A 67,462-nucleotide genomic window follows, 5' to 3' on the forward strand; every position below is an offset into this window, starting at 1 on the left:
TGCCAATGGGAAAATCCCCTGTAGTGCAGCGGGTGCTGCGCCTCCACACGCCCCCCGGGGGGGTCTGCATTGCTGGAGCAGGGCCCAGGGCCGGGGGGGGGGGGCACTGGAAGGAGGGGATTAAGGGCTTACCTCGTGTGATCGAGGGCTGATAGATAAAGCATGCTGGCCATGCGGGTCCTCCTTGTAATTAAGGAGATCGTTTAATTACTGCTATTAAACCCCAAGCGGCTCCTCCATGGGGGCTGCTTTGAAACCTTTGCCTGGGCTCTTTGCCACACGTAGACCTGGCGGGGTCTGCAGGGTGGGGTGGGGGTGGGGCACCTGGTTTGAAGGAACAGAACAAGCAGGAAGGGGGTGGAATCAGAAGCACCATGCGTGGTTTCGGAAACGTGGAAAAGGGTCCCGGCTTGCTGGGATGGAGCTCCTGGCTCCTGGCTCCTGGCTTCAGCCTGGCCCAGATGTGGCCATTGCAGCTGTTTGGGAAGTGAACCAGCAGATGGAACACCTCTCTCTCTGTCACTCTGCCTTTCAATACATAAATAAATAGTTTTTTTAGAAAAAGCTGCTTGAGTTTGTCTTTCTTTCTTTAACTGTGAGTCAGGGGACACGTGGGATGCCACCGCCCTGCAGTGCCCCAGCCTGGGGCTGTGTCTCCTGCCTGCCTTCAGCTGCGCTCCTGAAGGGTGCAGAGGTGGCTCAGGGGCGAAGGAGGCACAGGTGCGAGAGTGGCTGGAGGGGCAGCGCTGTGGCGCAGCAGGTAGAGCCGCCGCCTGTAGGGCCGGCATCCCATATGGGCACTGGTTCAAGACCCGGCTGCTCCTCTTCCGATCCAACTCTCTGGTATGGCCTGGGAAAGCAGTAGAAGATGGCCCAGGTCCTTGGGCCCCTGCACTCACATGGGAGACCCAGAAGAAGCACCTAGCTCCTGGCTTCGGATTGGCGCAGCTCTGGCCATTGCAGCCATTTGGGGAGTGGACCAGCAGATCCTATCATGGTCAGGGGAAGCTCTCTGGCGAATGCTGGAGGCCCCTGTGTGAGCTGGGGGTGCTGGAACATTCATCTTGCCTCTCCCTGACTGTGATAGGGATCAGCAGGGGAAACCGAGGCATGGGGCCTCTGGAACAGACTCATGGTGCTCTCCTTCCTGCCAGCTCTAGGCTGGGCTGCGCGGCCACCGTCCACCGGCATGAGGCTGGCTGGCTGTGCCCCAGGTGGCTGCAGCCACGTGGAGCTCCACACACCTGCAGTGCAGTGTCTCAAACTCCTGAAGCTGTCATCACACAGATCCCACACGCTCCGCCCCTCCTCAGATTTCTCCAGCTGGAGGGTGGCCCCGGGGCGGGGTGGGGTGGGGCTGGAGCCCCAAGACCACTGTGGGGTCTCTTTTTCCCTCTGCAGCTGAACAGACTTCACCCCACACCTGGATCCCTGTGCACTCCTCCCTCGGCACCCCAAAGGCCCCGTCCAGGCAGGCCTCCCCCAGGGCAGCGGCAGGAGACCAGGAAAGACTGGGTGTGGCTCTGGGCTTGGTCTTGGCCAAGCTAAGCACCTGTGGGGTCACCAGGATCCTGGCATTCCTTAGATCCTTTAGCTGGGATGCAAAGGGCTGGGGGCCTGGACGCCCCTCCCACCCCACCCCCAGCCCCCCAAAACGCACAGTATAGATTTCTGTCCCCCTGAGTCGAGTGTCTGTGGTTTCCTTAAGACTCTGGAGGAGTCTAGACCCGGGAGTTCTGGCCACGGGCTGGGGTCAGAGGGCAGGATGAGGCTCCGGATCACCTGGGACCCCGCCCTCCCCCAGGAAGATCCAGGGCAGGGCTGTAACACGTCCTAAACGGACTGGCAGCACCGCTGGCTCATGCAAAGGGCCCTTTCACTCAGGAGGGCTCACTCTCCTCTTCTCTCTCCCTGGGCTCCGCCCCCAGGCGCACGTCACCTCCCAAAGGCCCCGCCTCCCAGCCCGGCCGCCGGCCGGGGAGCAGCCAGACCGCACCTGCCTGCCGCTGGGGGGCGCTCACCGCGCACTCGTTCCGGGGATGCACGAGAGACAGAGACGGTGCGCGGCGGTCCTGAGGGGCCTCGCCACACCCCGCGCCCCGCCGCCGGCTCCCGTTTTAGGAGGAGTTCGCAGACGGACAGATTCCTCCTCGGGTCCCTCCCCCACGCACGGGGCGCCCTCACCTGCAGAGGCCGAGGTTGGGGGTGGGGGACTTCAGTCCATCCGTCGTCGCTGGGCACTGGGATCGGGATGGAGACCACAGTGTTTGTTTTTATAAAGTCAGGAACATGTAAAACGGGGCGGGGAGGCTGGGGGCTGGCTGGGCATTCTGCACGGCCGTTAAGACCCCTGGATCCCGTATCAGGGGCCTGGGGCCCGGCTCAGCTTCTGACCCAGCCTCCCGCTAACGTGCACCCTGGAAAGTGGTGATGATGCCTCGAGTGCTGGGGCCCCTGCCAGCCACATGGGAGACCTGGCTTCTGACTCTGCCTGGCCAGCCCTGTATACTGCAGGCATTTGGGGAGCTAACCAGTGGATGGGAAAATTTATCTCCCTCTCTCTCTCCCCGCCCTTCCCTCCCTCTCCCTCTCTCTGTAATTCTTCCAAATACATCAATCAGTGTTGAGTGGCACATCGGGTTAAGCCACCACCTGTGTACCGGCATCCCACATGCTCGCCGGTTCGAATCCCGGCTGCTCCACTTCTGATCCAGCTCCCTGCTAATGAACCTGCCACCCACATGGGAGACCCAGATGCAGTTCCAGGCTCCTGGCTTCAGCATGGATCAGCCCCGGCTGTTGCAGCCATCTGGGAAGCGAGCCAGCAGAGGGAAGATCTCTCTCTCTCTCTCCTCTCTCTCTGACTCTGCCTTTCAAATAAATAAAATCTTCCCCCTCACAGCCCCACCAAAAAAAAAATTTTTTTAATGCTGCAGCCACACTTGGCCACTTGGTGGCCATGCTGACAGGCATCCTGCTAGGAGATTCGTCAGCCAGGGAGCTGCACCTCCTAGGTCCTGTCTCTGTGCTGTGAATCACTCAGAGGACAGCTTTTCCCTCCAGCTTCGCCCAAAACCAAGGCGGGGAACCCTGGTCTCCCAAAGACAAAGCAGGAGACGGTGCGAGGCGTAAATGGGCTGTGCCGGGCCAGGAGCCTCCTGTCACAGGCCACTGATTCCAAGGGGCACGGGAGAGAGCAGGACCGGGAAATGGGCTGCAGAGCCGCCTTGCTCTGGCGGGAAGTGGTGGGCACATGGAGTCCGCTGGCCATGGGGAGGACGTGATAGGAGCCATCACACCCTGGTCACCTCCTCCGCCCCGCCTTCCGACCACAAAGCCCCGTCATTGTCGTAGTAGCTTCGCACCATCAGGGCAAACACATCCGGCACGAAAGAACGGGTCCAGTCCCAGGACCGACATCTGGAAACCCCTTGGTGTGTCCTTGGAGAGGCTGGCGCTGCCACGTAGGAGAGGCAGGGACACTGGGACAGGCACCGAGGGTGGGGGTGGGGTGTGGGAGGGGTGGAGAGGGGGGAGAGCCCCGGCCACGTGTGTTTCCCGTTCATCCCGTGTCAGCAGCCTTGACAATGACGAACTGTCAGCTTTTTCCCTCCAGTCCCACGCAGGAAGGGAGGGATCAAAGGGTTTCGCTGGCCCCCCGTCCTCGGTGTTGAGTTAACGGGGAGAGGTCCCTCGGCCACCTGGCCTGGGAAAACGCTGCGCACACAGGTTTGGAGATGACTCATGACCACTGTCATTGTGCCCCCCTCGAGCGGGTCACTCCACGGGGACACTCGCAGCGCATAAAATCAATAAACATGGGGGAAGCGCGAGCTGGCTCGGCCAGAGGAAACGCCGGAGCGGAGCAGAGCCGCCTGTTTTCGTGTTTCCGTGGTCCCCCCAAGGTCAAGGGCTTCTTCCTCTCCCAGTCGGGGTTGGACAGTGTCCCGTCAGGACCGTTCATTCCCGGCTTCCACGGAAAAGCACCGGACGAATCCTGAACACAGGGCAGGGCAGGGGCAGGGGTGTGCCGGGGGCACGGGGGGGGGGGAGGCCGGGGCCGCGTCGTGGCACAGGGGCGCACCTGCAGGTGTTCAAGACTTGAAACAAGGCGGAATGCACACGCAGAGGGACTCCGGGAAGGCAGGCTCGGCACAGCCCGAACCTGGGACACCACCCGCCTGGTACGTCCTGCAGCGAGCTCAAAGTCCCCAGCTCATCCCGGACTCATTCTCACCCCCAAACCCGAAGTCGGGTCCTCGTCTCCCTGCGCGCACACACGCACGAGCGCACCAGCGCTCAATCTTAACACAAACAGGAGGACACGCAGGCAGCTTCCAAAAGAGGCGAAACCGTTTATCAAGTCGGCGCCGGCGCAGTTATCTACAGTATCTACACATATCTACACGTATCTACACCGCCTGCCGGCGGGGGCTCTCGCTCGGGTCGTCTACACTGCAACTGCCGGCCGGCCACAGGACGACGCGGTCCAAGGGGAGGGAGAACAATAAATACCCGCTTCCCCAACTGCCTCAGACCGGGTGATTTGGCACTGGCGGGCAGGGGGATCCCCGCGCGGCCCTTGGGGCTGGCGGCTGCAGAGACCCCCACCCTCCCACCCTAAGGACCTCGAGGCCGGGGAAGGGGCGACCCGTGGCGGCCCCGGGCTAGGAAGCGCGCTCCTGCCCGGGCCGGCCGTCGGGGCGCGGGTTATCTGGGGCAGTAGTCGTAGGGGCCGGGCGGTGCGGGACCCGCGGACGAGTACATGTTGGCTGCGGCGGCGGCGGCGGCGGCTGCTGCGGCGGCGGCGGCCGGGCTCACGGCCGGGTGATGGTGCGCGTGCGGGTGTGCGTGCGCGTGCGGGTGGTAGCCGTGGCCGCGCAGACCCGGGAGCGGATAGGGCGCCGGCCGGCTCTTGGCCCCGAGATAGTGGTCGTAGGCGGCTGCCGGATACTTGTAGGGGTGGTGGTGCAGCGGCTCCGACGCGCCGGGCGCCTCCAGGCGCAGCTCCGGGTGCGGGGGGCTGGGCCGGCCTCCGGGAGCGCCGGGCAGCGGCACGAGTCCGCCGGCGCCGCCGGCCCCGGGCAGCGCGGGGCTCAGCACCCGCGCCAGCAGCTGCGGCGGGTGCGCGGGATCCGCCAGCACGGCCGGCCCGCCCGCGTCGCGCTCGAACTCTCGCCGGGCCTCGGCCGCGTCTGCGGGGAGTGCCGAGGGGTGAGCGAGAGGCCGCGCGCTCGGGCGCCCCGGGTGCTTCCCCGGGGCCTGCGCCCCTCGGCGGGCCGGCCGGCGGGCGGGCGGGCGGCGGCAGAGGAGGAGGCGGGGTGGGGCCCGCGGGCGGGGCGCAGCCGTCGGGCCGGGCCGGGCGAGTGCGCGCTTGCCCGGGCCGTTGTGCAACCCGCGCGCGCCAAGGCCGCGAGCACGCTGGGGAGGGGGTGGGGCTGGGGAAGGGGCGCAGGCGAGGCCGGGCGCGGCCGTGGCCCCAGGTCCTCGACCCCCAGCTTACCTTTCTCGGCGCCATTGGGCTGCGTCGGGGAGGCCACCGGGTTCCGCGAGCGCGCGAAGGCGCTCATGAGCGGCAGCGCGCCGGGCCGGTGGTTCCGGGGCCTGGGAAGCAGGGCGGGGCGTGAGGGCGGCGCCCCCCACCCCACCCCACCCCGGCCGGGCGCCCCCAGGCAGGGAAGGGGGCGGGAGAGTGGTGTCCGCTGTCTGCTTGGAGCATACTCACCAGTCCTCGGGATCACAGTCGCGGAAACCTTTGGCGAAGGGGTTGCTGGCGATCTTGAGTTGCGTGATCTACAGGGAAGCGGGCTTGAACTAGCAGCCGGCGGCCACGCGACCCCGCGGGGCGGTGGACGGGGAGGGGAGGGGGCGATCGGGGAGTGTTAGGAGGTCCCCCTCCAGGAAAGACCTCGCTGTGCCGCCTGCCCCTCCCCCCGGGAGGTCGCGCCTCCCTCCTGCAGCGCGCGCCTGGGGAGGGGCTTCGTCTCCCTCCTTGGTGGTAGTGGTGGTGGGGGAGAGGGGTCTTCACTTTGCCGCGCCCTGGGTGAGTGGGGATGTAGACCCCTGTGCCCCATGGCTGGGATGGGCACGTCGTTCGCAGTACGGGGATGGAGAACCGGGTGGACGTCCTAGGATTCTCGGGAAGCCTCCGACCCAGGCTCCCCTGATGGGAAGTTTCCGGAATGGTTTGGAAAACAAACTTTCCGGTTGCCCTCAGAGTGACAGTCGCTGCTGCAAAGGTCAAGCTGATAGGGGGCTGGCCCTTGGAAGGAGAGGAGGGGGGTAGTGTCGTGCCGCACCGTCCGCAGCACCCGCGCCGCAGGACCCGCCGAGCCTCACCCGGTGGTTCTGGTAGGCGGTGACGGCTGTGAAGCGAGTTTCCTCGAACACGAAGGTTTTGAAGTTCTCCTCGGCGTACTTCTCACTGTCTTTGCGCGGGTCCACGTAGACCACATGGAAACGGGGCTGGTATCTGTGCATGGAGTTTAGAATGATCTGGAAGACAAGGTGGGGGAGGGGCATCGGCTCCAGTGGGGTGGTGGGAGTTACAAAAGGAGCCGAGAGTCAGCAACGGGGCTTCCTGGGTCAGGGACAGAAAATGCTCAGCTCCCGAGAAGCCGAGACCCACTGGGGACTGCCGGGAAGGGCTGCCCCCGCGGCCGGAAGAGAACGCTGGAGTTGGGCTTCTCTTTCCTTAGGTCCCCCATAGGCAGTGAACGACACAGCCAGCAAGTCGGTGAGGCCACTGCTCCGGCATGGAGTGAATTCCACACAGCTTCCTGCCTGCCCCAGCCTCTGCCCAGCCTGCTCTCCCCCACAGCCTGGCCCCGGTGGGCGCACCCACCCCAGCCACTGCCCCCGATCGCCGGGGACCCTGGAGGCCCTGCAGCGGGACCCCGGGGGCTGCTCACGTGGCCGTTATCGTCCAGCAGGTTGTTGGTCAGCTTGAGCTTGTCGAAGGACACGATCTGCTTCATCCACTGTGCGCCCTTGGCCGGCGAGTCCGGGTGGTAATGCACGCGGCCCGGTGTGGCAGGATCTGCCTTGCCCGCCACCAGCCAGGAGGAGCTGTGGAAGGCGTACCTGGCGGGCGCCGGCACCGGAATGAGGGTCCCCCCCCCCTGCCATGGTGGGGGTGGACCAAGGCTGCCTCGGCCCTTGCCCCTGCCGGGGTGCTGGGGGAAGAGCCACTGATGGAATTCAAGTCCTCCTGGGTGGGCAGTCTCTTCCCCCGGGGGGCTGGGGAAACCAGAAAACCCCCTGCAGCCCACAACCTGCGACCAAGCCAGGAGCAGGGACCCTGCTGGGACCTGGGAAAGCGAAGCCGCGTTCCCCACGGCTCCTGGTTTCGCTGCACGCGGGTCTGCCTGCCCAGTGGCTGTTGGCCGGTGCCGACGCGGCAGGAGCCTTGGATGTGGCCTTGCCCGCAGCCTCGGGCGCAGGGCGGTCCACCGTTCCTTTTATTAATTGCTTTTAATTGTCCCAGCTGCCCAGGCCCGCCCTGCATAATCTCTCCCAGCCACCCCTCCTTTCCGGCCCCGGCTCGGGGACCCAGCGTTTCCCTGGGGATGGGGAGTGGGGGGGGAAGGAACATGGCATTCCTGCCTGGCTGTGGTGGCAGCGGGCGCCCCGAAGAAATTGGGGGAGGGGAGAAGCTGTCTGGGACCTGTGTGGCGGGAGGGGGGAGAGTCAGCCTGTGCACGTAGGCGTGTGTGGGGGGCAAGTATTCGGTTGGATGGCCACAGGGGAGGGAGAAGGTCGAGAAGGCCGGTATGAGAAGCCGGGTGCAGGTGCCCGGGAGGACCCGGCTACTCACTGACGCTCCCCAGGGCTCCCGCCCCAGGCCCAGGGTGACCCCGAGGGCTGGCTCACCGGTAACGCTTGTCGTCCACCGGCACAAAATCCATGAGCAACATGTACTCCGCCATGGGATCCATGCCGAAGAGTTTCACTTGGAAAGTGGGGAACATGCGCCTGGGGACCGGACAGGAGCCTCAGGTCACCCCTCTCCTCCAGCCTCCCTCGGAGGGGGTACCCCTGGCTGGGATGGGCCCAGCCTTTTCCATCTCATCTTCCACCCCGGGACTTAGCCGCTCTCACCCCAAACTAGAGGCCCCCTTTCCTGGTCACAGTGGTGATGGGCAAGTGCAGCCAGCGACAGGGCCGCTCAGGCCGGTCTCCCAAACAGAAACAGCAAGCCCCACGCTGGGGCTGGGCCGTGGAGCCCCCTCTGCCCCAGCCTTCCTCCACTTTTTTTTTTTTTTTTGCCTGCCTAGACCTAGACAAGCCTTGCTCCTGGCCCGGCCAGCAGCAGGACGCCTAAGCAGTGTCACCCGCAGCCTCACCGGTCTCTTCCCCAGCTCCAGCTCAGTGGCTCCCGGCTCCAACAAAGTGAAACCGGGTCATCTGGCTGACTGAGCAGCTCCGGGTGGCCCCTCCAGCTGGGGCCGAGGCCCCTGGGTGCACAATTCCAGGCCTCTTGGGCCCCAACCCGATTCTGGGGGTGGGGAGGGCCTCCCCCATGCGCAAAGACCCAGGCCCAAGTTCCCGCCGCCCAGGGCAGACCTTCGCCATGCCTCCCCCTTCCTCCAAATCCCGTCTCCTCGGGACCCCGACCCGACTCAGTGAACATTTTTGCAGCTCCTACGGGGGCTTTTTTCCGTGCCTGGTGGCACAGCAGTGCTGGCTACTGGGCCCTGGAGGACAGCCCCAGGCTGGGCTCCCACTTCCCAGTCCTTTCACAGGCAGCCAAGGACAAGCCTCCCGCCACCTCCCTGCCACGGGGAGCCCCTGCAGGCAGAACGTGGGGTCCCCTGGGTGAAGGTCCTTGTTGCTGGCCTGGGCCACCGACCCAGGACAAGACCAGAAGGGGAGCAGAGCACAGGCCCGGTGCTGCCCAGAGAGAACTCGACAGCGGAGAAACAGAAACCTCCCAGTGGCTGCGGCTTTGCAGAGAGGCCCCAAGCTCCCCTCTGGCTGTGCGGACACCGAGCTGCTGTGTACACTGGGCAGGGCCCTGCACCCGCCTTTGTCTGTCGCTGGTCAAGTCAGATGCGTCTGCGGAACCAGTTCCCTTCTCTGAGCTCTTAAAACAAATACAGGCCAATGGCAAGGAGGTGGCGTGCGTGCCGCGGCCCAGGCCCCACGAAACCTAGGCCTGAGCAACCCCCGGGGGGGGGGGGGCAGCCTTCCACAGGCCCCAGCAGCACTGTTTGTGGGGGTCTCAATCTACTCCCACCTCACCCCATCCCACCCCACCCCCAAACCGTCCAGACAACTGCCCGACGAGCTGCTCTATCTTGCCCGCATAGACTGAATTCGGCAACCCAAGCCGACTTTCTTTGAAGTGGGATCTTGAGGGAGACGGCTGGGCGGCCCCGGGCCGGCTTCCTCGGCTGGGTGTGTGTGTGTGTGTGTGCGTGCGTGCGTGTGTGTGTGCGCGCGCGCGCGGTCCGGGCCGGCCCCGCTGGAGCTGCAGGTCCCGCAAGCCCGGGCGCCAGTGTCCCCCCAACGCGCGCTGGAGGCCGTCGCCCGAGCCGGGACGGCGCGGAGCCCAGCGCGCGGTCGGACGACAGGGGAGGGGGAGCCCCCCGCAGGTGGCCGGGCCGCGCCCCCACCCCCACAGCCCCGCTCCACCCGGGTCCGACGGCGGCGCGCGCGGCACGCGGAGGGGCACCCTGACCTGCCGGCCTTGGTAACGATCATCTCCGTGCCCAGCTGGTTGAACTCGTCCCATAGCGCCTTCATCTCCAGCTGCACGCTCACGCTGGCCACCTTCGCGTTCTTCTTCACCGGTGCCTTGGCGGCCGCCGCGCAACTAGCCCCGGGGCCCTCGGGCTCGGCGGCGGCGGCGGCGGCGGCGGCGGCGTTACTGGCGGCCCCAGTGGCCGGCGCGAAAGGGTAGGCGCGCGGCGGCGGCGGCGGCGGCGGGCCCTGGGCGCCGGGGGCGGTGGCGGCGGCGGCGGCGGCGGCGCACGGGTCGTAGCGCGGCGGCGGCTCGCGCGGGCCGTACGGGTCGGCGCCCGGCAAACCCCCCGCGGCCCCCAGACTGCTCAGGCTGCTGGCCGTGAAGGCTGCAACGTCGCAGAAGTGCGAGAGCTGCGTGAGCCACGGGCTGGACACGGCGGAGATCATGACCCGCGGGGGGCCGTCCCGCGCCGAGTTGAGCGCTGGCTGGCCCGCGCCGCGGCCCCGAGTGGCGGGCGCCGCGCTGCGCTGCGCTGCGCGGCGCGCTGCGTGCGCCCGGGGCCGCGCCGCCCCACACCGCGGGCCGGCCCCGAGGAGCCGCCCCGCCCCGCCCCGCCCCGCGCACCCCCACCCCCCGCGCCCAGACAATGGCCTCGCTCCCCTCCTCCGCCCCCCCCCCGCCCCACTCCGGCCCCGGCCCCTCCCCCGCCGCGGCCCCCTCCCCGGCCCCCCGGCTCGCTCGGGCCCCCGGGGGCCCCCCGACCGCCCGGACCGGCTCCCCGGAGCGCCGGGGCCGGTGCGCGCCGGCTCCCTGAGCCCTCACCTTTTGTCTCGCCTCTGCAAAGGCTGCCTCCCGACCCCTCTCCTCCTCCCGGTATCTCCGCGGCTCCTTCCTAGTTCTCTCACCTCCGCCCGCCCGCCTCTCCCTGCTTTCTGCTCGCTTTAGTTTCCATCCCTCTCGGCCTCTCTAACTCAGCCCGGCTATTTCTCCGTGTGCTACTGTGTCATTCGTGATCTCCCCTTTCTTAAAAAAAAAAAAAGTAAACTTAAACTTATTTTTTCTTGATGATTTTCTGGGCTCAGGTTCTCCTCTCTCTCTCGTTCTTGCTGCCTTTATCTCTTCTTCGTGTCCATTTTTCTGTCCATCTTTCCTCTCCACTTTCCTTCTCCCTTTTCCCCAGGGGCTCCTCTCCCACCAGCTCTCCTCTTAAGCTTAAAGCTCTCCGGGCCGGGGGCTACATCGTCCCTTCTCCTCCAGCCGGTCTGCGAGGCCGGGGCCTTAGGCTGGTGGGTGGCAGGCTGTGGGCGGGATACCCACCCTTCCTGTCTACTCCGGAGTTGCAGCCAGGAGCACGGAGCCCACCCTGCCTGGAGCTCCTTCTGCCTACTCTGCACCCGGCGGGCCGCTTCCCTCCTAACAGTCCAGGCAGGGCGACTGGCGGGCAGGCCGGTGTAGACGCGGCCAGGAAGCTCACCTTCCATATCCCTGGTGACGGTGCTGAAGTGCATCCCGGCCGGGGATCCGGGCAGCCGGCGCGGCTTCGCCGGGTCAGAGGACCCGGGACCCCAGTGGGCGGTGCCCTCGGCGGCCTCGGCTGCAACCAGAGAGGCGATGCTGAACGCGCTGGCCCTGGGAGACAGCGGGCTCCGCGAGTCCATAGGCGCCCGGCGGCCTGGCCGGCGGCGCCGCCTCCGACTGCGTGCGCCCAGCCGCCGCACCGCGCCCAGCCCAGCCCAGCCCACGGGGCCGGGGGCGGGAGCCTGCGGTGCCACTCACAGCCTCCAGCCCCAGGCCCAGGGGATGATGGCGTCACGGCTCCCGACTCGGGGGGCTGGTGGCGACCGAGGGGCCCAACGGCGGGGCACCCTGGAAGCGCGGGACCCTTCCTGCTAGGCCGGCTCCCGGTCCCTCGCCCGGGGGGAACCAACGGCCCTGGACCATCCCGTAGCTCCTGCTTCCCCCGCGCCTGGCCACCCTCAGCTTCTGCGGTCCGGCAGCAGAGGCCCCTGTGCGGGGAATACTCAGCTCCAGCTTCAGGTGTCAGGGTGCCCGCGAAGGACCAGTGCGGGGAGGGGGGGAATGCCTAGGCCCAGCCCTGCCCCTTGCCCTCCGCCCCTCCTGCCTCCCCCCCCCCGCCTCCCCAGCTACCCCTGCACCTGGACGAGCAGAGGGCAGCGTGGACTCCCCAGCCGGCCAAGGGCGGCCGGGCCCCCAGGGCTGCAGCGGCCTCCGTGGCTCAGAACACGGGGACAGGACCCAGCCCCGCCAATGCCACCACAGCCCCCTTGGGTCAGCTCGTCCGTCGCGGCCGGGGAACGCGGAGCCGAGGGACGCCGCCCAGGCCGCGCAGCCCCGGGAGCCCGAGAGCGTCACGCGCGCACCCGTGCGCGCACTGCCCGCCTCTGGCCGGGACGCTGTTACATCCGGAGGGTGGGCAGTGCCCGCTCCGCACCGGCCGAGGCGCAGGGAGGGCCGGGGGGCGGGGCCTGGCCTGGCCTGGCCGCGAGAGCCCTAGGACACGTCGGAGAAGGGTCGGAGAAGCTCTGGCTGCCTGGTCAGTTGCCGCTTCTTCGCCACCGCACAGCCAGCCTTCGGCCGGCTCGGGCAAGGCCTGCCGCTGCCGAGGCCTGACTGGTCAGCTCGTGCCGTCCCCCAACGTACTGTCCCCGTAGCCTCTGACCAGTGCAGCAGGCAGCCTTCCTGCCAGGGGTCTCGCAGGCTGGAAGGGCCTCCCAGCAGCCTCCTTGGCCCCTGCCGGTCAGGGCCTCCTTGCTTGTGACGCTACAGAGGCCTTCCTGTGCTTGCTTGGGATGGGGGTTGGAGGGGCGAAGGACTGGCTGGAGACTGATTCCGAGGCTGGACGCAGGCGCGCAGCCAGTAAGCAAGGAGTTCCGTGTCTGGGGCGCAGTGGGTGAGGAACTGAGTTTAGAGCGCGCTTCTCCCTTCCTCCACCCTGCCCCCCGCTGGCCTGCAGCTGGAGCCCAGGGGGATGCTGGCCATTCAAGGTGCTGAAGGTGACAGGGACACAGGGTCAGGTCCAGGGAGCAGGGAGGTGTGGGATCAGCAGGGGGAGAGGGGGCGATCCAGACCCCCCTCCCTGACCAGGGCCAGCCCAGTCAAGCAGAGGAGAGACAGGCTGGGGCCAGGTGGGAGAGGTAATGCAGGCGACTGGGCTAGCATCCGAGGTCTGCACCCAGGGAAGCCTTGGGTCCCGGAAGCTGTGGCAGGGTGGGGCTGCTGCAGGTGGTTTTCTGGGGTGCACAGGGCCCCAGCACGCTGGAGTGCCTGAGGTGTGCCCTGCGCACCCCAGCCAACCTCGTTCCTGCGTGTATTCCCTGGGGGGCAGCAGACTGGTGCGGAGCCTGCGGTGAGGCCCGCACTGAGCAGGGAGAAGTGAAAGTGAAAAACTTGGGGTGTCCTGGACACTCCGGAGATGGGGGCAGGGGGGCGTGGGTGGCCGCGACCAGGGAGCCCAGGTGCATGCAGGAGCCGAGTCCTCCAGGCCCCCGTTAACCCCTTCCTGACACAGCCAGATTTGCAGCTGCGCCGCTGCCTTGGTGCAGGGGCCAGGAGCAGAGGGCCTCGGGCTGGGAGGAGGAGACCCTGGCTTGGAGAAGGGACACCAGGAAGAAGGCAGGGGTCCCACGCTTCCAGCACAGCAGAGGCAGCCGGCCCTGTCCCACCCGCTGCCCGGACTCATCCGCTTGGTGGCAGCACCCCCAATCCCCCGAAGGGAGCCCTGGGCTGAGGACACCTACTAGGGCCCCCTGCTCGCAACCCGGCCGCCGCTCCCACCGTCCATCCAGGCAGGGTTTCTCGGACCGACCCTCCCTCTCTGCCTCCTTGATCGCCGCACTGCCCGCTGGCCCCGCGCTCCTGGCTGCCGCCCCAGTCCCCGGTGCCCTCCTGCGGCCCGGAGGAACGCGCCCGCAGCGTGGCCCGACGTCCCGCACGCGGCGCGCGCGCGCGCCGGTGCTGCGGGAACCCGAGGCCCTGCGCTCCGGGCTGCGGGAAGTGTTTCTCCTTCACCTGGACCGGCCCGGCCGCCGCGGCTCCCCCTGCCGGCCGCGCCTCTACTCCCGCGAGGTCGGAGGCCTGGCAGCCAGACGGCCTGGTGAGGACCGAGAAGGCGAAGCGAGGCCGGGGTGGGGGGCGGGTCGTGAGCCGCGCGCCCTGGCTGACTTCTGTAGGGAGCGACGCATTGGTGGGGGGTGCGGGCTGCGCGGGCCGCTCGGCCTCTCGCTGCGGACTGAGGACAAGCCAGGGGTGCTGCGAAGCTGGGGAGAGGGGCCCCCGATGGGACCATTTTCACGGCCCTGAAACTGAGGCCGGGTTTTGGTCGACAACCGGTAGGTAAGGGGCGTGGATCAGAGGCATAGTTGAGCGCCCCAAGGCTGGCCCGGGGCTCCTCTCTGGCCTGCGCCCTTCCCGGGGACCCCCGTGGGTGCTGGGCTGCACCCCAGTGCTGGCCCCACCCAGGAGTGCTGGTGGGACTCACCTGCCGCCTTAGCATCTTCAGTCTTGCACCGGGGAGAAAGCAAGCCCTGGATTCCCGAAGCTTCCTCTGCAGACGCGCCCCTTGGAGAATCCCAGCCGCCCCACTGACGGCCCAGCTCCGCCTCCCCTGGGCACACGTGGCTCCCTCAGGGAAGCCGTCTGACAGGCGCCCTCACGCCCACCCGGTGGGACCCCATTCCTCACTTCCCGGCCATTGCAAAGGCTTGTCGCGCGGCGCCCCATCGCTGGGCAGTCACTCAGCACCTCTCAGCAGGCACAGCCCTGGAAGCACTGGCGCGCACCCTCCTGTGTGTCTCTACCAAGTGAGCGCCCAGCCCGCGGATCTTCGGAGCTCAGAGGCTCCCCAGAGAAGGCGCGCGGGGGATCCAGCACCCAGCACTGGCCGCAGGCCGCTTGGGGACAAATACACGCACGGATGGGGGCATGCGCAGCGGCCCACGGGGGACACCGGCACTGGGACCGGCACCCAGGAGTGTCCCGCTCTCTGTGGACCCATTCTTCCAGGGATCCCAGCGCCGAGGTGCGCTGCGGCTCTCGGGGGCGCACAGGGAAGCGCCGCGCCGAGAGGGACGGGATATGATTTGACCCCTTTCATTCGTTTCAGGATTGACGGCCCGGGGAGCAGCCTCCAGCGCCTGCCTGGACGCCGCCGCGAAGGTCTCCAAGGAAGACGCACTGCCCGCCCAGAACAAGCCTGCACCCAGCCTCTCTCTGCCGCCGTCCGCTGCTCCGCCCGGGAGGCTGGGCCTGTGAGCCGGGTCTACCGCGGTGGGCGGCGGGCCGACCTTCGCCGGAGACGGGAGAGGCGGACGCGCGGTTTCGCGCTCGTGCGCGCTGGGGAGAGAAGCCCGGTCCTCTCCCGGCTCCGTCCCCATCTTTCGGCTCGCGGCCGGTGCAGCGACCCACCCGGTCCCCCCTGCGCCCTGCGCGCTCCCCACCATCGTCCTTGCTTCGGTCCCACCGAGGTGCTTGGCCCGCGAAGCCACCGAAAAACGGGGTGCTCCCGGGGACCGTCGTGGGTGTGCACGGGCAGAGACCCCGGTCCTGGCGGTGGGCAGGCGGGGTGAGGAGGTTGGGGAGCCGCCGAATTTGGGGCCTCTCCCGGCTCTTCTGCCCCCAGCACCCAAGCGGGGGTAGAGAGAACCGCGGGAGACAGCCGTGTATGGAGTGGACAGCGGCTGGTGCAGGCTCCAAGTCCAAGCCCAAGCCCGAGTCGCCCATGGCGCCTGCGGCCGCACTGCTTTGAAACACGAGGTGCCTGGGCGCTGGGTTTGCAGACCCTCGGGCTGAGAGGCAGGCTGCGACCTGGAGGCGACGCGCAGAACGGGTTTCCCTAAGTCGGGCCAGTGGCGCTTTGCCCCCATACGCAGCCTTGGTCTCTTGGTGCTGCTGCTGCCTTGGTGGGGTTGGAGAAGCAGCTTGGGGTCCCCACGGTTCTCCTCCCGGCCCATCAGGCACAAGTCCCCTGTTGCACTTTCTCTACGTTGGCTTCTCTCTGGGGGCATCTGTGCCCCCTCTGCTGACACAAGTCCCTTGTAAGCCCACCCCAAGGCATCCTCATTGTTGTCCAACCTTTACCCACAAATTGCATGCCCTCAGGACGTGGGGCACCCTCTGGGCAAACTGTGGGGTGCAGTCCAAAGCAGGCAGGACCCCAGCCAAGAGCCCCAAGCCCCTGCCTGGGGGAAAGATCAGGGAATGGGGAGGGAACTGGCCATGCAGCCCTCATGGAGTTGCTGGCCGAGACCAGCGAGTTAGAAGCAGTTCCAGTGTGTGCACTGCTGTGGCTTGGGGCAGCCACTAGCCGGAGCTGAGGTGTGGTCAGGGAATGGGCTGGCTCCCCCCTCCTCCCCATCACCTGGGTCTTTCTCTGGCCCCAGGGCAGAGCCGGACCTACCTCAGGGTCCTAGCGCCTGCACCCAGGGGCGACCTCCGACCAACTGCAGGTGAACTGAGAGATCCCTGAGAGGCAGACATGGGAGGGGGTGACAGCAGTGGGGAGGCGGGGCTAGACACAGGCATACACCAGTCTTCTCAGAGTACGTACAGGAGATGGGCCAAGGGCTTCGTGGCCCGTACAGTGGTCCCCAGCCTCACTGCTCACCTGCCCCTACTGTCCGCGCTGTGTTTCTGGGCAGGAGACTTGCTGGTGGGAGGTGGGGCAGGGGGAAGATGGCGAGAGGCACTGTCTGGCCGGATGGGTGATGGCACCCCCTGCTCACCCCCCGACCCCCACCCTGGACCCCATGAGCAGCAGGGCCTCCTGCGGACTGGAAGTTCCCACAGCCCCAGAACAAACAAACAAACAGACAGACTGATGGACAGCCGGGCTCTGGGACCCTCTCCGGTTTCCAAACCTGTTGACTTAGCTGCCCACTTGGTGGGGAGGACCCAGCCACATGGGGAGCCGGCTGTCCATCTTCTGGCCACGCTGGCCCCTGCACCCCAGCTATCGGTGGAGGCGAAGCTCAGAGGCCTGGGCGATCTGTATTCAGGCTAGAGAGGGGCCTGGACCTTTGCCCTGCCAGCTCCTTGCTCCTGTCTGTGGTCACAGTGGGGGCAGCCACACACCCAAAGGCAGGGCATGCCCCTGAGGTGCATTGCCTGAGATGGCGGCTCAGAATTGGGTGTGTGCAGGCCCTCCGCTCAAGTTTCTCTGGCCAGAAGGCACCCCCCCCCCCAACACACACACACACACAGCACAGTAGTCCTCACTTGCTCAGGCACCAAACCACCACACGTACATGTACACACATTCCTGAGCATGGGCACTTGTGACCATGGGGACACCTGCAACAGACACAGGCGCACAGGCGCGCGCACACACACACACACGCACGCGCGAGCATGGGCGCGCACACCTGAGCACACGCAGACACACACCCGGGAGCCTGGGCATGCCCTCTGCACACAGACGCACCACGTGCGGGTGTGTGCACACTGCCCCATGACGCCAGCATGGGCGCGCACACGCACAGACACTAATGCAGGAGAGCGTGCATATAACAGTGTGCCCACGTGTGCAAGCTCCCACTCGCCATCCTGCTCTAACGTGAAATCCGTGGTGGTGACGTGCATTTCAGTAACTCAAGGGACCTTAGATTAAAAAAAAATATTTATATAATAGGCAGAGAGCTAGAGAGAGAAAGAGAGAGAGAGAGAGAGAGAGAGAGAATCATTCTACCTACTAAGTGACTCCTCAAATGCCCCCAGTGGCCAGAGCTGAAGCTGGGAGCTTGGAACTCAAATCCCGATCTCCCACGTGGGTCGCAAGGACTCAGCTCCTTGCGCCATCACTGCCATCTCCAAGGGTCAGAATTAGCAGGAAGCTGGAGTCAGCAGCTGGGGCTGGGTATGGGGTCCAGGCACTTGGATATGGGATGCAGGCACCTTAATTGCTAGGTCAAATGCCCAACCCTAGTGGGCTTCATTTATTTATTTATTTGTAAAGATTTATTTGTGTATTTGACAAGGAGGGAGAGAGAGAGAGAGAGAGCGAGCACACTTCCATCTGGTGGTTCACTCCCCCAAATGGCTGCAACGGCCAGGGCTGGGCCAGATTAAAGCCAGGATGCCAAGAGCTCCATCAGGGTCCCAGGCACATTAGCAGGGAGTTGAACCAGAAGTGGAGTAGCTGGGATTCGAACCGGCTTTCTGAGACGGGATGCTGGCTTGGCGCTGTGCCACAACACTGCCCGCCCCTGGAGGGGCTGACATCCTACACGCCAGGGACCAGTGCAGGGACAGCTCTCTGCAGGGCGGGGTGGCACCTGGAGGCCACTCCACTGTCCACGCTCAGCCCACCCCTGCCTCTGCCCTGTTGCGAATCTGCCTCAGTGGCCAGGGAGTCCCGGGCAGCTCTGAGAAGCTAGATCAGAGGATCAGAGGCTGAGCAAGGCGACCGCTGAGCCAGGGACGCCAGCTCCTGGTGGGAGTGCGCTGCTGGGCCACGCTGGGCCACGCTGGGCCTGGACATGGGCCTCCGCTCCATGGAGGCTGACCAGGCACACACCCAAGTGGTCTTCCCTGGGAGGCCCCCCGTTGACCTGGGCTGAAGGCAGTGGGACTGTCCAGTCTGGGACAAGTGGCAAGGCTGCTGGGAATAGCATTTCAAAGGGAGATTGGATCCCTCCAGGCCAGGCCCCTGCTCCTTAGGCTCTGAAGGAGGAGGGAGGCGGGGTGGTGGTGTGGCCCAGCTGTTACGTCCTGGGACCAGGAGGGGGCCTCATGCTCACCTTGCATTGCTCTGGCTCTCCCCGAGCCCCTATCACCCCTCTCTGCCTCAGTCTCTTCATCTGTGAAATGGGATGAGTCCAGCAAGCTGTCCGTCTTGGGTCTTGGTCCTAGCTGACGTCACCAGTGTGCTGCCAGCCTCCCCCGGCCATCCCCTGGAATCCCAGCTGGTCCCCGCCAACCGGCACCTTTGCCCGCGGCGCTGCTGTCTGTGGGTCCTGTGGACATCCAGACCTGGCCTTGGGGACTGTGTGAGGGGGAGTCCTCCTTGTGCCCTCCACCCCCAGCCCGGGGAAGCCCAGCTAGGCACCCTCTGCCTGCGTTTTCCACCTCACCCGGACAGATCCCCTCGCTCCTCCTCCTCCCCCCCCTCCTCCTCCAAGCCTGTACTGAAGCTGGTTGGAATTTCCCAAAAGCAAACAAGCAGGCAAGAGCTCAGAGTTGCGGGTTTTCAGAGCTCAGATTCCTCCCGGGGCTGCCCGAGCCAGCCTCAGGGCTCCCCCGCCCCCGCCGAAGGCTGCCCCACAGCCGAGCCCCTGGCCCGCCCGCCAGCCAGTGCTGGACAGGAGCAGGGACTCAGGACAGTACCTGGGCTGGCCAGACCCCACCCCTCTACCCCAGCCAGTAGGTAAAGGGGGACTGGGATTGCTGGGGACATGTGGCTGCTGACAGTGACTTGCCCTGGGGGGGCGTGGCAGGCAGGAGGGGGCGGGGCAAGGAGGAGGCTTGGTGGGGTGGGGGGACCAGGCAGTGGACCCACTCTCAGGGGAGCTGACCCAAGGCTGATGGGGCAGGGTGTGGGGATGGAGTGGTGGGGAGCAGAGGGGGCCACGAGGGAGGGCTGGGTCGGGGGAGGGGGAGGGGGCTCTCGCCAGGTGGTCTTAATCTCCTCAGTGAAATAGGAGTCCTGGGGGCGGGCGGGGGTGGGGGGGTGGGGAGGCGGGAGCTAGAAGAGACAGCTGCGGGGAGGGGACCCGCCTGACAGCCCGGAGGCCCAGGGCAAGGCAGCCCCGGCTCCGCCAAGCCCACTCCCCAGGTCCATCCCCAGCATCCCTGCCTGGACTGGGACCAGGGAGCCGGTTCTTCCACCCTCAGCCCATTTCTTCTGTCTTTCTTAGCAGCCATCAGTGCCCTGGGCGAGGTGGGAGTTTGGGGGGAAGGGCAAGTTCATGGGGAGGGTGCAGGAGGAGGAAGAGGAGGCGGCTGGGGCCCTGGGCCAGACCAGAAGGGACGAAGGAGAGGGTCCACCCCACTCAGACCCCTTGATCCATTTCCCCCTCTACCCTCCCCCCCGCCCCCCCCCCAGGCAGGGGAGGCCCTGCCCCAGGCAGCCACAGAGTTAAGTGGGTTCTTGGCACCGGCTTTGCTGGGCAGACACACAGACAAGGACGCAAGCTCCAAAGTCCATCCATCCCTCTAGGATGTCCGCCAGGTCCCAGTGCCCAGCGGCCACTCCATACTGGGCGCAGGGTGGGGGGCGGGTGTCCAGGCTCTCTCAAGCTTCCTGAGAGGCTTATAGTTGGGCATCCAGGAGGTGCCCCCTGGCAGCCGGAGGTCAGTGTGCCTCCTCACCAAGCAGGCACAGGGCAGGCACGGGGAGGGAGCACTGTGGGTTATGTGGCCAGGCCCCCTCCCTGCGTTGCCCACCTGCCTGCCTGGGACATGGCCCCCTTGTGCTTCCTCTTGGGGCTGCCAGGGAGGCTCTGGCCCCCATATTCTGAGCCAGGCTGAAGCCAGGAGCCTGGAACTCCATCCGGGATTCCCACGCAGGCGGCAGCAGCCACAGCACCCAAGCCATCGTCTGCTGCCTCCCAGGCTAAGTCAGCAGTGCCATAGCTGGGATCCAAGCCAGGGCCTCCGGGACGGGATGCAGGCATGCCGCTTAAACTGCACAGCCCCATGCCTGCCCAACCCACCGTTTTTATGAAGCCAACGTTTTCAGATTCAATATAGGAGTGAGCGCCTGTGCTATGTGGTTTGTGTCTTGATGCCTGGCTTATTTCACTGGATGCGATGTGCTGCTTTTTCATGGCTGGGTAGTATTCCACCGTGTGCATGCAACATGTTTGCTTTATCCACCTGTTTCTCACACATCTCTTCCACAGGCTGACTTCCACCCCTTGGGTACATACCCAGGAGTGGGATGGCTGGATCAGTTGGCAGCTCTCTAAATAGGTTTTTAAGCAAGCTTCTTACTGTTTCCCACAATGGCTGTACTAATTTCTTTTTTAAGAAATATTTATTTTAGGGATTGGTGATGTGGCTTAGCGGGTAAAGCTGCTGCCTGCAGCGCCAGCATCCCATATGGGTGCCAGTTCAAATCCCAGCTGCTCCACTTCTGATCCAGCTCTCTGCTATGGCCTGGGAAATAGTGGAAGATGGCCCAAGTCCTTGGGCCCCTGTACTCATGTGGGAGACCTGGAGGAAGCTCCTGGCTCCTGGCTTCAGATCGGCGCAGCTCTGGCTGTTGCGGCCATTTGTGGGGGTGAACCAACGGATGGAAGACCTCTCTCTCTCTCTCTCTCTGCCTCTGCCCCCCCCCTTTTAAAGATTTATTTTATTTATTTGAAAGGTGGAGTTACAGAGAGAGACAGAGGGAGAGACAGAGAGAGGTCTTCCATCTTCTGTTTCACTCCCCAAATGGGACAACACCTAGGGCTGGAACCCAGGAGCCTGGAGCTCCATCTGGGTGTCAGGGGATCAAGCACTTGGGCCGTCTTCCACTGCTTTTCCCAGGTGCATTAGCAGGGAGCTGGATCAGAAGTGGAGCAGCCAGGCCTCGAACCGGTGCCCCTATGGGATGTCACAAGTGGTGATTTAACCCTCCTGGCTTCTATCTTTTGTGTTTTTTGATAAAAAGCCAATCAAATGAGAGCGAGGGGATATCCCATTATGAGTTTGATTTGTATTTCCTTGATCATTAGTGATACTGAGCATTTTTTTCATACACATGTTGGCTATTTGCATATCTTTATTTATTTATTTAAATGGATTTACTTATTTGAAAAGCAGAGTTAGAGGGTGGGGGAGAGAGAGAGATCTTTCATCTCTGGTTTAGTCCCTAAATGGCCGAAACGGCCAGGACTGGGCCAGACTGAAGCCAGGAGCCAGGAGCTTCTTCCGAGTCTCCCACACAGGTGCAGGGGCCCAAGCCCTTGGGCCATCCTCTGCTAATTTCCCAGGTGCCTTAGCAGGGAGCTGGATCAGAATCGGAGCAGCCAAGACTCGAACCAGCACTCATGTGGGATGCCGGCATCTCAAACAGTGGCTTACCCCCTTGTGCCATGACATCAGCTTCATGAAATTAAATTAGAAAGAAAAAAAAAAAACTTTTGAAAAAATAAAAAGAAAAAAGACAGATCAATCCCCTGCAAACTTCTGCAGGGCTATCCTAGGGCAGAAGCAGCAGCTCAGACCTCAGGGTGGAAGGTTCTAGAAGGAAGGCCTTGCTCCCACATGGAGAAGCCTGTGCAATGATTCTGCAGCTAGGAGGGAGGGAAGCTGGTGGAGCCTGCAGGGTGGGGGACAAGCAGAGACCCCGTCCCTAGGGCCATGGGCCAGAGCGGTAGGAGCTGAGTTTGCAGGGCAGGGGCTCAAGCCTGTGGGCCATCCTCCGCTGCTTTCCCAGGCGCATCAGCAGGGAGCTGGCTGGGAAGTGGAGCAGCCGGGACTTGAACCGGCGCCCATGTGGGATGCCGGCACTGCAGGCAGCAGCTTTGCCCACCACACCACAAGGCCAGCCCCAGATTCTAAATGTTTCTGTACCACAATAAACCCATCTTGTAATTCCACTTCTCCGCAACTTTGTGAAGTATTCTCTCGTGTCTGTATAATTACACCTTCACGTCATGCAAATTACAGCTTCACAAGGCAGCAAGGGTCACGGTCTAGAAGCTGAGGAGCTGCCCAGGGTCTGGATTTCACCTCCTCCATTCTATGTATGATACCTCTTTTAATGTGGCCCCAAGAGTCCCTAGCTCTGATCTTTTATTTATTTATTTATTTATATTTGAAAGGCAGAGAGAGAGAGAGACAGAGAGCGAGGGAGAGAGAGCAAGGTTCTCCATCTGCTGATTCACCCCCAAGTGGCCACAACAGCTCAGGTTGGGCCTGGCTGAAGCCAGGAGCCAGGAGTTTCATCCAGGTCTCCCACGTGGGTGCAGGGGCCCAAGCCCTTGGGCCATCCTCCACTGCTTTCCCAGGTGCATTAGCAGGGAGCTGGCCCGGAAGTGGAGCAGCCAGGACTCGAACCGGCATCCATATGCGATGCCAGCACTGCAGGCCGTGGCTTTACCCACCGTGCCAGACACCCACCTCTCAGCTCTGGCTCGGGGGCCAAACATCTCCAGATCGGTGCCCGGGGCTCGCCAGCTCGTCCCCTCCTCCCCATCCCCGCCCTGCCCCATCCATCTGTGGGCGGGGCCCAGCCTCAGAGCCCATCCCTGGGGCCGACGTGGACAGTCAGGATCAAGCGTGTTGGGTTTCACACAGGGAGACCCCCCACCTGCTGGTGGCTGACACCTGAGCCCACCCTTCCCGGTGACAAGGAGCAGGGGTGAATGACCTCACAGCAGATGGCCACTGTGGGAATGGGCAGAAAAAATTCCAGTATTACCCGCCCTGGTGCCAGAGGGGAGACCAAGGCACGGAAGGGGGCCAGCTGGGGAATACTGACACAGGGCCTGGACTAGCCAAGGGGTCCCACTGTGTCCCACCGGGCCCTGCCCCTGGTGCCCTACCCACCCCTGCCGTCCGCCCGCCCGCCCAGACAGAATGACCACTTCCTCCGGCCTCCCCGGGAGCAACACGGAGCTGGCAAAACAAACAGGCCATTTCTCCTGTGGCGGCCAGCTGGTGATGGATGGCCAGAGAGGCTGGCCTTGCTGATGGACGGATGCTTGTCATGTGTGGGCCGGGGGCGGGCCCTCCTGTCAGGCCGCACTCTCTCCAGCCAGAGACCCAGAGTGTGTCCTGGGCCAGTCAGCCTGGGGAATGGGGGCGTGGTCTGGGCCCCGTGTGGGTGGAGCATGAGCCCAGGTGACAGGCTTGTGAGGCAGGGGCCCTCCCACCGGGCAAAAGTCCCCTCTTCACCCTTCGGCACGCTGGGCCTTTGCCTGGACCTGGGTCTATGTGCATGGCCCTGGGGCCCCCACAGCCCAGGCACCCGCTCTGGCAAAGCCGAGGCAGAACCTGACTCCAGGCTGGCGGGCTGGCTGCTCACGCTGCACCTGCTCCTGGAGGGGTTGGGCGGGGCGGGGGAGGGGCTCAGGACAGCCCTCCAGCAAGGTCAACAGCAGGAAGTAGGGCAGTGGGGCCAGGATATTGGGGATCTGACAAGGCACAGCTCACCTGGCACTGTCCCCAAAGGCCCCAGGGTCCCCCTGCCTGTGTGGAGCCAGGGTGCATGGATGGGCAATGCCGGGCTGGGGGAGGTGCCACAGGCCCCCCATGCCTGCCATGCTCTGGGTCAGCCAGGTGGTCATCTGCTGGGGCCTGAGGAACACAAGCCACCAGGCCCGGGGCCACCCAGCTTGTGGCTGGCTGGAGAGGAAGGGGTAGCTGCCGCCGAGCCTCTGACCCTCCGGCTGCCCAGTATGTCTGGCCGAGAGGAAGCATCCGAGACCCTTCACTTCCTGAACCTCAGAGTGGGTTAGGGCTACCACTTCCGGCCAGACCCCCACCCCCACCCCCTGCCCTGCCCTCGGCTCCTCCTCCGACCCCAGGCTGCAGCCCCTAGCTCTATGTTTCCTGTTGTAGGGAGTGCGGTGTCGAGCGCACACTCACCCTGCTCTGGGGTGGGCAGGAGCAGGAAGCCCATTGAATGGGGGGTGTGGAGGGCCTGGGAGGTGACGGCAGAGCTGAGGAGTGGCTTCCCCTAGGGATGGGGCAGCTCCAGGAGCAGGGCTGTGATCTCCACCTGTAGGCAGCTTCGGAGCCAGGCTAGCCCACTGGTCCGAGGCTAGCCCCATGGAGCTGCAGCCAAAGCGATACAGCTGTCAGCTTCCGGAACTGGACCAGGGACAGCTAAAGCCCACAGCTCCCCCCCGCCGTCCTCCAACAGTGAGCTGGGCAGCAGCAGTAGTTGGGGGTGGGGATCTGGGCACTGGGGGTAGGGGACAGGTCAGGCCGGGTGGGATGGGGGGCTCCTGGAGGCGGCTCTCGGACCCGGGCGTCTGCTGAGTTCTGACTGCCTACCAGCCAGATGAAGCCACGGCACCCGTGGCAGGAAATCTCGGGTCTGGCCCAGGCTGGCAGAACGGGGCTCAGAATCCAGTGGTCCATACGGGGCAGGAAGTAGCCCTGGGCTCCAGGGGGCTGGGGTGGCCTCCGAGGGGGGCCGTTTCCTCCCTGGGAACATCCTGCCGGCAGCAGCAGGATGGAAGAGGGGTCCAGCCTGGGCTGGGCCGGAAGGGCTGGGGGGCACTGCATCTCTCCCAGGGCAGCCCCTGGAGACCTCCCCCATCCCACCTGGAGCCCCTGGGCCTCTCCCTGGGAGCTTCCTGTCTGTCAGCCTCCCCCTCCCCCAGCCAGGAGCTCACCTCCCCTCCCCCCGGGCCCCCAGCCAGCCTCAGTTTCCCCATAGTCAGTCTGTCGGTGGCTGAAGGCGAGTCCCTGCAGGCGGCAGCCTGGGCCTCAGGGCTCGCCTGAGCCACCAGGCTGGACCTGGGCAGACAGCCCAGCCCCAGCTGCCCCTGCTCCGGGCCTCAGGAGGGGGTCAGCAGCCCCGTGCTACCTCCCCCCCCACCTTCCACCCCCCCACCCCCGCTCCCCCCACCATGGCCTAAATATAGCCGGAGCAGGCGCCCGGCCTGGAATAGAGACCTCTGTCAGCCCCTAGCAGGTGCTGGCAGGAAGGTCAGCATGATTGGCAGGAGCGCTGGCGGGCGGGCAGCCAGGCCCGGGTCATGTGAGTGTCCGGTGGCATGGCCCGAGGGTGGGGCGGTGTCCTCGCAGGACAGCTGGGTGCCCGGCCCGCCCTAGGGCACGGGTCAGGCCCGCCACTCCCACCAGCTGCCGCTGGCTCCCACGGCCCCAGCCCTGCAGCCCTGCACGTGGCGAGGATCCCTGGCCTTGCCCCTCTCTCCCTCAGCCGCAGGCCCCCTCCTGCCCCTGGGTTTGTCCTTGTTCCCTCGGCCAAAGGTAAAACGAACCCACAAACCCCCCTTTTGTGAGCTGCTCTGAGCTCACAAGGAGCCCAGCTTGGTCAGCGGCCCTTGGAGTCCCTTTTGAACCCCACCACCTGGCCTGGCTGCCTTCTTGCTCCCGACCTGCCAGCTGAGGTCCCCCTTGAACCTCAATGCTGGAGTGGTGTCCCTGGCTGCCCCCCAGCCCTCAGTTGTCTCCCCAGGCCTCTCAGACTGCGTGTTGGGCCCCAGGTCCCAAACGCGGCGCTGCCTGCCCCCGTTCGTGCCTGCCTTTGGACGCGGCTCTCATCAGCACCTTAGCTCAGTCAAGCAAGAGCCTGCTCTCCCGCGCCGAGAGCTTCTTCTCCGGCAGAGAATGCGCAAATATACCAGAAGACATCCCACTGGCCGGAAGAAGGGACTCCTCCCTGGTTTCCTGCTGTGGTCATGTGCAAGGGCCCTGGGGCAGGAGTGGCAGCCACTGGGGGAGGGACCGCCCACTTCCAATGCTGCAGAGATCCAGGGGGCTGCCCCGACCCCTAGGAGGGGAATCGAAAGGACAGAGACGGGCAGGGTGAGGGGCGGGCTGGCAGGTCTGAGCCCTCCAGCCGTCCCCAGATCTCACGGAGAGTTGTTCTGTCTTTAAGGTGGATTTGCTGGGGCTGGCGTTGTGGCATAGCAGGCCAAGCCTCCGCCTGCAGCGCTGCCATCCCACATGGGCGCCAGTTCGAGTCCCAGCTGCTCCACTTCTGATCCAGCTCTCTGCTATGGCCTGGGAAAGCAGTAGAAGATGGCCCAAGTCCTTGGGCCCCTGCAACTGCGTGGGAGACCTGGAAGAAGCTCCTGGCTCCTGGCTTTGAATCGGTGCAGCTCTGACTGTTGCGGCCATTTGGGGAGTGAATCAGTGGGTGGAAGCTCGCTCTCTCTCTCTCTCTCTCTCTCTCTCTCTCCTCGTAGCTCTACCTCTCAAATAAATAAATAAAATCTTTTTAAAAAGGGGATTGAGGCCGGCGCCGCGGCTCACTAGGCTAATCCTCCACCTTGTGGCGCCAGCACACCGGGTTCTAGTCCTGGTCGGGGTGCCGGATTCTGTCCTGGTCGCTCCTCTTCCAGGCCAGCTCTCTGCTGTGGCCTGGGAGTGCAGTGGAAGATGGCCCAGGTCCTTGGGCCCTGCACCCCATGGGAGACCAGGATAAGCACCTGGCTCCTGCCTTTGGATCAGCGCGGTGCGCCGGCCGCAGCGCACCGGCCACAGCGGCCATTGGAGGGTGAACCAACGGCAAAGGAAGACCTTTCTCTCTGTCTCTCTCTCTCACTGTCCACTCTGCCTGTCAAAAAAAAAAAAGGGGGATTGATTGATTTATTTGAAAGGCAGGATGACAGAGACAGAGGGAGAGACTGACAGGAAGGGAGGGAGGAAGGAAGGGAGAGAGAGATAGAGAGAGACAGAGAGAGAGAGAGAGATCTTTCATCCTCTGGTTCACTCCCCAAATGGCCACAATGGCTGAGGCTGGACCAGGCCAACTTCAGGAGCCAGAATCCGGGTCTCCCATGTGGGTGCAGGGCCCAAGCACTTGAGCTACCTTCTACTGCATTCCCAGGCATACGAGCAGGAAGCTGGATTGGAAGTGGAGCAGCCAGGACACAAATCAGTGCTCATGGAGGATGCCGCTCGTGTTTGTTGATTGAATAAGTGAGTGTTTGTCCAGCACTTACAACAGGCTCAGCACTGGGCTCACCCAGTGGGCTCATGTTGCCATTTCAGAGCAGAGAATCTGAGGCCCGCAGGCTCTACAAGCGAGTCTTGGAGTCTGGGGCAGAAGGGAAGCCGTCCTCCCCGGCGTCCTGCAGCGCCGCGGGTGGGCGGCAGCGGAGAGCCCACTCTGATAAAGCAGGGCTGGGGGTGTCTGGGGAACAGGACATGGGCCAACGGGCCAGCCCCCCCACACCCCACCCACTGCCCCAGGACCCCAGGACCCCGAGGGGGCGGATCCCCAGCTCAGATCCCCTGCACAGCTCCAGCTTGCTTGTTCTTTGTCTTGTTTTTCTGGTTTGGGGCCTGGGGTTGGGGGAGGGGAACTGCCCCCCCACACCACCCAGAGGCATGGGGAGGAGAGAATCGGACCCCCCCAACCCCACCTCAGTGCCACCCTCCCGTCCAGGCCTGCCTTTGCCTGAGCCACTGGGGGATGCCCACATAGCGTGTCCGGGAGTCTGAGCTCTGAGCCTGTCTGCCTGCACTCCCTCTGGCCGGGGGAGCCAGGGCACAGCGCACTGCGGGGTGTCTGCAGTCTGGGGCTGAGGGTAGGAGCCAGTTCCTGGTGGTCTTGGCTCTTCGGGGAGGCCTGGGAAGCGGGCTTGGCATTCACACACGGGCAGCGGGACGGCAGGAACAAGATCCCGCCCCCATCCCCTGGAGGCGATGTTCTGTCTTCAGTGTCCATCCTGCTCCCCTGGCTGGCTCCTCATGGGACCTCGCCCTCTGTGTACCTCTAGAGGGCGCTGTGGCGCTCACTGCCTTCCCACCCTCCCCGTACCCTGTGCTCTACATGTCCCCCCACGCCCCGCCCCATCTGCTCTTTCCCAGGATATATGTGGGGAAGCCGAGGCCTGAGAGAGCGGCAGGAAGAGCTGGGGTGAGGGCGCTGCGGGTCCGAGCTGTCATGGCTGTGGGGGAGGGGGAGGCAGCTCATTCTGGCAGGGGTGGGGCCCAGCCACACAGTGTGTCTGTCCCTTGGGGTGAAGGGTCAGGACTGGGCTTGTATTGCCCAAGGCTGCACCTGGTGAATTCAGCGGAGGTTGTGGGGGGCAGCCAAGGCAGGGAATTCCACACCCCTCACGGGAGAGCTGATTGGCAGCTGGGCTGGAGGTACAGGGGGCACAGGCAACCTTCTGGGGTTCACAGAGGACGTGGAGTTCAGGGCTGGCAAGGAGACCCCCCTCCCCGAAGGCAAATGGGGCTCGGGGCCAGCAGGCAGCAGATGCAGGCAGGAAACGAGCCCAAATCCAGCTTGCAGAGCCCTGCCCTTCTCTCCGACGAGGAGGCCACACAGAGAGGCTGGCTTCAGACGCTGCACCCAGAGTGACCCTGGAAGCACTGTCCCCACTGTGGGCCTCAGTGTGCAGTAGTGGCCATGGCCCACCCCCACCAGGGAGGGGAGAGGGGCAGCACCCAGGCTGGGTGATTCATTGCTGTGTTAGTCTTCTGCTTCTACGGAGCTGAGGCTGGTTCCAGCACACACATCCCTTCTGTGGCTTCCCCCAGCACCCCAGGCAGACATTGCCAATCAATCCCAGATCTCTTGCCTCATCAGCCAGAAACTTCACCTATCTCAGCTCTCGGCTCCAGATGGCTTCTGTCTGTGGCTCCTCGGCTACAGCATCAGGACCTGCCCACTCTGAGGGCCACGGGGAAAGGCAGTGGGTAGCACGTCTGGCCTCTGGGTCAGGGGAGGCCAGCCCTGGAGGAGTGCAGAACTCTCAGTGGGAGCTGGAGTCTCTCAAGAGTCCGACCAGCAGAGTGGAGAAACCCACACCAGCCTTCCACCCTCAGGGTTCAAGAGGGCTCCAGCCCGGCCGCCCCTCCTGCCCACCCCACGGCTGCTCCTGGGAGGAGTGGCCAGGAGTCCTCTCCTCCCCACTGGCCCTGCCCCCACGAGGCCTGGAGCGGGCGCCTCCGTGTAGCTCCGGCTCCAGAAACATTTGCTTTAAGTCTTAAAATATCAGGTTCCCCCATCACGGGGGCTCCCCTGGGGGCCGCCGGGCAGGCGGGAGGGATTTCAGGCGTAAGAAGATTCCCGCTCAGGCCCCCACCCCACCAGGCCGCTGCCCACCACCACCCCCCGCCCTTGGCCAGCTGGGCTCCCCACCCCCACCTCTGGGAAGCCCCCTCCCAGTGCATCCCATCACACCAGCCTCTCCTGGACCCCTGATAGGGTAGAGACAGGACCCCCGCTCATCGCAGTCTCCCGCCCCTGGGACGGGGGACTCTTGGGCAGGATCTTGAAGCATGAGTAGGAGTTTCGGGAGGATCCTCATGGATGCTCCTGCACAGTAGGAGCCAGCCCAGCGGAGGCCAGCAGGTGCCAGGCTCGAAATGCAGGCAGAGGAGAGGCTAGGGGCAGGGAAGCAGCTGTGGTCCCTTCCTGTTGCACAGGCTGGGTGCCAGGCCGGGCTGGGCTGGGCACTGATTCGGGCCTATCTCAACCTTCTCCCCTTTCCCCACCTCCAGGGACCACTGATGGCAGAAGGCACAGCCCCCACGGCTGCCCCTCCCGCCCCGGCAGCCGAGAGACCACCAGCCTCGGCCCTGGGGACTGGTCCCGGTGCAGAGTGGGAATTGGAGCCAGGAGGCAACAGCTGGCCCCACTCGAGCATCCCCCCCAACCCCCTGGGGCAGCCACCGCCTTCGTTCCCAGGCCCCCAGCCCAGCCCGTTCCCAGGCTGCACCCCGCCCGCTGGGGGGTGTGGTCAGATGAAGCTACAGGGGGCGACCCCCAAGAGAGAGAGCTTACCAGCACAGCCCCCGCCTGGCCCTGCAGGTCCCCCCAACCCCGATGTGGTGCCTGCACACTCACAGCAAAAGACCTCCCCCCACAATACTGCCCCCGGCCTGCCGGGAGGACCCCCTGCACACGCTCCCATGCGTGCCGTCGGGGAGACTTTGAGAGCTGGGCCCCATGGGATCCGGTCCTCGGCTGGCTCAGACCCCAGGTGACAGTCAACGGCATCAGCTCCTTGCAGAGCACCCCTGGGTGTGGCCCCTCCTCCACTGTCCCTGTGCCTCTGAGCATCTGGCTCTAGTCATCCGGGAACTCTCCCATTTCATAGGTGGGCAAACTGAGGCCCAACAGGCTATGAGGCCGCAGCTGTGGGTGTGGGTGGGGGGGATGCCCTGTGGCCCCTGAGCCTTGGCTGACAATGACATGGAGCTGTGGGGGAGGGGCGAGACCCAGCGCCCACCCCTCTCTGCCTGGCTGCAGCCACGGAAGACAGGGCCCCCGCCCCCCAAACCCTGTCCCCAACCTTGAGGATCCAGGCGCTGCATCCCCAGGGGCTGGAGTTAGACGAGAAGGTTGTTGGCGCCCCTGCAACCTAAGCCGCGGGCTCTGGGAACGGGTGGGCGTCTGACCCCACCGCGGCCCCCAGGATCCCGGAGAAAATCTTCGAGGCCGAGTTAATACCAAGACCAATTTTTATTTCAACAAAGTTAATGCTCAACAATGTGATCCTGAGGCAGAGGGATTTTCCTGCCTTCGGGGGGTGGGGGGGGCGAGGGAGAGGGGGCTGGGGGGTCCTGATGTGGGACCGCCCCACCACCCCTCCTCTGCAGCTGTCCCCACCCACTCCCCCTGAGCCCCACGGACGTCTGCTTCCTCCAGGCCCTGCCCATCCTGCACATGTCCCTCCCAGACCCCTGAGGCGGGCCCCCTAGGAACTCCAAGCACCCCACCATCTCCTCCCCCACTGAGCACCAGGTGGGGCTCCTGTCGGGACCAGCACAGGTGACTGGGGAGGCACACAGGAGGCCCCAGCGTCCAGGGGGTGCACAAACCCTCGGAACCCTGACCCATGTCCTGTGGGGGCCCGGCACGTGGCCCGGCTCTTGGGGTGCAGAGGTCAGCAGGATTCCCGTGGGCAAGGGGCAGAGGTCTGGGGGGTGCGTGGAGGTCTAAGGGTAGCTTCCGGAGAACACTGGGGAGCCCAGAGGAGAGACAAAGTTGGGGGCCAGGAGAGGGGTGGGTACTGGAACTCGATCCGGAAGCCGCCCCTTTCGAACGGTAATCGGTAATCGGTGGTTGCTGGGGCCACAGGCCTGGAACCTGTCAGAAATTCCTTGTGACAATGACCACATGGACTGCGAGGAGGGCTTGCCCTGTGCTGCCCTGGCTGCCCCCATCCTGACCACGGCACTGCCATTGCCGCGGCTCCCCTGGCCTCTTGGGGGCTCTCACCGTACTCCATCCTTGCCACCCTGCGAGACCCCAGCTCGTGCCCGATGCCAGCCAGCAGCGCCCCCCCGGTGGGGGGTGGGGGCGTGGCCAACTGGACAGAGGGGAGGGGCCAGGCGCACAGGGTTAGAGGGACATGGGGGCCCCCCCCAGTCTCACTCTGAGGGTACTCACGGCCCGAGGGCAGGGGTAGGGGCCCAAGGGCATCCGCCGACAGGCCAAAGTCAAACCAGATGCTCTGGGAGCCCGCGGGGGCAGGAGGGCCATTTGTCACCGTTATCGGCCCCACGGCCGAAATCACAAACACATTTTTAAGTGAAGGACTGGCTGCCACTGGCCTGCGGGCCCCTGATGCCGGCCAGCTGTGGCCACACTGCAGGGAGAAGGTTGCTAAGGGAGGCCTGGCTGCTGCTCACCCCGTGTCCCTGGACTGTGTGTCAGGGCTGGTGGGGGACAGAGGGAGCTCGGAGAGCAGGGAACACCTTCTGCATGGGGCGGGTGGCTCAGTGGTCAGTCCCCCGGGGGCAGGTTGGGCCTGGGGGCAGAGCCAGAGAGACAGAGCTGGGAGCCGGGAGCTTGGCGCCTGGCACTAGAGGACCCCCCCCCCCAGGCTGCCCATGCCCCTGTGCGCACCCCGCCGCGCTTCTGCCGTGAGGATGCGGCGGGCGGGTATGCCAAGTGGCCACTTGCTCTGGGAGCCCAGTGCAGATCCTGCCTGATGCGGCATCACCTTTGGCCGATCCTAGCACCCTGGCCTCCCCTGGGCGGGCCCTCAGGGTGGGGGTCGGGTTGGGGGTGGGGGGCGAGCCGGGAGAAATGGCCTGTGACGGGGTGGGCATCCCCGGGCGGGAAAGCAAACAGTGTCAACAGCTAATGAGCGGGAACCGGGCCGGGGGGCCGAGGGCCTGGGGAGGGGAACAGCCATCGCTCATCCTGACAGCGGGCGGCCAGGGGCGGGAGGCGGGAGGGGGCGAGGGCCAGAGAGGGAGGGGAGCCTGGGAGCCGATGGAGGGTCCCCTGGAGACCCGGCCCTGCAAGCAGACGGACAGACAGACAGAGGGAAGGCAGCCAGGCCCTGACCACTCTGTGTGACCCCAACGGACCCGAACTGGCTCTGTCTTCTCCCTGTGCAGTGCTCCCATTCAGGCTTTGCAGAACAAAGTCTGGGATTCTTGCATGGCACACCAGGAGCGGGAACCCAGGGTCTCCAAGCCCTGCGGCCCTGGTCCAAGTGGCTTTGGGCCTCTGCCGTGCCCTCTGCCTCAGTTTCCCCAACCGTACATGGCAGAGTTGGTCAGGCAGTGGACAGAGCCAGCAGCTGTCCACAGGGTGAAGTATGTGGTGCCTTGGAAAGCAGCTCCCCCATCTCACAGATGGGAAGACTGAGGTGCAGAGTGGGGGAGGGGCAGAGGGACAGGTCAGCCTCAGACCTCACCCAGGCAGATCCAGCCCAGCCTCGCAGCCTCCCTGGAGGTCCAGAGGGGTTCTGAACACAGCCAGGTCTGGGGAGCGCTCCTGAGCCCCTGCCGCAGTGGCTGTGTCGCCCGGAGGGGCCTGCCTGGCTTGCCTTGGGAGGTGTCCTAGCCCCCCGTTCCTGCCTGAGCCAGGAGGGAGGTGCAGCCATAAATTCACACCGCCAGCCGCCCGCGGGATAAATGTGTCATCAGCTGAGCGATTTACGAGCCCAACTCCTGGCCCGCAAGGCAGAGAAAATAAGTATCTGTGTACACGCGGCGGGCGGGCGGGCGGACGGGTGGGCAGGGCCAGTGGCTGCTAGAGCACACAGGCGGGGGGGGGGGGTGTGAGATGGAGGAGGTGGCGGGGAGGAACAGCCATGCACAAGTGAGAGGTACAGGACAGGATGTGGATGTCATGTGGGGCATGAAGGCGACAGGGGAGGGAGAGTCGGTATGCACCTGTACACGCGTGCGTGCGAAGTCTGCATCTACCCAGACAGTGGGGTGTGCGGGAGGCGGGTACAGACCGGCACAGGGCTTGTGCAGGAAGAAGGGGCAGGGCCGGGGACACCTCCGCCCCATGGCAGGGTGGGGGTGGGGGCGGTCCTCCCTGTTTCCACGGGCTTGGATGTCCAGAGGAACCAGGTAGACTCTGAGAACAGACACCACGGGCAAAGAGAGTGGGGCCATCATGCAGCCCTGTCCCTTGGCCAGTTCTGCCACCAGCCCCGCCGTCGGCTGGGCCCACTGTCCATCTTGCCTACAGGGATCTCCAATAGAACTCCAAGCCGAGTTCTCTGCCAGGGTGTGGCCCTCCAGGACAGTACCGGCCCAAGCAGAAGGGCTTGACACGTGTCCCCAGAAACAGTCATGGCGTAACCATGGCCCCGCACAAAAGAAGCCATGGAGACTGGCATTTGTGGTGCAGCAGGCAAAGAAAGCTGCCACCTGCGATGCTGGCATCCCGTGTGAGCACCAGCTTGAATCCCAGCTGCTCCGTTTCTGATCTGGCTCCCTGCTAATGCACCTGGGAAAGCAGAAGATGGCCCAGGTGCTTGGGCCTGTGCACCTGCGTTGGAGACCAGAAGAAGCTCCTGGCTTCTGGCTTCCTAATGGCCCAGCCCTGGGCTGGGGCTGTTGGGGCCATTTGGGGAATGAACCATTGCATGGAAGATCTCCCTCCCTCCCTCCCTCTGTAACCCTGCCTTTCAAATAAATAAATCTTAAAGAACAAAAAAAGGAGGGGGAGAAGTCATAGAACCCCAGAGCAGACACCTGTAACCCTGGAAACCGACTAAGCAGGGACTGTGGGGAGCAGAGACCCCACCCAGACAGGGGCCTGTGAAAGACCCCCAAATAAGGACCTCTGCTGAGGGGGGAACCCGTACAGCAAGGGCTGTCCAGGTGAGGCAGTCCGTGCCAGGAGAGACTGAGAGACGCTGGCCTCCTACAAAATAAGTTTATCTATTTTCATCTTTATTGGAAAGGCAGACAGGCAGAGACAGACAGACAGGTCCTATCCATTGGTTCACTCCCCAAGATGCCCACCACAGTCCAGGCTGGGGCCAGGAGCCAGGAACTTCCATCCGGGCCTCCCGCGTGGGTGGCAAGGACCTGAACCCTTGAGCCATCCTCTGCTGCCTTCCCCAGGTGCCTTAGCAGGGAGCTGGATCGGAAGCGGAGCAGCTGGGGCTCGAACCCCGGGCACTCAGATGCGGGATGTCCTAACCACTGAGCCAAACGCCCGCTCCAGCTCTGTCCCTCCTCTTCCCAGAATGAAACTCTGATCTCTCCTGGGCTATCCTTCATCTCAGGTGCCTGTGTCTGGGGCAGGGTGGGGGGAGGGTGGGGGAGGGCTCAGGGGCTCCTCTCTAGCCCGTGTTGCTGGTCTGGTGTCCTCCCAGCTCGGTCCCCCTGGGTTATGCTCCCGCAGGAGGCGACACAGTCCACACGCCCAAGGCAGACGTGCCAGGACAGGTAGCTGTCAGTCTCCCGCCAACCCTGGCCCTGCTCAGACAGAAGCTCCTCCCTCAGCATCTGGGAAGCCCGGTTGGAATTCTTCACCAGCATCTTTAAATAAACAAAGCGCTGAGACGAGCAACACCCCCTCACCTCCCCCACCCCTACCCCTCCAAAACAGATCCTGCCACAGACGCCCAGACACAGCCGGGCCTCCTGTCTGTCCACTCCCTGGCAGTGCAGAGGTCTTGGCTGCTCTGATGTGGCCCAAGGCACCTGCGCCAGTCCCCCCACATGTGGCGTGCTGGGCGTGCCAGGTCTAGCCACGTAAAGCTGCCACGGCCACTGCCCTCGTGCCCTGAGCTTCGTCCCTGCTCGCTCCTCTCCTTCCTGTCACTCAAACCTCCCAGGGTTCCTTCACACCCTGTCCCCCACCTCCCAGGGTTCCTTCACACCCTGTCCCCCACCCCAACAGGAGGTGGGCGTGGCCACACAGAGACAGGGCATGGCCAGGGTGGCGACAGGGACGGCTGGCCCCTGCTGCTATTGCAAGGGTCTTGTCTTCCAAACCCCTGGCGCTACGTGGGAATTGCCTTTTTTTTTTTTCTTTCACTTTTTGACAGGCAGAGTGGACAGTGAGAGAGACAGAGAGAAAGGTCTTCCTTTTGCCGTTGGTTCACCCTCCATTGGCCGCCGCGGCTGGCGCACTGCGGCCAGCGCACCGCGCTGATCCAAAGGCAGGAGCCAGGTGCTTCTCCTGGTCTCCCATGGGGTGCAGGGCCCAAGCACTTGGGCCATCCTCCATGCACTCCCTGACCACAGCAGAGAGCTGGCCTGGAAGAGGGGCAACCGGGACAGAATCCGGCGCTCCGACCGGGACTAGAACCCGGTGTGCCGGCGCCGCTAGGTGGAGGATTAGCCTGTTGAGCCACGCCGCTGGCCGGGAATTGCCTTTTACAGGTGCCAGGGACCCTCCCTTGGGGACATGGAAGGAGACAGTCCTAGAGAGAGCAGAAGGGAGCTGGCCCCAGCAGGAGGGGCGGGGGTCTTGGCACCCACCCACCAAAGTCTCCAGCCAGGGCTGCCCCCTGCAGTGAATGAATGAATGACTGGGTGACAAGCGCGCCCCCCCCCCCCCCCCCCGGCACTCTCCACGGCCCTCTCCTCTCCCTGGAGCAGCCTGGAAGAAGGCAGACCCCCTCCAGGCCAGGCACACACCTGTCCTGACCCCTTCCTGCACACGGTCCCTAGTGCCCAGTGGGCTCTGAGGTTCAAGCAGCCATGGGACCTACGCTCAGTACCTCCCCCTCCCCCCGGGGAGGGCACAGCATACCAAGATCTTTCTGGAAGGAACTCCCCCTCCCCCCACCCTCGCACTCTTGGCGATAAGCCACAGGCGATTTCCTGGTGGGCACTTGGGTGTCCTTGTACACAAGTGGCCTCTCCTCCACCACGTGTCTCCTGCTGGGGAGACACTGGGCGGGAACTGGGGGTCTGAGCTGCCCCTCGGCACCGGAAGGCCTAGGAATACTCCCACGTATGGGCTCTCCAGCTTCTGAAACAAACTGCCGTGTGTGTGTGTGTGTGTGTGCTCACACCTGTGGGGCCCACCTGAACCATCTCAGCACGCTTTGTCCAGCTGGCCCTAAGCACCCTGTAGGTGTTGAGGGTAACAGGAGGGACGGGTGACATTTACCCCCCCCCCCCAGTGCAGCACCAGCCCCTACTCCCACCCCCGGGGGGAAACATCCATAAAATCACTCTCTTCGATGTGACCTATCCTGCTCTCCACCCGTGCCGGTGAGAAAGAGAGGTGGGGGTTACCAGGGGGTCCCCCAAGGGCCATTTCAGGAGAAACAAGGACAGAGCCAAGGCCAGGCCACATCACCAGAGTCAGTGACCATGAAGACCCTTCTTCAGTCCTGGGGGGCGCTGCTTGGAGAGCCCCCCCCCCCCCCGCCTCTAATTTATGTCGTCCCAGGAGGAGTGACACTGCCAAGGCCTGCCTCCTCCGCCTCCCTGTTGGGGGTCAGCCCGGGTGGGGGTGGGGGGCTCTCAGCTGGTTTCCAGATGGGCTTGCCGAAGGGGCGCCCGGGGAGACGCCCCCTCCCCCGCAAGCCCCGCTCGCCTGCCTCCCTTGTCCTCATCCCTGTCTCTGGGTCTGTCTCTCGTCCCTGTCGCCCCTGCGCCTGGCTGGCTGGCTGACTGGCTGGCTGGGTGGGTGGGTGGCTGGGTGGGGGGCTGGTGATTTATAACCCGCTGCCTGTCTTGCATCGGAAGCGCGCGCCGGGGGTGGGCGCAGACGGTGCGGTGAGCTATGGGCCCCTCGGGGCCCCGCCACCCACGCCAATGTTGTTGCTCTGTCTGGGCAGCGGGTGCAGCCCCTCCCCCCACGCAGCCAGGGCAGAGCGCCACCCCCACCCCCCCCACCCCCCATCCCCGCAAGCCTTCCCAGGGCCTCCTCCGTGGGGCCCCAGAGGTGTCAGCGCAGCTCCAAGGTCCAGGCCTGCCGCCTGCCTCCCCAGGCTGGCGGAGGGCACCCCCCGCGCGCCCCCTCGCCCCCCAAGGCTGGCTGCAATTCGACTCGGGCCAGTCGGCTAGGCCTGGCCAGACTCCGCCCCCGCCCAGCCACGGTGCACACAGCAGGGGCCCAATAAGTGTTTACCGAGCAAACACCAGGGGCGGAGGGAGGGCGCACCTGGGCTGACCTCCCTCTCCAGCCCGCGGAAGAGGTCCCTTATCTGCCCGCGTGACGGGCTGTCAGAGCTCCGGGACGGCCGCGGGGAAGGGGGCACGCTAGGAAGCGACCCGTCCGCCCCTCGCGATGCCGTCTGCGCCCGCCTGGGCCGGGTCCCCCACCCCGGCTCTCTCCGCGGTCCCCACCTCTGCACACTCGCCCATCGCTGGTGTTTTCTGCAGGCCGCGAGCGCCCTCTGGTGCCCTCCCCGGGGTGGTGGCACCAGATGGGAGCACAGGTTCGCGGCGGCCGCTCTGGCTGCACCCGCCCATAACGCCAAAGAGGACGTAGACGCTGGCCGGTGGGAGATGGCCGCGGTGTGCACTCCGTGGCTGCCGTCTGACCCTGCTAGGGCTCATTATCCCGTCCCCTTGACCACTTGCTAGCCCCAGATGTGCACGGGCCCCAGATGCGGCTGAAGCCACGCGTCAGGCCAGGGCAGTGTTGAGGACAGGTGTGAGTCGCCGAAAAAAGAGGCTGGTTGATGGGAGGATGGTGCGCCAAGGGCTGGGGCCTTGAGCTAAGGGACCTGGCGTCAGCCAGCCTGAAGACCAGCGCCTGGAGGGGAGGCCCCGCCTCCTCCCACCTGGAAGGAGGAGTCTGAAGCCACAGAGGGCACCAGGTGGCCAGTGAGGAAGGGACCCTGGGGCAAGTGGGTGTGGTCTGTGAAGTGGATGACACTGCTGGTGGCCGGGGGTGGGGGCGTCTGTGCAGGCAGCAGGGCAGGAGGAGGTGTGTGAGACCCTCCGCCCACCCCCATTCAGGGGCACTGAGCTGGGACCGTCCACTTCCCCACACGCCCCAGGGGCATCCCGTGGAGGGTCAGCTCAGGGTCAGGAGGCACTTGGCGGACGAAGACAACAGGCAAAGAGGGGGCGATCCTGCAGAAGCTGCGGGGTTCAGAGCTGCCCCCTCCAGCAGGGAGCGGGGAGTCCTTGCTTGATGCTGGACCGCGCCATGATCCTGGCTGCTTTTCCCACCAAGGGGGCTGCTACTGCCTCGGTCGCTCCCTCTCCCCACCCCCACCAGGGTCCCCATGCCCTTGGGTTCCTCCTGCACAGCTCCTTGGGTCCCCCGAGATGCCCATGTTTCTCCTAGGCTCTCCACTTCCCTTTGAAGGCATAAAGAGGAGGAGGAGGAGGAGGGGGAGGAAGGCAGCTCCCAGGGCCCTGGCTCAGCTCTGCTCCTGGTACAGCTGCAGAGAACGCCCGGGGAGCCCACTAAGTAGTCCGTGTCTGGGTTTGGGCATCTCCCTTCCCGGCACCCCATGGCTGGACCGAGTTTAGGGAGCTGCTCGTGACCTGGTTATGACACCCAGTCGTGATCTCTGACCTCTACCAGGGGTCCCTGGCGGGGGCAGGGCCAGCCCTCGGGGAGGGTCATTTGTGCAAAGGCGGCCATCGTGGCGATGCGGTGACAAGGGGGCCGGATGGAGGACCGGAGAGGAGGGCAGGCCGGATGCCGCGCACCTGCCCACAAAAGGAGGCGGTGGCTTCAGCCTCACGTCTGGCCAGCAGCCCTCAGATAGCATCAGCCCCGTGGAAGGCCATCCGTCTTTTCCCACAAAGGCTGTGTCAGCGGCAGGCTCCCGACCGGGTCAGGCGTAGTGGGGCGGGGCGGGGGGCAGGCACGAGGTGTCTCATGGGGGTCCATGGAAAACAGCTGCCATTGTTCACGGGGCCCGCTGGGCGAGGGCGGGGAGCAGCGAGGAACGTATCCTTCGCACATCTGGGCCACCTGTGCTTGCTGTTGGCAGCCTAGGCCCGGCGGGATCCCCCAGGGAGGAGGGAACATCGGCTGCTTAGCTTTAGGGGTGCAGGGAGCAGGCGGCCATGGGGGCTGCAGTGGGCTGTAGCTTCTGCGGTGTGATGGGGGCGCCTGGCTCCTGCCGGGGTACACTGATTCCAAAGGCCCTCAGTAAGGAGTCTCTCCCGCTGCTCCTTTCCCAGGTGATGGTGTGGGCGGGGAAGAGGTTACAAACTCGTTGTTCCCAGCGTTCAGCTTGGCTGTGTGTTAAGATGTGATCGCGTCTCCTGGGGCTACCTCCCTGGGGCCCTTCTTGGGGTGGGGGTTAGAGGGGGATTTTCCAGGTCGCAGGAATCTGGCAGCGACAGGGAGAAAGGTTTATTTAGCTCCTCAGATTGGGAGGGGAGAATCCACAGGGTTTGAGCCACAGCTGGGTCCCTCCACCTCTCTAAGCGAGCAAGCGGTTCCATTCCCTCGTGCGTGCGGGCCATGGGCGGAGGCGGAGACCGAGACCAGGTGGAGGGGGGTGGGGCTCCCAGCGCAAGGCCTCTCCCCCGGCGTGCAGGCCCGCGTTGGCTCAGCACCAGTCGGCCCCTCTCAGGACGCGCAGGATCCAGCCTGGTCGGCCACCAGCGGGGCCGTGAGCGCAAGCCGGTGCGCCGCGCGGTTGTGAGCGCGCAGCCTCCGCAGGCGACACAGCAGCAGCGCCAGCAGCAGCGCGTGCAGCAGGCCGAGGACCAGCAGCGCCCCCTGCGCCGCCAGCGCCCCCCAGCACAGCGGGCCCCACACGCAGGCGGCGCGCAGCTCGTCCTCGGTCAGGTAGGGCAGCAGCCGGCCGCGCAGCGCCGGGGGCGCGACGCAGCGCACGTCGCGGTAGGGCCCGCGCTCGGGGCGGCCGGCCAGCCAGGCGCGCAGCGGCACCAGGCGGCAGTCGCAGCGCCAGGGATTGGCGCCCAGGTACACTGCGCGCAGCGCGGGCAGCGCGTCCAGCAGCCCCGGCGGCAGCACCGTCAGGTTGTTGCCAGTCAGCACCAGTTCGGTGGTGTCGGGCGGGAAGGCGGCCGGCAGAGAGGCCCAGGTCAGCCCGCGGCGCCCGCAGTCCACGCGCGTCCCCGCGCAGCTACACGGCGCGGGGCAGCCCGCGGCCGGGCGGCTCCGTGCGGCCAGCAGCAGGAGCAGCAGGCTCAGCGCCCCGCGCGGCCCTGGAAAAGAAGCGCCGCGGTGAGCCGGGCGCCAGGCCCAGTCCAGCTCTCCAACCTCTCCACCCCGACCGCACTGCGCCCTGGCTCCAAGGACGCAGCCGAAAGCCTCCAGGGTGCACCCCTGTCCAGGTCTGCCCAGGGCGCGGTCGCGGGGTAGGGTGGGGTGGGGGCGCTCAGACCCCAGACTCACCAGAGCCCATGGCGAGAGGAGAAGGAGGAAGAGGGTGGCCCAGTTTGCTCTGGAGGAGAGCTGTCCAGACCACAGGGCCACTGCCTCGCCAGAAATAACCCCGAGGCCGCGCCGTCGGGGACTGGGGCGGCAGATAGCGTGCTATCGCCCAGGCTCCACCACCGGCCGGCTTCCGTCCCCACCCACCCCGCCAGGCGCGCACGGAGCACTCGGGACGCCCGCCGCGACTTCACCAACAGACATGTTCACCTGTCTCCAGGACAGGGCGCTGCATTGACAACGGAACGAAACGGGGGGGGGGGGTCATGCGGGTGCAGACCTCGGAGGCCGAGGGCCAAGATTTCCCGGGGCGCAACGGTGCTGCTGGGGGAGAAGGGGCCTGGGGCTTCCGGGCGGGGGGCGCTGAACAGCCCTCTGGGCGCAGGGAGTCGGGGGTGCAGTGCCCACGCCCCCTGGAACTCTTCCTGCAGGTGCGGGGAAGGGGCGTGCGCGCCCGCACACCGCTGACGGCTGGGCTTCCAGAGCGCGCGCGCGCGGTTGGGGGGGAAAAGGACGACCCGGCCCACTTGGGCATACACGAAGGAGTGGGCTCCCAAGTCCGCTCTGCGGCACTGGGGGAGGGGCGCAGGCCCGCCGCCTCTGCCTTGGTTTCCCCAACTGCCTGAGCAGGGCCTGCGGGTTTGTAGAGTCCAGGCCTCATGGGGGGGGAGGGGGCAAACGCAAGTGGGAGAGGCCGGTGCTGAGAATAAATTAGGGTCGGCTGGGGGCTGCGGCTCCGCGTCTTTTCCGTTCGGGAACACTCCGGTCAGGGCCCACTCTGGGTTTAGGAGCGGGTGCGGGCCAGTCTGAGAGCCGGGTGGATCCTGGGCGGCGACGCAGGCCAGTCTGGGGCTCGGGGGTGGGCGGCCTCTCCGTGGCGACGTGGGGCTGGGGCGGGGGTCACTGGTCCTGCATCTGCTGCTTCATCTTCTGTAGCATCTCCTGCATGCGCCTTAGCTAGAAGGGGTGCGGAAAGCGAGGGCAGGGGCGCGCGTGAAAGGCCAAGCCTCCCCGTCCCCTCGGAAGCCCCTCCTCCCCGCCCCCACCGGTCAGCCCCACCCGACGCCTCAGCCCCGCCCCACTCAGTTCAGGCCCCGCCCCTGACACTCAGCTCCGCCCCCACCAGTAAGCCCCGCCCGCATCCCTGCTCACTGCGGCTCAGCCCCGTCCCCTCCGCCACGCCCACGTCCGGCACCGCCCCCGCCGCTCCGCCCGGCTCCTCATTTGGCCTCCTCCCCCGCTGCTCAGCCCCACCCACGTCCGGCTCCACCCCACCGCGCCCCGGCTCCTCCTCCCTGCTCAGCCCCACCCCAGCCGCTCAGCCCCGCCACCCCGCCTCCTCTCGCCCCACCAGGCCCCTCCCCGCGCCCAGCCCCGCCCCCACCCCAGGCCCCGCCCACCTCTTCATCCTTCATCCTGATGAGCTTCTCGGTCTCCGCGTCTGGCGTGGGCAGCGGCAGGATGGGGATGGGGCTCTCCATGCGGCTGTCCTGGGTCAGCTTGCTGCGGGGGTGGGCGGGACGGCGTGGTGGGCGCAGGGTGCCGGCTCCTGGCCTCCCCCCGCCCCGCGCCCACCCCTCCCCGGGCCGCGGGCGCAGGGGCGGGGCGGGCGGCCCACCTGGTCATTTGCTGGATGCAGTGCGCGCGGTAGTTCTCGTAGTGCACGTCGCACGTCACATCCTTGAGGTCGTGCATGTGCGTGCGGATGAGCATGTTGCGCAGCTTCACGAAGTCGCAGTGCGCCTGGTTCTCCACTAGGGGGCAGGAGCGCGCGGCGGGTGGTGGGCGGCGGGCGGCGGGCGGCGGGCCAGCGCCCACCCCAGGGAACCTTCCCCTCCCGGGCCCTACCCCAGCCCACCGCACCCTCCCCGGCCCCAGCTCACCCTCTACGATGCCCCAGGGGTACAGGCGGCCCCGGACCCGCTGGCCCTTGGCTTCCACCACGGTGTTGCTGCCAATGACTGCAAAGGGGGCGCTCTCCTGGGGGGAGGGAGCAAGGGCTCAGCCCACCCGGCAGGTGCTCAGGCCCGAGAGGCTCAGCCTGGGACGCCCCTCCAGCGTGCTGTAGTCCCCTCCAGCGTGCTGTCGTCGCCTGCTGGCTTCTCCCCCCTCCCAAAGCCCAGCGGTGCCTCCCGGGTGCTGAGGCTCCAGCAGGTGCCCCGTCGCTGCCCCTCTGGCTGCTGGGAGGCGCCCATTGCCCCGCCCTCGGGAGCTCTGGGGGCTTTCACCTTCAGCTCCCGGTCCTGTTGCTTGAAGTCTTCATCCTCGTCGGAGTCGCACTCGGGGAACTGGTACACGTGGATCCCGAATTTGTCGATCTCTTCCCGGATCTGCGGAAGTGGAGGGACACCCAGGGCTGTCGGATGGGGGGGGGGGGCTGGAGTGGCTGGCCAGGTGGCCCTGGCTGTCTCCAACTCCCCCCCACACCCCGTCCCTGGGGAGCCACTGCGCCCCGGCAGGGCTCACCCGCTCTTTCAGCTTCCGGATCTCGCTGGGGACCAGGCAGTCGGCCTTGGCAATGAGGGGCACGATGTTGACTTTTTCGTGCAAGGCCTTCATGAAGCCCACGTCCACTGGCCGCAGCCTGCGTGCGGGAGAGGGGGCGCGGTGACGGGCACGAGCCCAGCCCGGCCCCACCCACGCCCCCCAGCCGGGGCGGCACACCCGTACCCGTGCCCGAACGGGGAGATGAAGTAGAGGCAACAGTGCACACGGTTGTCTTGGATGTTTTTGCGGTTCAGGCCGCTCTCGTCGCGGAAATACTGCTCGAACTGCTGGTCCACGTAGTCAGTGATGGGCTTCCAGCTGGGCGGGGCGGTGGGGATGGGGCAAGGGGCCAGCATGAGACCAGGCTGCCGGACTAGCAGGGAAGGCTCCCAGGTGGAGGTGCAGGGTGGGCCAGGCCCTTGCTCACCACTCAGAGTTGTTGACGGCATCCCCAAAGCCCGGCGTGTCCACGATGGTGAGTTTCAGCTTGACCCCCTTCTCCTCGATGTCCACGGTGTGCTTCAAGATCTCCACTGTCTGATTGATGCGTTCTGGGGGGAGGGGAGAGGCCCTGTGTGTAGGGGGGAGGGCTCCCCCAACCCCCCCACACCCTGGCCACACCGCCTGACTGCCATCAGGGCCACCCCCCCACCCCCCACCCCCCCCCCCCCCCCCCCGTCCACCCTGCACAGGAGACCTATGCTGTTTGAGGAAGAGGGGGCTGGACCTGGAAGGGTGCCATTCGTGGTGGGGGTGTATGGTCACGTGGCAGGGGTCCGAGGGTCACTCACCCTCCGCACTCAGCAGCTTCCGGTCCTTATAGAGGTCGGTCAGGAAGAGGCTGTGCACCAGTGTGGATTTGCCCAGGCCGGACTCACCTGCCCACCGGTACAAGTGACGGGGTCAGCTTAGATCTGTGCACACACACGCACTCGCCCACACCACCACCACAGGGATGCAGCCTGGCTGGCCCAGGGACCCCAAGCCCCGCCCACTCACCCGCCACCATGAGCGTGAAGTCGAAGCCCTTCTTCACCGACTTGCGATGCACCTGGTTGGGCAGTGTGGCAAAGCCCACGTACTGCTTGTCGATGTCCTAGGAGGGAGGAGGGGTGGGACAGGTGAGGGGCACATGGGGGGGGGGAGTATGGGGGAAACCAAATGCCCTGTTGCCTACAGGATAGAGGAGACAGCAGTGCCAGCAGTGGGGTACCTGGTTGGTGAAAACAGCAAAGGTGTGGAGGTGGGCAGACACCCCCTTCCCCAACCTCAACCAGAACCCCTTACCCCCTAACCCCAGACTGCATGTGGGGGTGTGGGGATGGAGACAGGCAAGTGTCCTTCCTTTCTGGGTATCAGGCACCTGGCCTGGGACACACTCAGGGCCCAAGAAGAGGCCAAGCCTCAACACTCACCCCCTGCACCAGGGCCAGGGCCCTGGGAGGCGGCCCCTCCTGGCCCGGATCCAGCCGTGGGGGCGGCGGCTGCAATGGCAGCGGCAGAGCAGAGGGGCTATTTATAGCCAGCGGCGAGGAGCCTCCCCCGCCTGGGAGCGGGTTCCCAGCCCCCACCCCCGGCAGACCCCGGCCCTGCCAGCCACCGCCACGTCCCCAGGTTCACACAGCCCTGAGCTGGGCAGGCGCGCACGCACTGACCCACATTCCGCCCCACGTCCACACACACACACACGCACACACACGCACACACACACCTTGAGCCGCCTCTGGGCCTGGGTCCGTGGCGACAGCAGCTGCTCCACCAGGCGGTCCTGGGGCGCTGCCAGAGAGTCCATGGCGGCGATCCCCCCCCTTGGTGACCCTGCCCGGCCGCGTGGACCCGGGCACTCGTGAGGGACTCACGGCCCGGACTGCCCCTAAGCCCGGTGTTCGGCTCCGCTCGGCGCGCACGCAAACTCAGGGCCGGAGCCGGGATGCCGCCCACCCGTGGCAGCGGTCCACGCCATGCCCCTGCCTCTGCGCTGCGCCCCCGAGCGCCGGCAGCTGCGTCGCGGCCTGGGGCAGGCCCGGCTCCCGCACCCGCGCCGGAGGCGGGGCTTCTTGGGCGCTCGCGGCAGGGGGGCGGCGGGCCGGGCCCCGCCCGCCGTCGCCGGGAAACGGCCGCGGGGAATCGGGGCCGCGGGGCGGAGAGCCGGAGCGCCGGAGCGCGCGGGCGCGGCCACGGCGCCGCGTGCGCCGAGAGCCCCGCGGGTCCCCCGAGGCCTCAAGTCGGGATGTCCGCACGGCGGCCAGGTCGGGGTGGGGCTTTTGTCGGGGCCGGTCGCCCACGCGGGCGGGACCCGGGCCCGCGGAGAGGGTGGGGGTGGGGGTAGGGGGCGTCTGTGGTTGTCGCGGTGCCGCCCGCCAGAGGGCGCTGGCGTACCTCCCGGGATCCACGCGCAACCGCGTGCAGCGGGCCCCGTTCGGCACCCGCGCTCACCTCCCAGGTGCCGCCCACAAACCTCCGGGCGGTGTCGCTGCACCTCCCGGGTGCCCACAGACGCACCCCCTCCCCTTCCCATGGTGATAACAACATCCGTGCGCGTGCGCGGGCGCGCGGGTGCGTATTTGGGGAAGTCTTCCCCGCCATGCAGGGAACCAGGCGAGGGCAGAGGAGGCGGCGGCGGCTTGGGGGAGGCGGAGGGGAGGAAAGGGTCACCCTCCTCGGTCCAACTCCAAACTTGGAAGCCCCGCCAGCAGGCCGCCCAGAGCGACCCCCATGGAAGACGATGGAGTGGGGCCCGCCCCCACCGTCCCTGGGGACACCCCCTGCCCCGCCTGCTTTGACCCATGCAGGAGTAAAGGCTGGAGAATTCCCATCAGCTCGGGTCTGCCCCTGGTGTAGCCACACCAGGAACCCCGCCAGGGGACGCCTGAGCGCTGCCAGTAAACCCTTCTAGGTGGACCAGAGTGCCCCTGGCCAGCGTGCAAGTGGCAGGGGGCCCTTACCTCCCTCAAACAGACCCTCCCTTCTTGGGTCCCCTGGCAGAGCAGCCTGGGCCCCCCTGTCCAGGCCCCGGTCCCGCTCCGGGGCCTCCAGCCACTGGCACCTGGAGGGGAGGGCAGGCCCACGGCTGGGGAACAAGGGAGCCCTTCATTCGGTGGACCTCGTGCTGCCACTCCCCCAGCAGCCACAGAGCCGGCTCCCTGGCCCTGGCCAGCCCTCTGCAGCCCAGAGTCCGCTGCAGCGGCGGCTCCGCCAGGGTCCACTTCGCACACAGCCCTCAGCCCAGCGGCACCCGTCCAGACGGCAGGTGTCTCTGGCCCAGGGCACCCCCTCCTAGAACACAAGCCCTGGCCGGGGCTTCAGGCTGGGAGACAGCCTCAGCACCCCACACCCTGGTGTCTGACGGAGTTTGTTGTGTGCCTGCTGCCTCAGTTTCCCCACTGGCAAAGCTCAAGCCTCTGGGGAGGTCTAGGTTCGGGGGAGGGGCAAGAGTCTTCCCTCTCCACTCCCACTGGGTCTGTCCCACCACCTACTAGGGCCTGGTAAGCCCATCCCTGGACTCCCTGGGGCAGCCCTGCCACCCCACCTCTGGGCCCCAAGGCAGAACCAACACTCCTCAGGGCTTTCTGAGCTGAGTGACAGCCCCTGTGCCTACCCCCCTCCTGGTCCTGGAACCCTCCAGGCACCTCCATTCTTAGAACCTTGGTCAGCTCTGGAAGCAGCAGACAAGGCCATCAGAGTGCCCCCCACACCAATGCTGCCTAAGAAAACGTGGGGGGGCATAGCCCCCCCCCTTGCAGAGTCAAAATGACGCCTGGATACACAGCAGGGCCCGGAACAAGTTACCCTGTGCTTCCGACTCCCCCAGGCCCAAACCCCCACCCTCACCCTATCCCCACCCCCACCCTAGGACCCAGCAGGTATTATGCCCTTTCTCTCCAGGCCTGGGTGTACACAACGGGGTGAAGCTGGCTCCCAGCTGATCACAAAGGATAGAAGGCAAATCCAGGTCTGAGGGAGGGGCTTCCCCGTGGGCAGGAGTGGGGGGGGGGTCCCTACCCAGCAGCAGTGGGCTAGAGAAAGCTGGCTGGTGCTGGGAGAGGGAGGGAGGGAGGGGAAGGGATCCTGGGGATTTGGAGACCCTCAGGCTAAGCCTGGGGGCACAGCAGGCCTAGGAGCAGCTGTGGTTCCGGCTGAGCTCCTGTCTCCCTTAAACAATAGCTCGGCCAGCCGGCTGGCTGGCTGGCTGCTCCCTGCATCTCAGGCTTTGTCTGACCTTCTGTGATGGAGAGGGAGCCCCCAGCAAGGCTCCCTGGGGAGCCCCTCCCAGAGAGCCTCACCCGCCAGCCAGGCAGCCAGCCCGTGGGTGGGGCGGGTCCCTGCCAGGAGATTGGCATCAGGCAGACAGCCAGTGACTCCCCGACTCCCGCCCTGGACTCCAGGGTCCCCACAGCATCGGCGCTGTGTATGGATGAAGCTCTAGCTCTAATCAGGATTGCCATGGCCGGCCACGCTGGGGCCAGAACCAAGCCGTTCTGATTTCTCTCCCAAACAAATTAGCTGGTTTCAAGCCAGGGAGGCCAGCAGAGGCTCCCCCCACCCCCCCACCTCGTCTCCCACCCCCTTCCCACTCTGAGACCTCAAACCTTTGTTTCACCCGGAGCTCACTGTATTTTCACAAGGGATGCCCAGGTCCACCCCGTCTCGGGTTCTGCATTCCTGGAGGGTGGGGACCAGGCTAGCCCCTTCGCGCAGAGCCTGCTGGTACCCATTGGGTTCGGGGGACCCTTCCTGGGCACCAGAATGACTCATGAGGAGGGCCTCACGCACAGTCACACACCAGCACACTGGAATCTGAGTGTGGGGACGGAGTACAAACAGCGCAGGGCCACGGAGGTGCCCCCGCGGGTGGACGGAGTCCCCTCCCCGGCCTGTGACCTGCTATGCCCACGACCTCACCCAGGACCCCCAGCACGTGGCCTGCGGGGCGGGTCAGCAAAGAGCAAGATGCGGGCGCTGGACCAGTGGGAGGGGGCGCCCAGCCCATCCTCCAATCCAGGCAGGGGCGCACGGCCCCTCGCTGAGAGGGTCCCTCCGCCGGGCCTCCCTGGCGCTACCCACTCCGCCCGGCCGTAGCCACCCCCGGAGGCGCGGCGACGCTGCCCCGCTGCCCATCAGCTACCGCGACAGGGCTGGGGCAAGGCCGACGGGGGCGGGGTCGCGCCTGGGCGCCCAGCAACAATAGCTGACAGCCGCCGGCTCCGCGGCGCGCGCGTACCTGCTTGTCCTCTGCGGCGTCGGGGTCGGGGTCCGGGTCCGGGTCCGGGCGGGTCCGGGCGGGCGGGGGAGAGACGGAGAGACACGGTGAGGGGCGGGCGCGCGGCGGGGACAAAGGCGCGCGCGGGCACGCGGCGGGCGCCGGGCTCACCTGGGGTCGCCAGCTTGCTCTTGTACCGCAGGCCCGTGCTCATGGTGGCCGCGGCGGGGGGACGTGCGGCGGGCGGGCGGGCGGGCGGGCGCGCAGGCCGGGCCGTGGCGGGTGACCCGCCCTCCGCGCCGCCGCGCCCCGCCCGCGCGCCCTGCCAGCCAATCGGCGCGCGCCGCGCCCACGCGCGACCCGGCGGGGGCGGGGACCGCGGAGCCCCCCACGGCCCGCGCCGCCGGCTTGGGGCGGCGCCCTCGTCTCCTGCAGGCGGCGCCGCGCCGTGGGGCGACCTGGCGAGCCCCACCCGCCCCTGCGGGGGCCGTTCCCGCCGTGTGCTTCCTCTGGCCTCAGCCCAGGCCAGGACTCTGCGCTCCCTCGCTCCCCGGGGACCCCCCCTCCTCACCCCAGTCCCAGTCTAGAGCCGCACCCCAGCCTCAGGCCAGCACTGCTCACCCCGTCACAGCAAAAGGCGCGGGCAGCTCAGCGCACATGACAGCATCCATCTAACGCTGGAAGCAGACAGCCGCGCCAGTGCAAAGCACCCTCCCTTGGGCCATGGTCCAGCCTTTCTTTTCCTGGGCAGTGAAATGGGACTATTTGTTCCGGGGCTGAACTGGCAACCCACCGTGCCTTGTGCAGCCCAGCTCTGCACATCCCACAGGCTTCCACCCAGAGGAGACGGGGGTCACGGAGAACAAGGGCGTCCTGTGAAGGGCGGGGCCAGAGACTGCACCTCACTTACAGATGGAGAAACTGAGGCCCCTGACCTTTAACCCATTGGCAGGACCTCAATGGACGAGGGCCTGATAGCTCCTGTCACTTGTGTCACTGTCACATTGCCAGGGAGCCCCTACAGGGTGTTCCCAGGTAGCACCTCTTTGTCCCTTCAGAAAGGGACTGTTGGGTCTGTGGTTGTCACCACCTCCCCAGGTGACAGCCCCAGTGGCAGGAGCCGGCCAGGCACATGCCCTCCACACACAGCCTCCCCTCTCCAGCCCCTGGCTGTCCCTGGGTCCCTCTGCCGGCCCATGGACTTCCTGCGTGAAGGGGGGGTGCTGCCAGGGCTCCTGCCCCTGGGTCACCTACACCCCAGTGCTGAGCTGTTGGCCTCGTACATGACAAGGTCATGGGAACAGTGGTGCTGTCCTCGCTCTGCCAGATACTGGGGCAAAGCCAGTCTGTCCCCTTCTCGCCCTGACCCAGCACTGAGGGTCCTGCACAGCCTTGCCGGGCTGGGGGCGGGTCCGGGGTGGGATAGGTGACTTGAGAGCATTCTCCTTGGGGGTCCCGAGGGGCTGGGGAAGCCTGGACCTCTGTGGAATTGTTCAGCTGCTCTTTGAAAAACAATGCCTGGATATTTAGCACGTACGGACCTGTGCAGGTGTTAGGTGCTGGGGACAAAAGGGACAATAGACCGGAACCCTGCAGGAGAGGGCCTTGGTCAGTGCTGTCCTGAGATCCAAATGTGAGGGTGGCTCTGGGCGGCCTTGGGTCAGAGGGCTTTGAACTTGGCTCTGCTTGGACCAAGAGTGAGAGAAGCGATAGGTTTTACAACAGTCCAGGAGGTGGGAGCCAAAAAAAAAAAAAGACAAGATCTTTTGATTACCAAGGTGATTGGATCCTAAAAGATGGAGCTGCTTTGAAGAGCAGTGTTTAATGGAGAACCAGGGTGGCGCGGATGCCATGAACAGGCCCAGGAGCCTCCCCCAGAATGGTAGGGATCATTGCTCTACTGGAAAAGCCCAGAGGTGAGGCTGTATTGTGGCGCAGCGGGGTTAAGCTGTGACGCCTGTATCCCATACTGGATGCTGTTTGCATCCTGGCGTCTCTGCTTCCCATAGGGCTCCCTGAATGAACCAACAGATGAAAAATCTCTCCCTCTCTATTTCTCTCTCTCTCTCTCTCTCTCTCTCTCTCTCTGTAAAACTCTGCTTTTCAAAGAAAGTAAGAAATCTAAAAATAAACGCCCCAAAGCCTATGGTGCTAGGGACAAGGCTGGGAGGGGTGGGGAGCCGTGTCAGGTTCCCTTCTGGAAGGTGGAGGCAGGGTCTTGTCCCTTGTCCTAGGACTTGGGTCACCAAGAGTCCCGCGGACAGCGCTGAACCCTTCCCCAGAGGAATCCAGCAGCACCCACGGCTCACGTGTTTCTGCACACGGGACACTTCTCAAGCCAGGCAGGTGGGCAGCCAGGGTCCCGCTTACCAGCTCATGACACAGAATCTGCACTTGGCCAAGGGGAGATGGTGAACGTCACAAAGCCTCTCAGACTGTGGCCAGAATGCCCAGCGGCTCAGGGCCCAGGCCAAACTTCTGCAAATGCTTCTGTCCCATGCACCCAAAAGCACAACCCCCCCCCCCCCCCAGGAACTCTGATTCTGTGGGGGCCGGTACCCAGCTAGGATGCTGCGGCTCCAAGGAAACCCGTGTCTCCAAGTGGGTGTTTGTGTCTCCTCTACCCAGCAAGCTGTGGTACACAGAGGAGTAAATAAAATACTCCTGTGCTGGGAGGGGGGGAAAAAGACTATTTTTTAATTCATAAGGAAAAGTTAATGAGTAGAAAAAAAAATCAGTGACACTAAGAAAAATCTGTTCAACCAACTCAGACTACAAATAGCTTGATGCTTTTTCAGAAAGGGAAAAAAAAAAAAAAACCTCTTTCGGTAAAAAATTCTCAAGAGGCTACGTAGAAACCGTGCACTGTCTCCTGCCCCCTCCTCTCCCAGCACAGAGTGTGGAGTGAGCAGGCCGGGGTGGGGAGACATTCTAGAACCTTCCACCCATCAGCCAAGGGTGAGAGCAGAGGTTGGGCTGAGCTCAGAGCACGGGCCCCTTGAGACCCCTGGGTGACACCTGAGGTCACTTCAGCACGCCTGAGATCCTTGTGGGTGACTGTCCCGGGGTGGCCCTGGCCTGCCTGTGCTGAGTCCCTACCTGGGCCTTTCTGTGTCCAACGTACAAAGCAGGAAGCGGAAGTCAGAGCGTGGTGTCCGTGTGCCCGAGACCAAGCAGCCTGAGAGTAGAACCCAGGGCCACCCAGCTCAGCCCTCACCCCCGCAAAACGGGCATCCCCCTCCCTGCCCCCTCCTGTTTCTGCATCCCAGGGTGAAATGGGAGGACGTCTCAGCACAAACAGGTCCATGTTGTTCAAGGAGCACCGGGCAGCTGCCCCGCCACGTGGCTGCTGCCTGCTTAAAGCAGCCAGTGTGTGGCGGGGGCAGGGACGGACCGAGCAGGGTTGGAGCCCCAGGGCCACACCAAGTCCCCGATTCACTCGGCAGCTGGGAACCAACCCTACAAAGAGCGCCTGTGCTCAGGGCAGGGGCAGGGAGGCAGCCTGGGGTCCCTGAGCGGAGTCGGGGGTGGGGGAAAGGGACACCTACAAGGGGGAAGGAATCCCACCCCCCCCCCCAGGGCTCTCTGTCTGCACCACCTTATTCTGCGCCTTTACGAGAAGAGAAGCCGTAGGTGAGAGAACAGAAGATAAATGAGATAAGAAATGGCGCCAACCATGCACAGGGCTTCTCCCCGAGGCACTGAGGCATGACAGAGTCCCACGGGAACACACACTTGTGAAAGGGGAGCGTGGGGAGCTGGCTGGGGCCCGGTGACCTCAATCCTGAGGCAGCCAGCAGAGAGCCAAGGGGAGCTCGCTCCACCCCTCCCATCCACTGCCCGCCTCGCTCCATGCATCAGACAAGGGCCTGGTGCTGCAGCACCCCGGGAGTGGCTCTGAGTCTCCTACAAACCTCCCAGGCACCTCAGGACCGGAGACAGGACCCACAGAAGACCTGCCCCCCAGCCCGCTAGGGCCACACAGGAGGAGACCTGCGGTGGCTCTGGCCCCTTTGGTAGCAGGTGCAGGTCCCAGGCTGGCAGGTGGCACCTTGCCCTCTGCATACCGGCCACAGGGCCCTGGCACCACCTTGGGGGTGGAGTGGAGTGGCAGGTTGGTGAGGCTATGTGTGAATGCCATGGATGCTTTAAACAGTGCAGGGAAAATGGAATTAAAGATAAGCTGGTTTCATGCAACCTTTTTTTTTTTTTTTAAGATGTATTTATTCATTTGAAAGGCAGAGTTACAGAGAGAGAGGAGAGGCAGAGAGAGAGAAAGAGAGAGAGAGAGAGAGGGCTTCCATCCGCTGGTTCACTTCCCAGATGGCTGCAATGGCTAGAGCTGTGCCAATCTGAAGCCAGGAGCCAGGAGCTTCTTCCGGGTCTCCCACGTAGGTACGGGGGGCCAAGGACTTGGGCCATCTTCTACTGCTTTCTCAGGCCACGGCAGAGAGCTGGATGGGAAGTGGAGCAGCTGGGACTCAAACCGGCGTCCATATGGGATGCCGGCACTGCAGACCAGGACTTTAACCCACTACACCACAGTGTCAGTCCCCACCTTTTTTTTTTTTTAATGAAATTTTTTATTTTGCTGTGACACAGAGAAACAGGAAGGACGAGAAAAGGAGAGGTCCCAGCCACACCAGGGCTGCTGAGGCCCTGTGTGTGCGGCCTCTGCGGCAGCCAGGACAAGGGACGTGTTAACCCAGCTCTCTGCAGAGTTCCCCAGCGGAAGCTGCAGACTGCTGCAAGACAGGGCGTGGTGTGGACTGGACGCAGGCCTCCTCTGCCTCCTCGTGTGCCTGGCAGCAGCCGGTCCTGCCTGCCACAGCTCGTGGTGACACAGATGGAAGAGTGGCCCGGATGTGGTCAGTGCTGGGAGAGGCTATGGAACCTCGGGCCGAACAGCATGGTCAGCGCCAGGGTGAGGGCCTTGTTCTGCACCTCGGCTGTGTGGGTGGGTTAGCCAAGTCAACCTGGAAGACTGCCAGACTCCCGCCCGGGGTCTGCCACCATGACTCTTAAGACAGAAGCCGTGGGGCCAGCACTGTGCTGTAGTGGGTAAAGCACCACCTGCAGTGCCGGCATCCCATATGGGCGGCGGTTCGAGTCCCGCCTGCTCCACTTCCAATCCAGCTCTCTGCTGTGGCCTGGGAAAGCAGTGGGAGATGGCCCAAGTGCTTGGGCCCCTGCACCCATGTGGGAGACCCAGAAGAAGCTCCTGGCTCCTGGCTTCAGATAGGCACAGCTCTGGCCGTTGTGGCCAATTGGAGAGTGAACCAGCGGATGGAAGACCTCTCTCTCTCTCTCTGCCTCTCTGTCCTTCAAATAAATAAATAAATCTTAAAAAACAAAAAAAAAAAAATCAGGCAGAACTGAGGAGCCAGAAACTCAGAGCAGGTCTCCCATGGTGGCGGCATGAACTTGACCGTTTTGAGGCATCACTTGCCGCCTCCCAGGATGGACACTGGCAGGAAACCAGAGGCGGAAGTTGAACCCAGGTAGTCCGGCATGGAGCACAGGTGCCTTAAGCAGGCTCAGCAGAGAGCTGGATCGGAAGTGGAGCAGCTGGGACTCAACCGGTGCCCATGTGGGATGCCGGCACTGAAGGCGGTGGCTTTACCTGCTACGCCACAGCGCTGGACCTCTGCGTGATGTTTGAGGTGTGAACCAGTGGACGGGAGCTCTGTCTGTCTGTCTCTGAAATAAATAAATAAAATTTAAAAGGAAGAGGGGAGGGAGGAGACACACACACACACACACATACACACAGAGCCATGGTTCATTCTCCAAATACCTGCAACAGACAGGGCTAGGCCAGGCTGGAGCATGGAACCAGGAACTCCATCTGGGTCTCCCACATGAGCAGCAGGGACCCAGTCACTCTGAACCATCACCACTGCCTCCCAAGGGCTGCGTTAGCAGGGACCTGGAGTCCAGAGCTGGAGGTGGGTCTTGCACCTGGGTGCTATGTCCAGCGTGGGATGTGCCCTGGGGTAGCTGCCATCTCGGCACAGACAGGGATCCACCCCCGCCCCCTACACACGCACAGGCTGTTTTCTCCCAGCATCCCCCAGTAAGGCCCTGGGGACTCTGCAGGGGGCTGTGGTGGGGGGGTCACTGCAGCAGGGACACAGTGTGGGGCTCTGTCTCTCCTGAGTCATGTTGGAGGCACAGCGTCCCTGGTAGGACAAGAAGAGGCTGATGGAGCCAGAGGAGGGTGTGGCAGGCTCCCAGCTGCTCTCCAGAAAACCCGAGAAGCCCAGCCAGACAATCCCCACTGGGAAGAAAGTGGTGGCCCATTTTCAACACAGAAGGGAGAATTACTGCGAGCTGTCGTGCAGATGTAGCAGGCTTCTGGGGGCAAACAGGAAGTTATGGAGCAGCCAACTCACAAGAGGCATTTTTTTAAAAGATTTATTTATGTATTTGAAAGCCCAGAGTTACACAGAGAGAAGAGAGGCAGAGGCAGAGAGAGAGAGAGAGAGAGAGAGGTCTTCTATCCACTGATTCACTCCCCAGTTGGCCGCAGTGGCTGGAGCTGCACTGATCCAAAGCCAGGAGCCAGGAGCTTCCTCTGGGTCTCCATATGGGTGCAGAGGCCCAAGGACTTGGGCCATCTTCCACTGCTTTCCCAGGCTACAGCAGAGAGCTGGATCAGAAGTGGAGCATCTGGGACTAGAACCGGTGCCCATATGGGATGCTGGCACTGCAGGCGGCGGCTTTAACCACTATGCCACAGCGCTGGCCCTCCGAGTCCACCTCTTGAGTGGACAGGTGAAGATGTTTCCCACGCGCTCCACTGCAAAGCTGAAGGTGAGCTCCGGACCCAGATGTGCCCGGCCCGGCTGCAGCCAGAGGCCCTACCCAGGCCTGCAGGACTTGGCCGCAGCTGCCGCCTGGCCTCAGTCCCTTGTTCGAATGCTCTCTCCAAAGAAACGGACCACTCTCTGCTGTCATTTGAAAGGGTCTGCAGTGAGCCAAGAGGAAAGAGAGAAGGAAAAATAAAAAGCCAGCAGGTGAGGAGCCTGGGGGTGAGCAGCTTCAGGTTGACGTCGGGGATCCTGGATTCAGCTCCTGGCTCCAGGTCACCCCTGACTCTTGTGGGTGTTGGGGAGTGAACAGGGAGCTCTCTCTCTGTCGCTGTCTCTCTGTCTGCCTCTCTGGAAAAAAAAATCTTGCAGGTGTAAATGTTAACGAGAAAAATGGAGGGGCCAGTGCTGTGGTCCAGTGGGTTAAACCTCCACCCGTCCTGTGGCACCGGCATCCCATATGGGCTCAGGTTCAAGTCGCTGCTGCTCCTCCTCCAATCCAGCTCTCTGCTATGGCCTGGGAAAGCAGTGGAAGATGGCCCAAGTGCTTGGACCCCTGCCACCCACATGGGAGACCTGGAAGAAGCTCCTGGCTCCTGGCTTTGGCCTGGCCCCGCCTGACTATTGCAGCCATTCGGGGAATGAACCAGCGGATGGAAGACCGCTCTGCCTCTCCCTCTCTGTGTCTGTAACGTTGCCTTTCAAATAAAAAGAAATACACAAAAACACGTGGAGCAGCTGGGACAGGGACTGGCCCCAGCAGTGGCTTCCTGCTGCGCCGCAGCTCCCACCCCTAGGATCCCTCCTGAATTCGTTTTGCTGATGGTGTTAGCTACAGGTCAAGGTTTGTTATGCTCCCCTTCCATCTATCCAGCCACGTCACCTAGAATGGAAATCAACCGGCTGTTTATACCATGGGTTTCTTTCTCGACTCGCTCTGTGCTTACAAAGTGGTCACCCCTTGCTGCCTCTTAGCTGGAGACATGCAAATTCAAGCAGACAGTGGTCAGAGCTGGGGCAGCTCCTTGGCCATCTTTCTTTCCATGGAGGCTCGGGGCTTCTTTAGATCATTTCTCATGGTGGGCTAGCCTGGAAACCCTGTCTGCAGGTGGGCTAGCCTGGCATCCTGAAAGCACGGTGGCTTCAGGTCTCTGAGGCCGATGGCTCCCGCACACAGGACAGACGCACTGGGGCCTGTGTCCCTGCCGCTGTGTTCAGGGACACCACTGACGTCCACCGCCTTGGGGGCGGGGTTGTCAGTCTTGGATCTCCATTCTGCAGAGTGGGGTGACCTGTACCGATCAGTCTCGGGAAAGCCGTTGCAATGTGGGGGACAGCAGTGGGCAGCGGGGCGGGGGGACTCACGCCCCAGATCCAGGTGAGGGTCGTGTGTGGGGTGACCATGCACAGGAGGGCGCTGTCCCAGGTGTGTGACCCCACCCGTGTGGCCCAGGTGTGTGTGGGGGGCAGGGAGGGAGGGAGGGAGGGAAAGGGAGGAGGAGGTGACAGGGTGGCCAGCTGGCTGGGGAGGGACCATCTGGTCTCCCTTGGCCTGTGACCCCAGGGTGCCTCTGAGACTTGGTTCTGTGTAGGGAAGTCTGGAGCCCTGCAGGGTGGGCGGGGGGGCCAAGACCCCCAGGGACAGAGGAGAAAGGTCCCTGTGCGTGCTTAGGCCGCTGAAGCCCCACCCGCCCGCTGCCCGCTTTGGCTGGGAAAGAAAAACCCCACACAAATCAGGGTGTTTGGCTTGGCTGGGGGCCCCGGGACTGCTGAATGGAGCTGTCTCAGGCGCCAGGGCAAGGCGCTCTGCCCGCTGAGTGAGGGCTCATTCCACGGTGGCGGTGGGGCCTGACGCTGTCCCCACCCGGCCCGGCCAGGGAAGGGGCACTGGCCAAGCCATGGACACCCCGGGGGGTGGGGGTGGAGGGCGGGGCTCCATGGAGGCTTTCCTGTGCACACGACTCTTTCCTACTCTTTCCTTCGTGTGACTCACTCCCCCCACGCCCCTCCCCATTGCCCACGGGAGTCACTTGCCCTTCCCCCACGCCCTGCCCCATTTCAGCTGGGTCCTTCTGTGCATCTGATCCCTCGATTGTTACGCTTGCTACGCAGGAGTCTCTCTGCCTCCCAGTGAATTAGCCCCAGAGCGCAGAACGCTCACCTGGCAGGTGCACAGGCTGGAAAGGCACCTCTCCTCCGGGGACGCTGGCCCCAGAACCCCTCGCCTTTGCTGTTGTGTAGTCCTTGTGAAGACCCACCGTGGACACAGAGGGGGCTGGGGGCACGCTGCAGGCCCCCAGCTCCTCCTATGCCCTTGACCAAGGCGGGCACTGTCTCCTCCATGTATCCTCACTGGCCTCCCTCTGTATGTGTCTTTTTTTAAAAAAAGAAAAGATCTATTTTTTAATCTGTTTGAAAGGCAGAGTTGTGGAGAGAGACACACACAGAGAGACAGAGATCTTCCACCCCCTGCACTACACCACAAAACCGGCCCCTATTAGTATTTTTTTTTTTTTTTTGGACAGGCAGAGTTAGACAGTGAGAGAGAGAGAGAGAGAGAGAGAGAGAGAGAGAAAGGTCTTCCTTCCGTTGGTTCACCCCCCAAATGGCTGCCATGGCTGGCGTGCTGCGCCAATCCGAAGCCAGGTGCTTCCTCCTGGTTTCCCATGCGGGTGCAGGGCCTAAGGACTTGAGCCATCCTCCACTGCCTTCCCGGGCCACAGCAGAGGGCTGGACTGGAAGAGGATAGAATCCGGTGCCCCGACCGGGACTAGAACCCAGGGTGCCAGCGCCACAGGCGGAGGATTAGCCTAGTGAGCTGCGGCACCGGCCAGTATTTTTTTTAATGAGCCCTTTTTTGAGCATACAGAGCATACAATTCACCCACTTCAGGTGAACCATTGAGAAGTTTTTAGGGTTGTTGCGTGCAGCACCATTGTCTCAGGCTAGGACGTTTTAAATGAGATATAACCCACGCCGGTGAAAATCCTGACCCAGCCCACGACACAGATGAATCCTCGGGACGTGACGCTCACAGTGAAGCCGGCCAGACACAGAGAATGACAAACGCTGTGTGAGTCCACTCACACGAGTCCCCGGGGTGGCCAGGCTCATGGAGACAGAACGTAGAAAGATAGGTGCCGGGGCGGGGAGGGGGCCTGGGGAAGGGGAGTGGGTGTTTGGGATGGGACAGAGCATCAGTTTGGGGATGATGGAGAGAGTTCTGAGGGTGGTGGTGAGGGTCCCACAGCCAGCTGAAGGGTCCCAGGGCCGCTGACCTGCACCCTTCAACGTAATTGCCACGGCTAACATTGTAACACGTGTTTTGCATTTTTCAAAGACAATAAATTAAAAATCAAACAAACACCAGAAAGTCACAAAGCAACGGATATAATATGCTGGTTCACTCCCCAAACAGTCACACGGCTAGGGCTGGGCCAGGCTGAAGCCAGGAGCCCGGATCTTCATGCGGGTCTCCCATGTGGGTGTCAGGGGCCCAAGCACATGGTCCATCCTCTGCTGCTTTCCCAAGCTCATCAGCAGGGAGCTGGATGGAAAGTGGAGCAGCCAGGACTCAAACCAGCGCCCTAGGGGGATGCCGGCGTCACAGGCAATGGCTTGACCGCTATGCCACTATGCACGCTAGCTCCTCTGTGCTTCTTGAATAAATCTGAAAATACAGGAAGTGGCAGAAGCAGCAATGCCCACGTGTGCATGGCTGCCTGCACCCGTGTGTTAAGGCTTTTGCAACTTCCGGTCTTGGGACACTACGACATACTGGAAAAATGTTTAAAAAACAAAAATTGCTCAGGGAGACCAGGCTGAGAAACAGGAGCCCAGGACCATCCCCTCCCCTCCCCTCCCCTCCCCTGCCCTGCCCTTCTCCTTCTGCACCCCCACCGCACCCCCACCCCCACTGCAGGCAGGGGCTCCGCAGGGACGACCCCACCCAGCCCCTTATGCAGCTGGGTGTGTGGATATTTCGGGCAGGGTCTGGAGGTGGTGGTGGTTTGGGGAGGCGGCTTGGGGCTCCCTGCCTCTAACCTCATACATCTTCCGTGTGCTGGTCCAGCAGCGTGCGGTCAGCCGGCCCAGCGGTCACCGGGACTGGCTTAGCCCGCAGAATTCCGACGGTGATGGTCAAGATTCCCGGCTAAAACCACCTCTGCCTGTGGCTGCCCAGGACTCTTGCAATGCAGGATCACCCAGCGTGCGAAGCCAGAGAGAGAGAGAGAGAGAGAGAGAGAGAGAGCGCTTCTGAGGAGGCTAACGTGTACGTGATGAAAAAAGCAGGCGGAAAGATGAGTTGTTTGCTTCCGTTCTGTCTGGAGACTTTTTTTTCGCCCCAAACACGGCTGAGGTTTGCGAGGCAGAAGGCGATTGGCTGTTGGAAGCAGCAGCTCTTTCTCAACCTCAGACTTCAGCCAAAGGAAAGGGAGACCAAGTTCCCTAGATCGGGTTTCCAAAGGAAAGGGAACTTTCTGGTGTTTTCTGCTGGGCGATGCCAGCAGCGGCCACTGCTGTGGCAGCTGCTGTGACACTGCCCCGTGCGCCTGGGGACGCAGGGGCCCTGGTGTGCAGCAGTTGGGCACCCCCAGAAAGGTCAAGGTCTCCCTGGACGCAGCCTTGGCGGTCATCACAGGGCAGTGCCAGCCCCTAAGCACCTGGAAGTAGCTACAAGTGTGCAACACACGTCTGTAGTTGTGAACAAGAGTGCACACATATCCCACATGGGCCCCGGTTCGAGTCCCGGCTGCTCCACTTCCAATCCAGCTCCCTGCCAATGCGCCTGGGAAAGCAGCAGAAGATGGCTCAAGTCCTTGGGCCCCTGCCGGCCACGTGGGAGACCTGGAAGAAGCTCTAGGCTCTTTTTTTTTTTTTTTGACAGGCAGAGTGGACAGTGAGAGAGAGACAGAGAGAAAGGTCTTCCTTTGCCGTTGGTTCACCCTCCAATGGCCGCTGCGGCCGGCGCACCACGCTGATCTGAAGGCAGGAGCCAGGTGCTTCTCCTGGTCTCCCATGGGGTGCAGGGCCCAAGGACTTGGGCCATCCTCCACTGCACTCCCTGGCCACAGCAGAGAGCTGGCCTGGAAGAGGGGCAACCGGGATAGAATCCGGTGCCCCGACCGGGACTAGAACCCGGTGTGCCGGCGCCGCTAGGTGGAGGATTAGCCTATTGAGCCGCGGTGCTGGCCAGGCTCTTGGCTTCAAATTGGCCCAGCTCCAGCCGTATGCTGAAGTGGTGATATTTTGGAAGGATTCAATTCAAAATATTAAAATTAATTTCACCAGTTTCTTTTAAAAAAAAAGATTTATTATTTGTATGAGAGGCAGAGTGATGGGGGAGGGAGGGAGGGAGAGGGAGAGAGACAAGAGAGACAGACAGACAGACAGACAGACAAGAGATAGAGCTTTTCCATCTGCTAGTTTACTCCCCAGATGCCTACAATAGCCAGGGCTGGGCCAGATGGAAGCTGGGAGCCAGGAACTCCATCCAGGTGTCCCATGTGGGCGGCAGGGGCCCAGCACTTGAGCCATCACCTGCTGCCTCCCAGGGACATTAGCAGGGAGCTGGACTGGAAGAGCAGCGGCTGGGACTGGAGCCAGCGCTCCTGTGAGTCGTGGGTGATCCGAGCTGGGGCTGCAATGCAGTGTAGCACCATGCCAGCCTGCTTGCTTGCTTTTGTTCCTAGGGAAATTTAAATGATCCATGTGGCTGTCACTCCCTGGGATAGGAGCCTTGCCTAGGTGACACTGGGTTCCTGTCAGGTGAGAATGTAGAGGAAGCGCCCCCCCCCCATGTCAATCACCCAATTCTTCCAGAACCTACTCCCGGCTGCAGTGTGTGAGCAGGAGTTGAAGCGCAGGCATGCCGTTGAATTATCCCGTAAAATGATACACGAGGCATCTGCGAGAAAGTTCGCATCACGGCAAAGCTCTAAGTACATTTCCTCAAAACAAGCTCATCTTTAACGTCCATTTCTGTGGGCTTGCCTTTATTAAAGGTGTATTTGTGTATCTGGAAAGCAGAATTGCAGAGAGAGAGAGACAGAGAGAGAGAGGTCTTCCATCCTCTGGTTCACTCCCCCCGATGATCACAATGGTCAAGGCTGGGCCAGGCTGAAGCCAGGAGCCAGGAGCTTCATCCGGGTCTCCCACATGGGTGCAGGGGCCCAAGGACTTGGGCCATCTTCTGCTGCAGGGAAGTTGGATCGGAAGTGGAGCAGCCAGGACTCAAACCAGCACTCACTCGGGGCGTGGGCATTGCAGCTGGCGGCTTAACCTGCTGCACCACGACGCTGCTCCCTAAGCCCCGAAGTCTCATGGTGACAGTTGATGGATTATGGGCGGGGAGGTGATCTAATGAGGGCAGCTTGGAGGTGGGGCTGGTGAGCAGTCCTAAGATTACCCAGGGCTTGCCCTGGGAGGGCGGTTCTCTCTGGAGGGCCTTGAACCATGAACTTGCAAACTTCAAGCTCAAGGAAGTCTCTTCTTTCCCAAGAAGTGCCTCTCAGCTATTTCTTTAAATGCTTATTTATTGGGGGTCACCTCTGTGGCAAAGTGGGTAAAGCCGCAACCCGTGGCACCAGCATTGCATATGGATGCTGGTTCAAGTCCTGGCTGCTCCTCTTCCAGTCCAGTTCTCTGCTTTGGCCTGGGAAAGCAGTGGAAGATGGCCAAGGTCCTTGGGCCCCTGTACCCCCATGGGAGATCCAGAAGAAGCTCCTGGCTCCTGGCTCCTGGCTTTGGATCAGCACAGCTCTGGCTGTTGCGGCCATATGGGGAGTGAATCAGAGGATGGAAGACCTCTCTCTGTCTCTCCTTCTCCGTCTGTAACTCTATGTCTCAAATTATTTGAAAAGCAGAGTTACAGAGAGAAAGAAGGAGAGAGAGAGAGAGAGAGAGAGAGAGAGAGAGAGAGAGAGAGAGAGGAATCTTCCATCCTCTGATTCACACCCCAAATGGCTGCAACAGCCAGGGCTGGGTCAGGCTGAAGCCAGGAGCCAGGAACTCCATCTGGGTCTCCCACGAGAGTGACAGGGAGCCAGGCACTTGTGTCATCACCAGTTACCTTCCCAGTGGCATGAGCAGGGAGGTGAGTCTGACGTGGAGCAGCTGGGTCTCGAACCAGTGCCCATATGGGATGCCAGCACCACACGCTGCGGCTTCACCTGCCGCACCACAATGCTGGGTCCTACATGCTATCTTTAAATTCTGTTTTCTGTGGTTCTGGAAGTGCTTCCTGTACGTGCATATTATTCATTGCAGGTTTACTGATACGTAATATAATAACAGTTGTAACAATTGTGTACTGTGTATGTATATATGTTATTTTTTTTCTAGGATCTGGCCCTAGGTCAAAGCAAGCACCTAGGTGTGGTGTAATGAAACATTCTGCCCCACAGGCAGCCGGGCTCCTGGGAGACAGGGCTGCCCCCACGGCTGCAGCACCATCAGAACCACAAGCGGAGGGCGGGGTGCTTGGTGCAATGGTTAACATGCTGCTTGAGACATCCACGAACCGTATCAGCGTGGCTGGTCTGAGGTCTTGTTCTTCATTGCCGTTTCCTGCCGACTGCACGCTGGGAGGCAGCAGGTGATGGCTCCAGGATGTGGGTCCCTGCCTGGGGGACCCAGAATGAGTTTCAAATTCCTAGCTTCTCTCTGGCCCAACCCTGGCTGTTGTGGGTATTTAGGGAGTGAACCAGTGAATGGGCGATCTCTCTCTCTCTCTCTCTCTCTTTCTGCCCCCATCTGTCTGTCTTGCAAATGAATACAAATTAATTTAAAAAAGGGGCTGGCACTGTGGTGTAGCAGGTTAAGCCACCACCGCTACTGGTGCTGGTTTGTGTCCCTGCTGCTCCACTTCCAATCCAGCTTCCTGCCAATGCGCCTGGGAAAGCAGCAGAGGACGGCCAAGTGCTTCGTCCCGTGCCAACCACGTGGGAGACCTGGATGGAATTCCAGGCTCCTGGCTTCAGCCTGGCCCAGCCCTGGCTGTTGCAGCCGTCTGGGGAGTGAACCCATGGGTAGATGATCTCTCTCCGTGTAACTCTGCCTTTCAAATAAATAAAGGAATCTTTGTGGAAAAAAAAATTGCAAGCTGGACCTGCAGCATCTTGTAGCAGCAGCGTGCAAGGCAGAGCCCCCAGAATGGTGGGGGCCCCCCGGAGCCAGTTCGCTGGCATTAGAATGAGCAGTGGCAGAAGCAAATGACAAATTGCTGAGTAAAGGAAACCCCCAGAGCCTGGTACAGGCCATGCATAGTTAACAGGACAAGGAGCCTGCTGGCCATGGTGTTACGGCCAAATGCCAGCTGTCGAAGGGAGAAGAAATGGAGGGTTGGGAAATCGGCACCTGGCTGCCACCGTGACCAGGAGTGACTCAGGTGGAGCCCACGACAGGTGCCACTGGGTGAAAATTGTCGGGGGCGGATTTCTGCTTAGTCCTGGCATTTCTCCCACAGCCCCCTTATTAAGAGCATGGTTGGAGTCACCTAGCAGAGCCACCTGGGCCCTGGAGTGTCACAGGTGGTGGCCAGGGCTTGGTGTCACTCACCATGAGCCCTTGTACCGTCTCTCACCTGGGAGGACCGGTCAGGCACACCCTGGTCAGGGATGTGTTGCAGAGTAGGTGGCCCACGTGGCCCCCACGTGGGTCTGAGGAGCTCCTTGGACTCTCCTTTTCTGTATGTTCTGGAAGACCACAGGGAAAGCTGCCGCGTGGGTCTGTGGCCATCAGGACTCTCTGGTCACCAAGGAGAGGTGGAGGTGGTTGTGGCCCTGTGGGGAGATGATGGGACAGCGTGTGTGCTGTCCACCGCCAGACACTAAGCTCTCTGCACACAGCTGTGGCCACAGGACCCCAGCTCAGGAAGGGACAAGACCCCCCCCCTTCCACCCTGGGGTTTGGCTCCTCACCAGGGAGTTTCCCTACCAGCATGGGACCATCTTCCACTGCTTTTCCCAGGTGCATTAGCAGGGAGCTGGATTAGAAGTAGAGCAGCCAGGACTCGAACCCAGTACCCGTATGGGATGCCAGTGTCGCAGGTGGCCTTTTTACCTATTATGACACAGCGCTGGCCCCAGGGTTTAGCTTCTGCATTAAGTTTGGGGGCCAGTTATTCCAACGGTAACAAAAAGTTGCTTCCTCTGCCAGGGGAGGTGCTAGGTCTGTCCTTAGGTTTGGGGATCAATGACATAAACTCTGCCTGCACCCCCACCCCAGATCCTGAGCACTGCTCTTCTCCCTGCAGGCTGAGCCGGCTGCTGGCTGCCCACACCCACAGCCTCCCAGCAGAAGCTGCTCCGGGGAGGTTGCAGGTTGTAGGCTGGGAGACAGGGGGTGGGGGGCATGGCCAAGGACTTCAACATGGGAACCAGTGCTGGGGTTGGGTGGCCTTTGGGTGCTCAGCCTTGGTGAGAAGAGAAAGAAGGAGAAATGAGGGTGAGAGCTCCTGACCTCCAACAGAACAACAGCGTCCCAGTCCCACATCCCATGTGGGCGCTGGTTCGAGTCCCGGCTGCTCCACTTCCCAGCCAGCTTTCCTGGGAAAGCAGCAGAAGAAGATGTTCTAAATACTCGGGCCCCTGGCACACCCGTGCAAGACTCAGATGGAGTTCCAGCTGGCTCAGCGCTGGCTGCCGTGGCCATTTGGGGAGCGAATCAGCAGATGGAAGACCTCTCTGTCTCTGTCTCTCCCTCTCTGTAACTCCGCCTTTCAAATACAGACCCATCAGAGACCACGCGGTCACCCATGAACAATGAACGCACTAATTCATGGGGACCTAACCACCTCTAAAAGTCCCATTCGGGTGGGCTCCTTGGGACACTTGCCTGGCTCTGCTTCTGATCCAGCCTCCTGCCAGTGTGACAGCTCCCGGCCTTGGGTCCCTGCCACACCCACATGGGAGACCCCGACGGAGTTTCCGGTTCCTGGCTTTGACTTGATGTAGCCCTGGCTGTTGCAGGCGTTTGTGGGGTGAACCAGTGGCTAGGCAATCTGTCTGTCCATTTGTCTTTCTGCCTCTGACACTTTGGGGGCTGGGGCTTGCACAGTGGCTGAAGGCAGGGGCTCTGGGCTCGGGACAGCAGGGCCATGTGCAGGGGCAGGGAGCCGGGGCACTGAGCCTGGCTGAGGAGCTTCAGGGCCCTGCTTGCGACCAGAGAGATTTGAGGTGAGTGGCGTTGGCCACATCAGGGCTAAAGGGCAGCAAGCACTCCCTTGTGGCTGTCACCAGGGAAGCTTGCAGAGCCCCAACCCAGTCCCTGAGCAGCCACTCAGGCGGCCATCGCGGGAGGCAGGCAGGGCGGGGACAGAGGGCCCAGGGCCCAGTGAAGACACAGCCGGGGGCAGATGTGGTCTCCATGTCTGCTGGCTAAGACCGCAAATTGAGACGCAGAATGCAGCTTGTAAGGCGGTAACCCGTCCCCTCCCCTCCGCCAAGGACTCCTGGCCCCCAGCGGTGAGAGGCCCTCCCCCAACCCCGCCCATGCACACCCTGTCCACCCAGTTCCACGGGCTGCACAGGCTGAGGCAGCCCTGGGGTGTGGACCAGCACCTCCCAGCTTCCCCAACAGGTTCCTGCTGGCCCGGGGCCAGAACCCACCCCCCAGCTGTATGGGAACTCACGGGGCCCTGTCGCAACATCTGCCTGTGACAACCGGGACCCGGGAAGGCACAGAGGATAAGGTGCGCCTCCTCTAGGTCTGTCTTGCCACAGCGCAAGGAGCCAGGGCGGGGGCAGGGCCAGCAGGTGGCCACACCCCCATCAGCTCCTAGGGGCAAGCCCAGGAGACCCCGTGGAGAAGCCCTGGACCGCTTGTCGCCATGTAGGGTGCTGTGGGCTCTCGCGGAAGGGCTGGCCAGAGGAGCCACAGGAAGGGGAGGTGAGTTTTGCATGGAGGTTGCAGGTTGCTGGGGCTAAGGGTGGAGCCTGGAGGGGGAGTGGGGATGGTGGCACCCAGGGAGGGGGAAGGGCAAGAAGGAACAGCCAGGACTGAGCATGCAAAAACACAATCCTTTTAAAAAATTATTAAATTATTTATTTTTCCATGTATTAGAGAGAGAGAGAGAGAGATCTTCCACCTGCTGGTTCACTCCCCAAATGCCTGCAACAGCCAGGGCTGGGCCAGGCTGAAGCCAGGAGCCAGGAGCACCATCCAGGTCTTCCAGGTGGGTCAGGAACCCAACTGCTTGGGCCATAACTGGCCACGTCCTAGGTGCGTTAGCAGGAAACTGGATTGGAAGCACAGAGTAGCCGGGACTCCAGCCACGCACTCTGACACGGGTCTTAACCCATTGCAGCACAACTCCTGCCCCAGGCACTGTGTTGTTAATTTCAGTGTCCCTGTGATGAGCCTACAGAAACACCATTGATTCTTGAATGTTTGCCTTGCATCTTGCAACCTTGCTAAACCGAGGAGTTCCAGGAGGGTTTTCTGGAAGATTCCACGTGGTGGCTTTTCTCCATAGATAACCAGGTCATCTGCAAACAGGTGTGAGCCAACCGTGTGTCATTTGGTTTTCACCATGGTGCCTGTCACAGTACTCCCTTAACCCTCGTGACTTCCTAAATGACAGGAGCAGCCTCTCTCTCTCTCTCTCTCTCTCTCTCTCTCTCTCTCTCTCTCCTTCTCCTGCCCTCCTTTCTCCAGCACCCTTTCCTCCCCAAGGCAGACTAAAGAAATTAGACTTTCCAAATTAGAATTTCTAGCTCACAAGACTCGCATAGTGGGCAGCTGGTTAAGCTGCCTCCTGCAACGCCATCAGCCCACATCAGAGCACCTGTCTGAGTCCCAAGCGTCTCTGCTTCCGATCCAGCTCCCTGTGAACGCACCTGGGAAGGCAGCAGGTGCTTGGATCCCTGCCGTTCATTTGGGAGACCCAGATGGAGTTCCAGGCTCCTGGCTTTGAACTGACACCATCCTGTCCATCACAGCCATTTGGGGAGCGAAACAGCATATGGAAGATTCTCTCTCTCTCTCTCTGTTTCTCTGCATTGCTTTGCCTTTCAAATAAATATTTTTTTTTGAAGAACTAAACCTGGTTGGAGGTCACACACCTGCAGAGCTGATGGCTTACTCACTGGTGTGTGGCGGGGGTGGGGGGCAATCCC

At 63.5% G+C, this 67,462-nt stretch overlaps 3 protein-coding genes across 5 annotated transcripts; all 3 read right to left on the bottom strand.

Moving 5' to 3' along the window:
- Positions 1-4,710: 4,710 nt before the first annotated feature.
- TBX1 (T-box transcription factor 1) lies at positions 4,711-11,211 on the bottom strand. Of its 2 annotated transcripts, XM_062182402.1 has the most exons (8): positions 11,163-11,211; positions 9,683-10,073; positions 7,873-7,974; positions 6,912-7,083; positions 6,340-6,495; positions 5,726-5,793; positions 5,504-5,604; positions 4,711-5,195 (listed from the first exon to the last, which is right to left on the bottom strand). In XM_062182402.1, the coding sequence occupies exons 1-8, from the start codon at positions 11,194-11,196 to the stop codon at positions 4,711-4,713; spliced, it is 1,509 nt and encodes a 502-aa protein (XP_062038386.1). In that variant the 5' UTR covers positions 11,197-11,211. The 2 variants fall into 2 exon arrangements, with proteins under 2 accessions (XP_062038386.1, XP_062038387.1); XM_062182403.1 differs by lacking the exon at positions 11,163-11,211 and having other exon boundaries at positions 9,683-10,134.
- Positions 11,212-39,782: 28,571 nt separating this feature from the next.
- On the bottom strand, positions 39,783-40,815 carry GP1BB (glycoprotein Ib platelet subunit beta). Its single transcript, XM_062182211.1, has 2 exons — positions 40,806-40,815; positions 39,783-40,615 (listed from the first exon to the last, which is right to left on the bottom strand). The coding sequence occupies exons 1-2, from the start codon at positions 40,813-40,815 to the stop codon at positions 40,011-40,013; spliced, it is 615 nt and encodes a 204-aa protein (XP_062038195.1). The 3' UTR covers positions 39,783-40,010.
- A 54-nt stretch (positions 40,816-40,869) lies between these two features.
- On the bottom strand, positions 40,870-48,775 carry SEPTIN5 (septin 5). 2 transcript variants are annotated; one of them, XM_062182210.1, is made up of 12 exons: positions 48,703-48,775; positions 48,553-48,563; positions 44,331-44,427; positions 44,123-44,209; positions 43,759-43,882; positions 43,515-43,649; positions 43,311-43,428; positions 43,073-43,174; positions 42,728-42,824; positions 42,463-42,598; positions 42,245-42,347; positions 40,870-41,801 (listed from the first exon to the last, which is right to left on the bottom strand). In XM_062182210.1, the coding sequence occupies exons 1-12, from the start codon at positions 48,743-48,745 to the stop codon at positions 41,745-41,747; spliced, it is 1,110 nt and encodes a 369-aa protein (XP_062038194.1). In that variant the 5' UTR covers positions 48,746-48,775; the 3' UTR covers positions 40,870-41,744. The 2 variants fall into 2 exon arrangements, with proteins under 2 accessions (XP_062038194.1, XP_062038193.1); XM_062182209.1 differs by lacking the exons at positions 48,553-48,563; positions 48,703-48,775 and adding an exon at positions 45,043-45,302.
- Positions 48,776-67,462: the final 18,687 nt, after the last annotated feature.

Source organism: Lepus europaeus, chromosome 23, assembly GCF_033115175.1.
Source record: "Lepus europaeus isolate LE1 chromosome 23, mLepTim1.pri, whole genome shotgun sequence".
In the NCBI taxonomy this organism is placed as follows: Eukaryota; Metazoa; Chordata; class Mammalia; order Lagomorpha; family Leporidae; genus Lepus; species Lepus europaeus.

Coding starts and splice junctions, on each gene's coding strand:
- TBX1 (XM_062182403.1), bottom strand. CDS start 10,134: ATGATCTCCGCCGTGTCCAGCCCGTGGCTCACGCAGCTCTCGCACTTC. Junction 7,975..9,682: donor ATCGTTACCAAGGCCGGCAG/GTCAGGGTGCCC, acceptor TCCGGTCCCCAG/GCGCATGTTCCCCACTTTCC. Junction 5,605..5,725: donor GACTGTGATCCCGAGGACTG/GTGAGTATGCTC, acceptor CCTGCTTCCCAG/GCCCCGGAACCACCGGCCCG.
- SEPTIN5 (XM_062182209.1), bottom strand. CDS start 45,123: ATGGACTCTCTGGCAGCGCCCCAGGACCGCCTGGTGGAGCAGCTGCTG. Junction 44,210..44,330: donor CTTCACGCTCATGGTGGCGG/GTGAGTGGGCGG, acceptor ACCGGTGGGCAG/GTGAGTCCGGCCTGGGCAAA. Junction 42,825..43,072: donor AACAGGACCGGGAGCTGAAG/GTGAAAGCCCCC, acceptor CCCTCCCCCCAG/GAGAGCGCCCCCTTTGCAGT.